This window comes from Peromyscus eremicus, chromosome 23 (genome assembly GCF_949786415.1).
Source record: "Peromyscus eremicus chromosome 23, PerEre_H2_v1, whole genome shotgun sequence".
In the NCBI taxonomy this organism is placed as follows: domain Eukaryota; kingdom Metazoa; phylum Chordata; class Mammalia; order Rodentia; family Cricetidae; genus Peromyscus; species Peromyscus eremicus.
The window spans coordinates 10,887,556-10,957,769 of record NC_081438.1 but is presented as its reverse complement, the minus strand read 5'-3'; the positions used below and the strand labels follow the sequence as shown (position 1 = coordinate 10,957,769).

At 51.2% G+C, this 70,214-nt stretch overlaps 3 protein-coding genes across 5 annotated transcripts; 2 read left to right on the top strand and 1 right to left on the bottom strand.

Annotated features, from left to right (window-relative positions):
• The first annotated feature begins 1,525 nt into the window (after positions 1-1,525).
• On the top strand, positions 1,526-9,884 carry LOC131898568 (2'-5'-oligoadenylate synthase 1A-like). Its single transcript, XM_059249758.1, has 6 exons — positions 1,526-1,716; positions 2,842-3,130; positions 5,713-5,897; positions 7,239-7,471; positions 8,155-8,308; positions 9,861-9,884. Exons 1-6 carry the CDS (start codon positions 1,534-1,536, stop codon positions 9,882-9,884), a joined length of 1,068 nt encoding a protein of 355 aa, XP_059105741.1. The 5' UTR covers positions 1,526-1,533.
• Positions 9,885-14,639: 4,755 nt separating this feature from the next.
• LOC131898086 (2'-5'-oligoadenylate synthase 1A-like) lies at positions 14,640-23,232 on the bottom strand. 3 transcript variants are annotated; one of them, XM_059249163.1, is made up of 7 exons: positions 23,050-23,232; positions 21,678-21,974; positions 18,893-19,054; positions 17,196-17,428; positions 16,397-16,550; positions 14,833-14,859; positions 14,640-14,672 (listed from the first exon to the last, which is right to left on the bottom strand). In XM_059249163.1, the coding sequence occupies exons 1-7, from the start codon at positions 23,230-23,232 to the stop codon at positions 14,640-14,642; spliced, it is 1,089 nt and encodes a 362-aa protein (XP_059105146.1). The 3 variants fall into 3 exon arrangements, with proteins under 3 accessions (XP_059105146.1, XP_059105145.1, XP_059105147.1); XM_059249162.1 differs by having other exon boundaries at positions 18,893-19,074; positions 21,686-21,974; XM_059249164.1 differs by lacking the exon at positions 14,833-14,859 and having other exon boundaries at positions 18,893-19,074; positions 21,686-21,974.
• An 8,894-nt stretch (positions 23,233-32,126) lies between these two features.
• Oas3 (2'-5'-oligoadenylate synthetase 3) lies at positions 32,127-68,066 on the top strand. The gene is made up of 20 exons (XM_059249757.1): positions 32,127-32,300; positions 35,902-36,184; positions 36,848-37,023; positions 37,523-37,761; positions 38,997-39,150; positions 39,502-40,014; positions 41,711-41,993; positions 43,056-43,231; positions 44,521-44,771; positions 45,077-45,221; positions 46,954-47,127; positions 47,905-48,190; positions 49,711-49,886; positions 50,818-51,056; positions 52,395-52,542; positions 62,857-63,030; positions 63,125-63,410; positions 65,465-65,652; positions 66,392-66,630; positions 67,883-68,066. Exons 1-20 carry the CDS (start codon positions 32,127-32,129, stop codon positions 68,064-68,066), a joined length of 4,488 nt encoding a protein of 1,495 aa, XP_059105740.1.
• The last annotated feature ends 2,148 nt before the right edge of the window (positions 68,067-70,214 follow it).

The following is a 70,214-nucleotide window of genomic DNA, read 5'->3' as shown; positions in this document are numbered from 1 at the left end:
AAGGGAACGTTTAGTTTGGGTGTCTTACTGTTCAGGGGTTCAGTCCATTATCACCCTGGTGGGGAGCATGGCAGCATGCAGGCAGACATGGTGCTGGCCACATCTTCATCAGAAGGCAACAGGAAGTGGACTGTAACTCTGGCCAGTGTGATGAGCATCTGAGACCTCAAAGCTCACCTCCGCAGTGACACACGTCCTCCAACAAGGCCACACCTCCTAATAGTGCCACTCTTTGTGAATTGAGAAGAGCCAGTACATTCAAACTACCAGATCAGGGTCAACCAAGGGACCTCTGTTACCAACCAGGCCATGAAGACTGTGTTTACCTGAGGGCAGGCTTCTGACCTGAATGACACAGTCACAGCTTCCTGCTGCTTCAAAAATAAAGTCCCTTAAAGCCACCTCAGCTCGTGGCCATAACCATGAGCAGAGCCAATGTTCCAGTTATTTTCTCAGTCTTCCATTCCTTGCTCTCTGCAGTGATTCCAACAGTGACTCAGGATGTGTGTGTGTGTGTGTGTGTGTGTGTGTGTGTGTGTGTGTTTCTGTGTGTGTGTATTTGTGTGTGTTTGTTTTTCTGTTTTTTTGAGATAGGGTCTCATCATGTAGCCCAGGCTGGCCTCAAACTCTTCATCTTCTGTGTTGGCCTCCCAGGACTTGGGAACACAAGTGTGGACCACCTGCCATGATAAACATCCACTCCTGCTGGGCAGGGAGACTTTAGCATGGACACAAGCTTGTCTCTCCTGGTGATAAGTCCTGGGTTAGTCAACACTCTACATTATTGGAGTTTGGCAATTGACTGATAATGCAGGTGGTCACAGCTGGGCAGAGGTGCATACCCCTGAAACTGCAGTACTCGGGAGGCCAAAGCTGAAGATTCCCAAGTTCACAACTATCCTGGGCAACATAGTGAGATCCCACATTAAAGAAATATAAACCCTTCATTCTTCATGATGGACAGATGGGGTAGGGGTTTGTGGGCAGTGAAACTGTTGTGGATGATGCCTTGGATGACGGCCACATGGGTGTGCACCTGAGAACCCAGGGAACAGTGAGACCTGAAGGCTGAACTTCAAGCTAGCCATGGCCTGGGCAGACAGCTCATTATCATGTCCTGGTGTGAACCAGTCACCTCTCACACACCCACCACAGCAGTGGTGGAACTGAGTGCCAGACATCTTCTGGATGTTTCTCACTTGCTCTTTCACCTTTAGTGACATGTGTGCATTAGAGTTCAATGTCTGAGCGACTAAAGACCATTTTTCTTCAATAACAACAGATGACCAAGAAGGAAAAAAAACCAAACTAATATGTTTAAAATGCTTCCTGTAGGGTATTATCACCAATAATTAAAAATAACTGCCCTGGTGGTAAACATCATTGTGTCAGGGATCCCAGGAGCCTTAGACCACAGATGCAGAAGCCTGATTGCATAGCCCCGCCCTTCCTGGGAAACAGAAACTAGCTGTGGCTATAAGGTGAGGCTGGCCCCAGAGGCAGCTGCAGACAGAAAACACTCCTGGCCCCAGGATGGCGGAGAAACTCAGCAGCACCCCGGCCAGGGATCTGGACAAGTTCATAGAGAACAACCTCCTTCCCAACACCAGATTCCGTGATGAGGTCAAAAGGGCCATCAACATCATATGTGATTTCCTGAAGGAGAGATGCTTCCGAGGTTCTGCCCACCCTGTGAGGGTCTCCAAGGTGGTGAAGGTGAGCCCCCCTCAGCCTGAGCTGACCGGATGGGGAGGGAGAGAACCCTCAGGAGCCAGGCTGCAGCCCTGAGTGGGAGTGGGTTACCTACCTTCTCTGTGTCCCAGTGTTCTCATGGGCACCCAGCTGTGGAACAGGGTAGAGAACAGAACAGCGCCCCCACCTGCTGGATGACTGGACTGATGGAACCTTACTGTCCAGGTTCCCCATCTGTGAAATGAGACAACATGACATCAGTACCTCACTCCCAGTCACTGTGACGGCCACTGAAATGTCAGTTTGTAATGCCAGCTCCACTCTGTGGGGTGTGCAGTGTGTTAGTGAGTGTGCGCAGCATTTTATTTAGGGAGGCTCTCCTCAGTATTATTATTTTCTCAGAATCTTTCTCTTTTTTAATTCAATTCTCTAAATTTAAGCTTTTGTTCTGTGACTTTTTAATACTGTTACAGGCATCTTCGTGAAAGCATGTGGTGTAAGTTTAGTGTATTCCTCTTAACATTCTGCTAACAACGGGGATCTTGGCTATAGTTTCATAAACCCGTGTTAGTTTACTCACCGTCTCCTCTCACCCACTACCATCCTGTCCTTTATTCCCCACACTGACGTCCCCCGGAGGGTCACTCTCCGATTGCATGTCACCTGTGTGCAGGTAGATCTAGAATCTGCATGAGAGAAAATGTGCTATTTGTCTCCCCCATTACCCTCCCTTCATCTTCAGTTCCTTTAGACCCCCTCCCTTACCTCCTCTTAGTCCCCCATCTATCATCACACACACACACACACACACACACACACACACACACACACACACACACAGAGAGAGAGAGAGAGAGAGAGAGAGAGAGAGAGAGAGAGAGAGGAGAGAGAGAGAGATTTAAATCTAGACCCCACAGATAAACACTGATGTTCACCCTTCTGAGTCTGGCTTATCTCTTGTACAGGAGGAGATCCAGAACCATCTATTTTCTTACATAGATCCTGATTTCACTCTTCAGTGCTGACTAGTATTCCACTTTGTATGTGCCGGCTTTCTCTATCCATCCATCGCCCTGGGTGGTGGACCTCAGGCTGCTGAGGGTCTGGACTGCTGGGCAAGGCTCTGTCATTCTCATCCTTGTCTTTCAGGGCGGCTCCTCAGGCAAAGGAACTGCTCTCAAGGGCAAGTCGGACGCTGACCTGGTGGTATTCCTTAACAATCTCACCTGCTTTGAGGATCAATTAAACCTACGCGGAGAGTTCATCCAGGAAATTAAGAACCAACTGTATAAGTTACAGCGTGAGAGACCTACAGGAGTGAGGTTTGAGGTCCAGAGTTCACCGTGGTCCAACCCTCGGGTACTCAGCTTCAAGCTGAGCTCCCCCCAGCTTCAACAGGAAGTGGAGTTTGATGTGCTACCGGCCTATGATGTCCTGGGTAAGCGAGTCAGAGCCTCAGCCGGCCCCTCCGTGTGCCTTCATCCTCTCCTCTGTTTCTGTGTGTGTGTGTATGTGTGTATGTCTGTGTGGGGCGGTGTTCACATGTGTGCAGACCTGAGCACATTTGCAGGTGTGGGTAGAGACCAGAGGCCAGTCCTGGATGTCGGTTACTTAGGAACCTGCCTTTTTGAGAGGTTGACCTGGAGTTTGCTGGCCCACCTTCATGGCTCTTGCAGCATGCAGCTGGGGTCAGGTGGGGTGTGTGCTCTGATGGAGCTGCACCCACAACCTCGGGCAACCTGGAGCCTCAGCGTGTTTATTAGGGACAGCACAGGTGCAGGAGGGGTTGCCTAGTCTCATAGGAGGTGTCTGTAGGACAGGACTCCCAGGCTGTAAACAAATATACTCAGATACATTCAGGAATTCACTCAGGCTTCCTCCACTCCCTACAAGACAGCCTGGTTTGTTTATTGGTTGGTTTGTTTGCTTCTTTGCTTGGAGATAGGTTGACCTTTGACCTGGAGCTGGCTTATCCACCTATCAGATCAGAGAGTGAGCCTGAGAATCTTCCTGTCTCCACCTCCTCAGCATGGAGATGTCAGGTGTGGACCCCCCTCCCATCATATTTTCATGTGGGTGCTGGGAATCTGATTTGGGGTTCTTATACTTACCACCTATCAAGGCCTTTACCCACAGAGCCGTCTCCCCAGACCCAGGGGCGTCATACAGAACAAGGGCAGGGCAATCACCTCTCCTTTTGATTGAGTGTGGAAATTCTATGTCACTGAAAGTGCAACAGATATTTATCTAAAAATTAACATTTGTTGCATCTTCTGTGAAAGAGAAGGAAACCTCAGACCTGTGCTGAGACCTGTGTGAGTGTGTGTGTGTGTGTGTGTGTGTGTGTGTGTGTGTGTGTGTATTACTATGTGTGCTCCAAAATTACAAATTGCCCTACTTTACCCAAAGACAACCAGAAACACCTCTGAAGGAACAGGAGCTTGGGGACTTGAGGCTTTACATCTGGGGGACACAGCACCCCCTGCTGGCCACTGTGAGAACTGCTGTCATTAGTTTAGAGACAAGGCCACTGCCTTTGGCTTAGGAGAGCCATGGACACAGTGCAGAGTCTCAGGCAGCAGGGAATGAGAGGCCAGCCTGGGAACAGGAGCAGGGCAGCATGCTGTGGGAAGCTTCAGGGGGCTTAGAACCCTGCTGAGTGGAGGGGCCAGAAGGGATGACCCAGAAATGAGCTGGGAGGGCTGCTCACCAGAAGTCTGTCTTGGTCATGGACTTCCCCAGCCTCAGCAGTTCTTCAGTGGGGAAGCAGTGTCATCTCAGAAGGACCCCCTGGGAAATGACAGTGTGGGGGACAGCCCAAGAGAGGACACCTGCCACAACCCTACCCACGATGACTCTTCCGATGAGCTCTACTGTGTGGTAGACCTTAAATTGAAAATAAACACTTGAGACACTCTTAGTTCACTGATTGAATGGGCGTGTCTTCAACTCCATCAGTAGGTGATTTTGCCCTGTGCCAGCATCAAAGCCTGATGGTATGACCTGCTGCAGCCATAGTCACACACCTCAGCATACCTAAGACACAGCCTGCTGCCTGTCTAGTCTGCTCAAGTGTGCACATGCACCCACACACCGACACACACCCACATGTATTCTTTAATCTGCTGCCTATCCACTCTACAAGTTCAGGACACACACAAATACCCTACTGCTCTCCGGACTTGGACTAACAAAACTACATGATATTAAGTTCGGGACTTCGGAAAATCACGCAGTGAAAACACACAGTGCCGGGGGAAACAGCTCAGTGGATAAGGGCAATTGCTGCACAACTGTGAGGACCTGAGTTCAAATCCCCAACACACACCTAAACAGAAAGGACCACACATTGACCTCTAATACAGGCCCTATATTTCCAGAGACAGGAGAATCTCTGGCCTGCTGGATGCCAGCCAAGCTCCACGTTCACTAAGAGACCCTGCCTCAAAGGAGATAAGGTGATGAACTATAAAGGGAGACACCTTGTGTCTTCCTCTGGCCTCTTAACATATGTGTATACTTCTTCTCAAATAGACACAAACACCATCCAAAAACAGGGCAGAGAAACTGTAAGTACGAGACACATGATATATGAATGCAGCAAACTGCTCCATGGTAAACTCTGACACAAGCAGGAGTGTACACACACACACACACACACACACACACACACACACACAACAAGCCCCATGCAGAAGATACTGGACACCAGAGCATGGTTAGCCATTATTAGATGACCCTGCAGCTCTCTTGTGTGTGACCTCAGTGTGCTGTTTCCACCCACCACTGTCTCTGGCCTGTGAGGAAGGACCAGTAAATGACAGGGACTTTCCAGGGCCACATGGTGTATGCAGACCTGAGGTATGGTGGGTTGCATGGCTATACCAGGAGTGATGCTTGCTGTGGTAAAACTCTGCCCTGTTCCCTGAACTCCACAGCCTACGAGCTTGTCACCCCACATAGACCAAAGAACCTCAGAGAAGAACTGGAACTTTTAACTGATTGAAGCCTCAATTACAGGTATTGTCTGCACAGGCAAGAAGCCTGACCCCCAAATCTACACCAAGCTCATCAGGGAGTGCATCTCCCTGGGGAGGGGGGGTGAGTTCTCCACCTGCTTCACAGAGCTCCAGAGAAACTTCCTAAAGGATCGTCCAGCCAAGCTGAAGAGTCTCATCCGCCTGGTCAAGCACTGGTACCAACTGGTATGGCATCTGGCCCACCTGCCATGAGCCCTGTCTATACATGGGGTGGAGGATGGAAGGGGTGATGAAGAGGAGGAAAGATGAGGAGCAAGGGGGAAGGGAAGGAGTGGTGGGGAGAGAAGAGAGAGAATCGAGAGGTGATGGGAAGTCAAGGGAGGGAGGAGGAGGAGGAGGAGAGAGGACCTGGGAGGAAGGACTTTCCATGATTGTTATGAGTAATTTCTTCTAGTCCAGTTTCCAGTCAACTAACTCACTCTTCAGCTGCATCTAATTCATTGTTAACATGTCATTTTGATCTTAGGATTTCTCTTTCTCTTTCTTTCTTCTGTTATTTTGAGACAGGATCTCACGATGTAGCTCTGGGTGTCCTAAAAATCACTATGTTGACCAGGCTGGCCTTGAACTCACAGATCTGCCTACCTCTGCCTCCTAACGCTGGGATAAAAGGTGTGCACCATCACACCCAACTTGATCTGTAGATCTCAAGTTAGTTTGTTTTTTTTTTAACATGCACTGCTGCTTACTATGGCTTTGATTTTCCTGATGTGTCAAGCTATGGTTGCTTTAAACATCTATCCTGCAATATTTCTGAAGGTTTGATGTATGTGCGAGTGTATGTGCGAGATATATATGGTGTGTGTTTATGTATACCTGTTCATGGGAGCACATGCCTGTGTGTGTGTGTGTGTGTGTGTGTGTGTGTGTGTGTGTGTGTGTGTGTGTGTACATAAGCATGTGGAAACCAGAGAGTGATGCCAGGTCCTGAATCACTCTCCACCTTTTATATCCAAGCAGGATCTCACACTTGAACCCACAGTGTGCTGAACCAGCAGCTCTGGACCTTCATCTAGTCCTGGGAACCCCCATGTCCATCCACTTGGGCTGGGATAATGAGTCAGCTCCCTCACAAGCCTGACATTCATGTGCCTGCTGGGGATCTGAGCACTAGTTATTACCCTTGCAAGGAGAGGAGAACCCTTCAGACACTGAGCTGTCTCCCTTGCCTCTAGTTATTTCAGAGCCTGTGATAAAACCTTCAAGAGTGAGCATCATTACTATCCCACACCCACTCTCATTCCCTGGCTGTCACTAAAGCTGTCATGATTCCTCCTGTGCCTGCTGGTAAAAGCTCAGTCTTTGTGGACCACACAGTCTCCATCTCAACCTCTCAGCGTTTGGCTATAGTACAGGAGCATCCATTAGCTGAATCTACATGAACGTGTGGGTGTGTGCCAATAAACCTGTAATGACAACATCAGGTGGCAGTTGAATTGACCCCGTGAGAAGTGGTCACAACAGCTGACTGACAGACCATTTTTCTCATTGCCTTTCTCTTCTCAGTGTAAGGAGAAGCCGAGGAAGCCGCTGCCCCCCAAGTATGCCCTGGAGCTGCTCACAGTCTATGCCTGGGAATGTGGGAGTGGAGTCACTGAATTCAACACAGCTCAGGGCTTCCGGACAGTCTTGGAATTGGTCACCAAGTACAGGCAGCTTCGAATATACTGGACAGTGTATTATGACTTTCAACACCAATACATCTCTGACTACCTGCACAGACAGCTCAGAGGAGCCAGGTAGCATGTCCCCTCATGGCTTACCTCCCGACAGGGAGGACCAGGCTGCAGCAGTTGAAAGGGAAGGTGGGAGCCCCAGGTCAATGGAGTATTTTCTTTCCTGTCACTGTGCTGGTCCCTGTCCTGCTGTGACCTGATTGACATGAGGACCACCAGTCCTGGGAGGGGGTGGTGGGCTCTCCTGTCTGCAGATGAGGAGATCAAGGCTCTGACCTTGTCCAGACCCAAACAGGAGAGGGAGGGGGTGTCCATGGAGCAGGAACTGAGATCTTGTAGCTGTAACAGTATCATAAGGGCTGTGAGGCACAGAACAGGGCTGTAATAATTAACTATAAACAATACAGCAAAATTGTCACCAGAGGAAAGGACCTGTCTTGATCCTGCGTTGTCTTCAGCCTTCATACCCCATCTTTTGAGACTGGCTGGTTCAACTCTCATCATTACACAGATTAGAGAGACTGAGGGACCTGCCCCAGGACACACAGCTAATAAAGAGCAGACAATTTGAACCCAGGCCTCCCTGGTCATGGGCAAGGATCCCTCCAGGCTTGCTCTATGCATGGGACAGGGTTCAGGACAAATTTGGATAGAGGTGCTCTGCTGGGCTCCTCCACTGCCCCTGTGCAGTTGTTCCTAGGACACTGGGCAGCTGGTCAATTCCCTCTCTGAATGTTGCTCTGCAGGCCTGTGATCCTGGACCCTGCTGACCCAACAGGGAACGTGGCTGGTGGGAACCCAGAAGCCTGGCAGCAACTGGCTGGAGAGGCTATGGCCTGGCTGGATTACCCATGCTTTAGAAATTGGGATGGTTCCCGAGTGCGCTCCTGGGATGTGCCGGTGAGAACCTGTCATCATCCTGTCCCCTTGCACACAGCTTTGGTCACTCCATCTATTGGGAGAATATTCAAACAAGCATGTGGTCTTCCCAAAGGTGCCCAGGTTTGTAGGTTGTCCTGCCACACTGCATGCTTCTCAGTCACTCTGTCCTCAGAGATTGTCACTTCACCTCTGCAGAGTTCCTGTCACTCAGTGTCCTAAGGAATGACAGCCTCTGCGCTGAGTGTCTGCTTCATGCTCAGGCTCCGTCTTCTGCTCTTTATCATATGATAATTCACTGGATCTGCACACATGTTCATCCTGTGCTTTTTATCATACAGTAACTCACTAGATCCTCACACATGCTCATCCTGTGTCCTTTATCATACAGTAACTCACTAGATCCTCACACATGCTCATCCTGTGTCCTTTATCATACAGTAACTCACTGGATCCTCATACATGCTCATCCTGTGTTCTTTATCATACAGTAACTCACTAGATCCTCACACATGCTCATCCTGTGTTCTCTATCATACAATAACTCACTGGATCCTCACTAGTCCTCTACAAGGTGTACTTAATAACATCCTTCTCTTTCTGATGAGCCGAGAAGGCTCAGGGCCTGGAATATGGCTCAGTCAATAAAACACCTGCTACGTAAGTAGGGATGAGGAGACTAATATCATCCCCAGACACATGTAAAAAAGCCAAACAAGGAGATGTGCCCTTGACATTCCAGTGCATGGACAGCAAGATCCCTGCACAGGCTGATGAGGGAGCATAGTCTCCTTGGTGAGTTCCAGTCCAGTGCCAAGGTGGACAGCTCTCGAGGAAAATAGCGTTCTCTGTTTTTTGCACACACACAAATACACACATATACATACAGAAACACACACACACACACACACAGGACAGAAGGGAGAGTCAGGAGGATATGCAAGCTGAAGCCACCGGCTCAGGGATGCTCAGCTAAGGAGTGGTGGCGCTGGGATTCCCGTGGACTCTGAAGCCAGTGCTCAGGTCCAGGAAGCAGCCTATCTTTTCTGTCTTGTTGTCATAGGGTCCTTGGGACTCTGGGGGGGGGGGCTGTGCCACAGACAAAGTGGTGCAGAGGGACCTGCACTTGGACTTTCCCTTCCTAGGGCAGGGGACTTTCTGATGCTAGGGAACAGATGAGGTCATGTGTGATCTAAGAATGGAGCTTCGTATGGGTGCGGGCATGTGGGAAGCAAACCTCAGAAGGTCAGGAAGGAAAGGAGAAGGGACCCAGGAGGGAGGTGGCTGTGGCTGCTATGGCCTCCAGGACTGTCACACAGCGCACAGGTGGCTAGGTACTTTCTCCCATTTGGCAAATCTGTTCCTGAATGAGGGGACCTCAGGTGGGGCTACATGCATCTTCAATGTGCTCACCCCCCAAAAGTCCTGATGGCCATCGTCCCAATGGATATATGCTGTCCCTTTTCCTGACGGGCTCTGGTTGCCAGTCATGGTGCCCACTCTCAGAGCTCATTTGCATACCCTTCCAAGTGATATGTGGGCTCGTAACATGATTGTATGTTTTCTATTACAGACCGAAGTTCCTGTGCCAATGTAACAGGTTAGCTATTTTTCTTTGTTTTTTTGTTTGTTTGTTTGTTTTGATGAGGGCTTCTGCTGTGTAGTTCTAGGTGGCCTGGAGCTCCCCAGCCCCCTGCCTTAGTGCTGGAATGAATGCAGTGTAGTGTACCCTGCCTTCCCTCCAGCCTCAGGAGGACAAGGATTGAGCACAGCAGCACCTGCCCAGAAGGCTCTGGAGTCAGACTATGTGCTCCTCTGCTGCAGGCCTTGACCAAAGATGGCAGGATGGTGCACAAGGCCCCACAGAGGGAGTCTCCAACCTGGGGTCAGATTTTAGTCTTGTGACCCCTGACCCTTCCATCCTGTTCCATCACAGGCAGCCTTCCTGAAAGCCTGCTTCATCTGCCTTATCCTCTGACATGTTCTTTGGGAGACAAGAGATTCAGAAGGGGAGAGAAGGTCTCTAGCTTGACTTCTATCTGTGAACGACTGGAAGGTTCTATCCTATGTCTGATCAACAACAATAAACCACAGAAGATCCATGAGGGTGTGTGAGATGAGTCATACATATATAGGTGTGTGTGTGTGTGTGTGTGTGTGTGTGTGTGTGTGTGTGTGTATGGTTCAACCTGATGCATTTATTGAGCACATATTACATGTTTCTCATGGGCCCAGGCACAGCACACTCCATAGTAAACAGACACCGAGCAGAACCAATCCACTACAGCTTTGAAGCCAGGCAGCTTAGCATCTGTTCAGTTCCCTAATTTCACATAAACCTCAGACAGGAATCCTTGGTTCTTTCTGTCCATGTCCCCAAGACAAGATTCTAGACCTGCCCCATGTGACACAGGAACAGTTCCCCAGCAAGACAGAGTTGAGAGGCATTGGGACTGTGAACAGTGCATGTGAGGATGCACTGTGGCAGAAACATGCAGGCTGGGGTTCGAGGAAGTGCGTGAAAAGAAAAGTGTATGGAATTTGTGACTCTGGTGGTCACAAAAACAGAAACACGGTTGTCTATGGTGATGATGAGCTTTGGATGCACTGAGTTAAATCACAATGAGTGTCCACTTCCTTATTCTCTTTCTGAGACAAGATCTCATTATGTGGCATAGGCCTGTAACTCACAGGCATCCTCCTGCCTCAGTCTTCTGAGATCTGGAATCACACACACACACAAACACACACACACACACACACACACACATGCACGCACACACTCACTCATGCATGCACGCGCGCGCACACACACACAACCCTCCACACAGAGACCTAATTGTTCCATAGTTCCATGTTGTGAACCAGTAGCTCATTAGACCCAAAGCACACATGTACACTCACCTCTTGTACCCTGCTTACTTAAGAGTTCAGGGCATTGCACAGGTCCACCCACTCCCAAAGCATGCTCATGTCCCCAGTGTTCACTCTCTTAATAACTCTGTGTGTGTGTGTGTGTGTGTGTGTGTGTGTGTCCTTCCAGTCCTCATTCATTCAGTTCTCATTCTAGTGACCCCAAGAACAAGGAGGCCCAATGCCTCTATTGGGGCATGAGAAGACACATGTCCCCTACCTCAGAATACACCACACTCAGCCCTGTGTTCTATCTGAGCCCTTGGTGGACGCCATGATGCTGGTCTATGATTCCAGTCTTGCCTCTTCTGAAACACCCCCAGAAACATAGAGGTTTGAATAAACAATGCCCAGGGGCCCCCATGTCTCCTGCCAACCTGAGGAGACCCATCATGTGAGCCCTCATGTACCCCACACTAAAGCAAGTCTACATGTGACATGTAATGGCCACATCCCATGTCTCCATGATGGAATGACCCCCTGTGTGGACCTCTGAGAGCCTTCCCAATGATAAAGACCATGGAGGTTAACGGCAGGACACAGAATGAGTGATGAGCAGTCCTAGGGAGGAGCCACAAGGTGGCAGGATCAGGTTTCCATGACAACGGGGTGACTGAAGAGCATCTCTCAGATGGAGAAAGAGTTCCACACTTGACACTTGTACACCACTGTGTCTGACTGCCATGTTGTGAAGCATCATGCTTGCTCCAGACTGGACCTGCCCAAGAGCCCTTTGTTCCTAAGCACAGTGCTCATCCCTGCTCTTCCTGTGGGCTCCATGTTGGTTCTGACTTACCATCCACCCTGGTCAGGGAAGTTTTGGGGTTTGATGACAGACACTTTGGGTTTCCAAACCCACTCTTCAACTTTGATCTTCTGCCCAAGGTCAGGGGCCTCCTCCTTTCCAGCATCCACCCACTGAGTAAGTAGTACAAGCCAATTGAGAAGAACCATTGCTCTGTCCACCATTTTACCACAGAGTTCAGTTCCTCAGGAAGCCACTTCATCTACACTCAATGGGTTCAACTCTGAAACTCAATTCAGGTCAGTAACTGGGGGATGGACCTGCTGTGACAGCCATGGCTCTCACCCTCTGGACATCCCTTGTGGTTCCTTCTAATGGCCCACAATGGCTCCTTTTCATGGCCAACTTCACCAGCCTTAGACCCTCTGTGGAAACACCTTTGGACTTGTGCTGTGGGATGCTCTGTATGGCAAATGTGTTACTCTGATTGGTCAATAAATAAAACACTGATTGGCCAGTGGCTAGGCAGGAAGTATAGGCGGGACTAACAGAGAGGAGAAAAGAAAGAACAAGAACAGGAAGGCAGAAGGAGTCACTGCCAGGCTTCTTGCTAACTGTTCTTATAGCTTAAATTAATCCATTTCCACAAATCTATACCCTGCCATGCGGCTCGTGGCTTACCGGCATCTTCACATGCTGCTTGTCATGGCAGTGGCTGGTACAGATGAAGTGGCAAGCATGATGCTTCACAACATGGCAGTCAGACACAGTGGTGTGCAAGTGTCAACTGTGGACATCTGACTCCATCTGAGAGATGCTCTTCAGTCACCCTGTTGTCATGGAAACCTGATCATGCCACCTTGTGGCTCCTCCCTAGGACTGCTCATCCCTCATCCTGTGTCCTGCTGTTAACCTCCATGGTCTTTATCATTGAGAAGGCTCTCAGAGGTCCACACAGGGAGTCATTCTATCATGGAGACTCTGGATGTGGCCATAACATGTCACATGTGGACTTGCTTTAGTGTGGGGTACATGAGGGCTCACATGATGGGTCTCCTCAGATTGGCAGGAGACATGGAGGCCCCTCTGGCCATTGTTTGTTGAAACCTTCTCTGTGTATCTGTGGGTGTTTCAGAAGAGGCAAGACTGGAATCATAGACCAGCATCATCGGGTCCACCAAGGGCTCAGATAGAACACAGGGCTGAGTGTGGTGTATTCTGAGGTCTAGGGGACATGTGTCTTCTCATGCCCCAATAGAGGCATTGGGCCTCCTTGTTCTTGGGGTCACTAGAATGAGAACTGAATGAATGAGGGCTGGAAGCACGCGCGCACACACACACACACACACACACACACACACACATACACACACACACACACACACACGTTATTAAGGGAGTGGGCAGGAGCATGCTTTGGGAGCAGGTGGCCCTGTGCAATGTCCTGAATAAACTCTTAAGTAAGCAAAGTCCTAGAGGTGAGTGTATATGTGTGTCTTTGGGGCTGACAAATGAGCTACTGGAACCATTAGGTCTCTGTGTGGGGGGGTGGGAGTGGTATGTGTGTATTGTATGTGTATGTGTGACTGAGAACTCAGGAGACTGAGGCGGGAGGATGCCTGTGAGTTACAGGCCAACCTATGCCACATAATGAGATCTTGTCTCAGAAAGAGAATATGGAAGTGGACACTCATTGCGATTTAACTCAGTGCATCCGAAGCTCGTCATCACCACAGACGACCATGTTTTTGTTTTTTGTGACCACCAGAGTCACAAATTCCATGCACTTTTTTTTTTCATGCACTTCCTCGAACCCCAGCCTGCATGTTGCAGCCACAGTGCATCTTCACATACACTGCTCAGAGTCCCAGATCCCCTTGGCCATGTGCAGCTGCAGAACAGCTTCTGAGTCACATGGGGCAGGTCTAGAATCTTGTCTTGGGGACATGGACAGAAAGAACCAAGGATTCCTGTCTGGGATTTATGTGATATAAGAGACCTGGAAGGGCCGGGCGGTGGTGGCGCACGCCTTTAATCCCAGCACTCGGGAGGTAGAGCCAGGCGGATCTCTGTGAGTTCATGGCCAGCTTGGGCTACCAAGTGAGTTCCAGGAAAGGCGCAAAGCTACACAGAGAAACCCTGTCTCGAAAAAACCAAAAAAAAAAAAAAAAAAAAAAAATAGACCTGGAAGGATCCCAAACCATGTGGCATCATAGCTGTAGTGGATTGGTTCTGCTCTGTCCACTGCTGAGTGCTCGGTGCCTGGACCCACATGGAGCATATAATATGTGCTCAATAAATTCATCTAGTTGAACCATGTGCACGTGCGCGCACGTGTGCGCGCGCGCACACACACACACACACACACACACATAACTATACACCTATGGCTCATACACCCTCATGGCATCTGCTGTGGTTTATTGTTGATCAGAAATTGAACAGAACCTCCCAACAGACACAGACAGAAGTCAAGCTGGAGTTCTTCCCTCCCTTCTGAATTTCTTGTCCTCCAGAAAACACGTTGTAGGGCAAGGCAGATGAAAGGAGCCATGAGGAAGGCTGTCTGTGATGGGACAGGATGGAAGTATGGGTGAACAGGGATCAGCAGTCTGGAATCCCTCTCTGGTCAAGGCCTGCAGCAGAGGAGCACATCCCCCGACCCCGGAGCCTTCTGGGAAGGTGCTGCTGTGCTCACAGGAGGACACATGTCCAGTTCTCATCCACCTGAGGATGGAGGGAAGGCAGGGCCCATCAGGTCTGCACTGCAGTCATCCCAGCACTAAAGCAGGAGGGTGGTGAGCTCCAGGCCACCTAGAACTACCCAGCAGCAGCCCACAGCAAAAAAAAAAAAAAAAAAAAAATAAGAAAAGAAAAAAAATCTAACCTGATGATATGGCACTCTAACCTCTGCCTGTAACAGAAAACACACAATCATGTCAGGATCCTGCATTCCTACTTGGAAGGGAATGTTTACGAGCCTTACATCAGAATAAAAACAAAGAAAAGAGCTAACCTGATGATATAGTACATTAACCTCCACCTGAAACAGAAAACACACAATCATGTCAGAATCCCTCATTCCTACTTGGAAAGGGATGCAAATGAGCTCTGAGGGTGGGCACCATGACTGGCCATCAGAGCCCCTCAGAAGAAGAACAGCACACCCCCATGTTGGGTAGATGGCCATCAGGACTTTTTTGGGGGCAGCACATTGAAGATGTATGTAGCCCCACCTGAGGTCCCCTCATTCAGTAACAGATTTGCCAAATTGGAGACATGGCCTAGCCACCTGTGCACTGCATGACAGTCCTGGAGGCCACAGCAGCCACAGCCGCCTCCCTCCTGGGTCCCTTCTTTTCTTCCTGACCTTCTGAGGTTTGCTTCCCACATGCCTGCACCCATACGAAGCTCCATCCTGAGTCCACACATGACCTCATCTGTTCCCTAGCATCAGAAAGTCCCCCGCCCCATGAGAGGAAAAGTCCAAGTGCAGGTCCCTCTGTGCCTCTTTGGCTGTGACACCGCCCCCCGGAGTCCCATTGACCACATGATAACAAGACAGGAAAGATGGGCTGCTCCATGGACCTGAGCACTGGCTTCAGAGTCCACAGGAATCCCAGCCTCACCACTTCTTAGCTGAGCATCCCTGAGCCAGTGGCTTCAGTTTGCATATCCTTCTGACTCTCCCTTCTGTCGTGTGTGTGTGTGTGTGTGTGTGTGTGTGTGTGTTTCTGTATGTATATGTGTGTATTTGTGTGTGTTAAAAAATAGAGAACGCTATTTTCCTCGAGTGTTGTCCACCTTGGCACTGGACTGGAACTCACCAAGGAGACTATGCTCCCTCATCAGCCTGTGCAGGGATCTTGCTGTCCATGCACTGGAATGTCAAGGGCACATCTCCTTGTCTGGCTTTTTTACATGTGTCTGGGGATGATATTAGTCTCCTCATCCCTACTTACGTGGCAGATGTTTTATTGACTGAGCCATATTCCAGGCCCTGAGCCTTCTCGGCTCATCAGAAAGAGAAGGATGTTAGTAAGTACACCTTGTAGAGGACTAGTGAGGATCCAGTGAGCTAGTGTATGATGAAGAACACAGGATGAGCATGTGTGAGGATCCAGTGAGTTACTGTATGATAAAGAGCACAGGATGAACATGTGTGAGGATCCTGTGAATTATCATATAATAAAGAGCAGAGGACAGAGCCTGAGCACGAAGCAGACACTCAGCGCAGAGGCTGTCATTCCTTAGGACACTGAGTGACAGGAACTCTGCAGAGGTGAAGTGACAATCTCTGAGGACAGAGTGACTGAGAAGCATGCAGTGTGGCAGGACAACCTACAAGCCTGGGCACCTTTGGGAAGACCACATGCTTGTTTGAATATTCTCCCAATAGATGGAGTGACCAAAGCTGTGTGCAAGGGGACAGGATGATGACAGGTTCTCACCGGCACATCCCAGGAGCGCACTCGGGAACCATCCCAATTCCTAAAGCATGGGTAATCCAGCCAGGCCATAGCCTCTCCAGCCAGTTGCTGCCAGGCTTCTGGGTTCCCACCAGCCACGTTCCCTGTTGGGTCAGCAGGGTCCAGGATCACAGGCCTGCAGAGCAACATTCAGAGAGGGAATTGACCAGCTGCCCAGTGTCCTAGGAACAACTGCACAGGGGCAGTGGAGGAGCCCAGCAGATCACCACTACCCAAAGTTTGTCCTGAACCCTGTCCCATGCATAGAGCAAGCCTGGAGGGATCCTTGCCCATGACCAGGAAGGCCTGAGTTCCAATCCTCTACCCTTTATTAGCTGTGTGTCCTGGGGCAGGTTCCTCAGCCTCTCTGATCTGTGAGATGTGGAGAGTTGAACCAGCAGAAGACAACACAGGATCAAGACAGGCTCTTACCTGGGGTGACAATTCTATTGTATTGTTCAGAGTTAATTAGTCCAGCCCTGTTCTATGCCTCCCAGCCCTTATGATATTCTTACAACTGGAACATCTCAGTTCTTCCTTCATGCAACCCCCCTCCCTCTCCTGTTTGGGTCTGGACAAGGTCAGAGCCTTGTTCTCCTCATCTGCAGACAGGAGAGCCCACCCCCATCTCCCAGGGCTGGTGGTTTTCATGTCAATAAGGGGCCAGCAGACAGGACCCAACAAAGTGATGGGATAGGAGATGCTCCATTGATTCAAAGCTCCTCTCCATTTCCATCTGGGTCCTCCCTGTGGGGAGCTGAGCCACATGGGGACAGGCTACCTGGCTCTTCTGAGCTGTCTGTGCAGGTAGTCAGAGATGTATTGGTCTTCAAAATCATAATACTCTGTCCAGTAGATTCGAAGCTGCCTGTACTTGGTGACTAGTTCCAAGACTGTCCGGAAGCCCTGGGCTGTGTTGAACTCAGTGACTCCACTCCCACATTCCCAGGCATAGACTGTGAGCAGCTCCAGGGCATACTTGGGAGGCAGTGGCTTCCTCAGCTTCTCCTTACACTGAGAAGAAAAAGGCAATGAGAAAAACGGTCTGTCACATCAGCTGCTGTGTGGGGACCACTTCTCACGGGGTCAATTCAACTGCCACCTGATGTTGTCATTATAGGTTTATTGGCACACAGCCACACCCGTTCATGTATGGACACTCCTGTGCTATAGCTAAGGGCAGAGTAGTTGAGATGGAGACTGTGTGGTCCACAAAGACTGAGAATTTACCGGCAGGCACAGGAGGAATCGCGACAGCTTTAGCGACAGCCAGGGAGTGAGGGTGGGGGCAGGATAGTAATGATGCTCACTTTTGAAGGTTTTATCACAGGATACAGAATAACTAGGAAAAGCCTAATGAGATAACTCAGTGTGTTATGGGTCCCCCTCTCCTTGCAAGGATAATAACTAGTGTTCAGATCCCCAGCATGCACATGAATGCCAGGCTTGTGAGGGAGCTGACTCATAATCCCAGCCTAAGCAGATGGAAATGGGGGTCCCCAGGACTAGATGAAGGTCCAGAGCTGCTGATTCAGCACACTGTAGGTTCAAGTGTGAGACCCTGCCTGGATATAAAAGGTGGAAAGTAACTAAGGACCTGGCATCACTCTCTGGACTCCACATGCTTATGTACATACATGCACACACATAGACATGTGCTCCCATGAACAGGTATACATAAACGCACACCATATATATCTCATACACATATCAAAACTCCAGAAATATTGCAGGATGGATGTTTAAAGCAACCGTAGCTTGACACATCAGGAAAATCAGAGCCATAGTAAGCAGCAGTGCATGTTAAAAAACAGACAAACTAATCCAGGCGGTGGTGGCGCACGCCTTTAATCCCAGCACTCGGGAGGCAGAGCCAGGCGGATCTCTGTGAGTTCGAGGCCAGCCTGGGCTACCAAGTGAGTTCCAGGAAAGGCGCAAAGCTACACAGAGAAACCCTGTCTCGAAAAACCAAAAAAAAAAAAAAACCAGACAAACTAGAGATTTATAGGTCAAGTGGGGTGTGATGGTGCACACCTTTTATCCCAGCATTAGGAGGCAGAGGTAGGCAGATCTGCGAGTTCAAGGCCTGCCAGGTCTACATAGTGAGTTTCAGAACACCCAGAGCTACATCGTGAGATCCTGTCTCAAAATAACAGAAGGAAGAAAGAGAAAGAGAAATCCTAAGATCAAAATAATACATTAACAATGAATTAGATGCAGCTGAAGAGTGAGTTAGTTGACTGGAAACTGGACTAGAAGATATTACTCATAACAAGCATGGGAGGTCCTTCCTCCCAGGTCCTCTCTCCCCATCCTTCTCCATCTTTTGACTTCCCATCACCACTGGATTCTCTGTCTTCCCTTCCCACCACTTCTTCCCTTCCCCCTTGTTCCTCATCTTTCCTCCTCTTCATCACCCCTTCCATTCTCCACCCCCTGAATAGACAGGGCTCATGGCAGACGGGCCACATGCCATACCAGTTGGTACCAATGCTTGACCAGGCGGATGAGACTCTTCAGTTTGGTTGGACGCTGCTTCAAGAAGTTTCTCTGGAGCTCTGTGAAGCAGGTGGAGAACTCGCCCTCCCTCCCCAGGGAGGTGCACTCACTGATGAGATCGATGTAGATTTGAGGGTCAGGCTTGAAGTAGTTGAGTTGACCTGTCAAGGAGGCTTCATTCAGCTAACACCTCAGCCCTTCTCTGGGGTTCTTGGGTATATCTGGGGTGACAAGCTCACAGGCTGTGGGGTTCAGGGAACAGGGCAGAGTTTTACCACAGCAAGCATCACTCCCCATACAGCCATGTGTCCCACCACCCCTCAGGACTGCAATACCATGTGGCCCTGGAAAGTTCCTGCCTCCTACTGGTCCTAATATGGAGCCTTCCTCACAGGCCTGGACAGTGGTGGGAGGAAACAGCACAGTGAGGTCACACATGAGAGAGCAGCAGGGTCATCTTGTGATCTCCAACCATGCTCTGGTGTCCAGTGTCTTCTGCACGGGGCTTGTCGTGTGTGTGTGTGTGTGTGTGTGTGTGTGTGTGTGTGTGTACACTCCTGCTTGTGTCAGAGTTTATGGTGGAGTAGTCTGCTGTGTTTCTATATTATGTGTCTTGGGCTTATAGTCTTTGCCCTATGTATTGTGTGTATTTGTGAGGAGGTATATACGTATGTTCAGTTCCAGAGGAGGACTTGGGTGTCTCCCTTTATAGTTTTTCTCCTTCTCCCTTTGAGGCAGGGTCTCTCTGTGAATGAGGAGCTTGGCTGACATCCAGCAGGCCACAGAGATTCTCCTGTCTCTAGCCATGTACAGCCTGGGTTAGAGGTCAATGTGTGGTGCTTTCTGTTTAGGCGGGTGTTAGGGATTTGAACTCAGGTCCTCACACTTGTGCTGCAATTGCTCTTATCTACTAAGCTCTCTCCCCAACCACTGTGTGTTTTCAGTGCATGATTTTCTATAGTGCATAACTTAATGTCATGTAGTTTTGTTAGCCTAGGTCCTAAGAACAATAGGGTGTGTGTGTGTGTATGTGTGTGTGTGTGTGTGTGTGTGTGTGTGTGTGTGTGTGTGTCCTGAACTTGTAGAGGGGATGGGCAGCAGATAAAAGAATACATGTGGGTGTGTGTCTGTGTGTGGGTGCATGTGCACATTTGAGGAGACTAGACAGGAAGCAGTCTGTACCTAAGGTGTGTGCAGATGTGTGGTCATGGTTGCAGCAGGCCATACCATCAGGCTTTGATGCTGGCACAGGGCAAAATCACCTACTGATGGAGTTGAGGACACAGCTGGTCACTCAGCGACCCAGGAGAGTTTCAAGTGTTTATTTTCACATAGCGGGCCCCATGGGCTAAGTCATCTTGGATAGAGTTGTGGCTGGGGTTCTCACTTGGGCAGTCGCTTACACTGCCATTTCCAAGGGGTTCACTGTGGTGGCCCTGCTTCCCCACTGGAAAGTTGCTGAGGCTGAGGAAGTCCATGACCAAGACAGGCTTCTGGGGAGCCGCCCTCCCAGCTCATTTCTGGGTCACCCCCTCTGGCCCCTTAACTCAGCAGGGCTCTAAGGCCCTGCAGCTTCCCACAGCATGCTGCCCTGCTCCTGCTCCCAGGCTGGCCTCTCATTCCCTGCTGCCTAAGACTCTGCACTGTGTCCATTGCTCTCCTAAGCCAAGGGCAGGGGCCTTGTCACTAAGTTAATAGCAGCAGTTCTCACAGTGGCCAGCAGGGGTGCTGTGCCCCCCCCCCCAGATGTAAAGCCTCAACTATTTTCTCATCTCCCCAAGACCCCACTGTGCTCTCAGGGGTGTTCCTGGATATCTTTGGGTAGAGTTGGGCAATTTGTAATTTTGGAGCACACACACACACACACACACACACACACACACACACACACACACAGGCCTCAGCATAGGTCTGAGGTTTCCTTCTCTCTCATAGAAGATGCAACGGATGTTGATTTTTAGCTATATCTCTATCACTGTTTTAGAGACACAGAATTTCCACACTCAGCCACAGGAAGAGCTGATCACCGTGCAGGTGTTCTGTAGGACGCCCCTGGGGCTGGGGAGACGGCTCCATTAAAGGGCTTGATATGTTAGTATAAGGACCCAAAAGCAGATTCCCAGCACCCACATAAAAAGCTGCAGGTGGACATGGGGGTCCACACCTAAATCCCAGTGCTGGGGAGGTGGAGCCAGGATGATCCCTCAGGCCCACTCTCTGACCAGATAGGCAGATCAGCCAGCTCCGGGTCAAAGGTCAACCTATATCCAAACAAACCAACCAACCAGGCTGTCTTGTAGGGAGTGGAGGAAGCCTGAGTGAATTCCTGAATGTATCTGAGTTTATTTGTTTACAGCCTGGGAGTCCTGTCCTACAGACACCTCCTATGAGACTAGGCAACCCCTCCCGCACCTGTGCTGTCCCTAATAAACACACTGAGGCTTCAGGTTGCCCGAGGTTGTGGGTGCAGCTCCGTCAGAGCACACACCCCACCTGACCCCAGCTGCATGCTGCAAGAGCCATGAAGGTGGACCAGCAAACTCCAGGTCAACCTCTCAAAAAGGCAGGTTCCTAAGCAACCGACATCCAGGATTGGCGTCTGGTCTCTATCCACACCTGCAAATGTGCTCAGGTCTGCACAAGTGAACACCGCCCCACACAGACATACACACACACACACACACACACACACACACACACACACACACACACAGAAACAGAGGAGAGGATGAAGGCACACGGAGGGGCCAGCTGAGGCTCTGACTCGCTTACCCAGGACATCATAGGCCGGTAGCACATCAAACTCCACTTCCTGTTGAAGATCAGGGGAGCTCAGTTTGAAGCTGAGTACCCGGGGGTTGGACCACGGTGAACTCTGGATCTCAAACCTCACTCCTGTAGGTCTCTCACGCTGCAACTTATACAGTTGGTCCTTAATTTCCTGGATGAACTCTCCGCGTAGGTTTAATTGATCCTCAAAGCTGGTGAGATTGGTAAGGAACACCACCAGGTCAGCGTCCGACCTGCCCTTGAGAGCAGTTCCTTTGCCCGAGGAGCCGCCCTGAAAGACAAGGATGAGAATGACAGACGACAGGCAGAGCCTTGCCCAGCAGTCCAGACCCTCAGCAGCCTGGGGTCCACCACCCAGGGCGATGGATGGATAGAGAAAGCCGGCACATACAAAGTGGAATACTAGTCAGCCCTGAAGAGTGAAATCAGGATCTATGTAGGAAAATAGATGGTTCTGGATCTCTTTGTGGTACAAGAAGGAAGCCAGACTCCGAAGAGTGAACATCAGCATTTATCTGTGGAGTCTGTATTTAAATGTATGTGTGTGTGTGTGTGTGTGTGTGTGTGTGTGTGTGTGTGTGATGATAGATGGGGGACTAAGAGGAGGTAAGGGAGGGGGTCTAAAGGAACTGAGGATGAAGGGAGGGTAATGAGGGAGACAAACAGCACATTTTATCTCATGTGGATTCTAGATCTAGCTGCACACAGGTGACATGCAATCAGAGAGGGACTCTCTGGGGATGTCAGTGTCGGGGGTAAAGGACAGGATGGTAGTGGGCGAGAGGAGACTGTGAGTAAATTAACACGGATTTATGAAATGGTTGTCAAGATCCCCATTGTTAGCAGAATGTTAAGAGGAATACGCTAAACTTACACCACATGCTTTCACGAAGATGCCTGTAACAGTATTAAAAAGTCACAGAACAAAAGCTTAAATTTAGAGAACTGAATTCACAAAGAGAAAGATTCTGAGAAAATAATGATACTGAGGAGAGCCTCCCTAAATAAAATGCTGCGCACACTCACTAACACACTGCACACCCCACAGAATGGAGCTGGCACTACAAACTGACATTTCAGTGGCCGTCACAGTGACTGGGAGTGAGGTACTGCTGTCACGTTGTCCCATTTCACAGATGGGACACCTGGACAGTGAGGTTCCATCAGTCCAGTCATCCAGCAGGTGGGGGCGCTGTTCTGTTCTCTACCCTGTTCCACAGCTGGGTGCCCATGAGAACACAGGGACACAGAGAAGGTAGGTAACCCACCCCCACTCAGGGCTGCAGCCTGGCTCCTGAGGGTCCTCTCCCTCCCCATCTGGTCAGCTCAGGCTGAGGGTGGCTCACCTTCACCACCTTGGAGACCCTCACAGGGTGGGCAGCGTCTCGGAAGCATCTCTCCTTCAGGAAATCACATATGATATTGATGGCCTTTTTGACCTCTGTTCGGAATCTGGTGTCGGGAAGGAGGTTGTCCTCTATGAACTTGTCCAGCTCCCTGGCTGGGGTTCTGCTGAGTTTCTCTGCCATCCTGGGGCCAGGAGTGTTTTCTGTCTGCAGCTGCCTCTGGGGCCAGCCTCACCTTATAGCCACAGCTAGTTTCTGTTTCCCAGGAAGGGCGGGGCTATGCAATCAGGCCTCTGCCTCTGATGTTTATGGCATCTGGTCTCCATGGCACTCTGGTGTTTACCAGCAAGGCAGTTATTATGGATTTTCTAATCTTCATCCTGCAGGAAGCATTTTAAACATATTGGTCTGTTTTTTCCTTCTTGGTCTTCCATTGCTACTGAAGAAAAATGGTTTTTTAGCCTCCTAGACATTTAACAGCAATACACACATGTTACTAAAGCTGAAAGAGCAAGTGAGAAGCATCCAGAAGATGTCTGGCACTCAGTTCCACCACTGCTGTGGTGGGTGTGTGAGAGGTGACTGGTTCACACCAGGACATGATAATGAGCTGTCTGCCCAGGCCATGGCTAGCTTGAAGTTCAGCCTTCAGGTCTCACTGTTCCCTGGGTTCTCAGGTGCACACCCATGTGGCCGTCATCCAAGGCATCATCCACAAGAGTTTCACTGCCCACAAACCCCTACCCCATCTGTCCATCATGAAGAATGAAGGGTTCATTTTACTTAATGTGGGATCTCACTATGTTGCCCAGGATAGACATGAACTTGAGAATCTGCAGCTTTGACCTCCTGAGTACTGAGGTTACAGGAATGTGCCCCTCTGCCCAGCTGTGACCACCTGCATTATCAGTCAATTGCTAATCTCCAATAATGTAGAGTGTTGACTTATACCCAGGAAATATCACCATGAGGGACAAGCCTGTCTCCGTGCCAAAGTCTACCTGCTCAGCAGCAGTGGATGTTCATCATGGCAGGTGGGAGTCCTGGAAGGCTGACACAGAAGATGAAGATGTTCGAGGCCAGCCTAGGCTACCTGATGAGACCCTGTCTCATAAAACAGAAAAACAAGCACACACAAATACACACACAGAGACACAGACACACACACACAAATATACACACACACACACACACACACACACACACATCCTGAGTCACTGTTGGAATCACTGCAGAGAGCAAGGAATGGAAGACTGAGAAAATAACTGGAACATTGGCTCTGCTCATGGTTATGGCCACGAGCCGAGGTGGCTTTAAGGGACTTTATTTTTGAAGCAGCAGGAAGCTGTGACTGTGTCATTCAGGTCAGAAGCCTGCCCTCAGGTAAACACAGTCTTCATGGCCTGGTTGGTAACAGAGGCCGCTTGGTTGATCCTGATCTGGTAGTTTGAATGTACTGGCCCTTCTCAATTCATAAGGAGTGGCACTATTAGGAGGTGTGGCCTTGTTGGAGGACGTGTGTCACTGCGGAGGTGAGCTTTGAGGTCTCATATGCTCATCACACTGGCCAGAGTTACAGTCCACTTCCTGTTGCCTTCTGATGAAGATGTGGCCAGCACCATGTCTGCCTGCATGCTGCCATGCTCCCCACCAGGGTGATAATGGACTGAACCCCTGAACAGTAAGACACCCAAACTAAACGTTCCCTTTATAAGAGTTGCCGTGGTCATGGTGTCTCTTCACACAATAGAAACCCTAAGACACTGACCATGCCTGAGGGAACTGTGATGCTGAAGGCCCCTCACATAGGTCCTAGGATGGGATGATAAGAGACCAGCTGAGGGCCCTGAGCAGATCTGGGTGAGGGTCAAGCTAATTATACTTTAGAATATCATATTACATTATCTCATGTGTGTGAATTTGGGGGTCAGAGGACAACTTGTAGGTGTGGGCCTCTCTCTTCTGCATGTGGGTCTCAGGATCAAACTCAGGCCATCAGGCTTGGGCACAAAGAGCTGTACCCTCTGAGCCTTCTCACTGACCCTTTTTGTTGTTGTACAGGATCTCATAGTAAAATAGGCCAGGCTAGCCTTCAACTTACAGCCATCCTCCTGTCTCAGCACCCTGAATGCTGGGATTATACTGCGCCATTATGCCCAGATCGTCTCTCCACTTCCACACACTCCTGTGTGTCTTAAAGAGATCTGATGTATCACTCAGCCCAATGAGGCCAACGGCCCTGGCCACCCTGACTGAGCCAGGGAGTGCCCAGGTCACAAGATTTAATCCTCTTGGCCACATGACCAACTACTGCTGGGGACACACTGCTATTCCTCATGAGCCCTTTTAAAGGAACTGACCAGCTCTGCAGAAAGTGGTTTGTGCCTCTTGGAGGCCAAAAAAACAGTGGAATTAAAAATCCACCTCTGCATTTTTTAAAATAATTTTGAAATTTTCACAATATACATTCAACGTATTTTTATCAAATTCAACCTCCCCTTCCCCCCACACAACTCATGATCCCACCAAATCCCCTCCCAATTTCATGTTACTTTAGTGAATAAATCAGTGAACCCAGTGAGTGTTTCTCAGATTCACACGTGGGTGAGGCCATCCACTGGGATGTAGACAACCTGCCAGCGACCACACCCCTAAGGAAAACTGACTCTGTCCTGGCTGGGTTTTATGCCAACTTGACACAAGCTAGAGTCCTCTGAGAGGCAGGAACTTCAGTTGAGGAAATGTCTCCATAATAGTGACTGTGGGCTTCAGGTAAGCAGCTCCCCTCCATGGCCTCTGCATCAGCCCCTGCCTCCAGGATCCTGCCCTGTCTGAGTTCCTGCCCTGACTGCTTTTGATGATGAACAGTGACAGGGAATTGTGAGTGAAATAAACCCTTTCCTCCCCAAGTTGCTTTCGGTCACTGTGTTTTATCCCAGTGATAGAAACCTCAAGACACTCTGTTCACCAGGGGCCATCAACTGTCAATAGTCTCCCAGCTAGGGGAAGGGGTTTGTGAATACCTCTCCCATCCAGGTTAGAAGATTGACAGGCTTGATGCAGGGGACCACAGCTGCGTGAGTTCAGGATGGCAGCTGTCCTGCCATGTCCAGAAGACACTGATTGGCCCCAGTCCTCTCCCACCTTACAATCTCTCCACCCCACTTCCTCTGTGTCCCCTGAGCCTTGGGAGGAGCGGCTGTAACAGAGACGCCCACTGGTGGCTGAGCACTCCACAGTCACACTGCTCTCTGCTTCAGTTGTGACTCCCTGTATTAACCACTTTCCACTGCACAGAGACCTCTCTGCTGAGGTCAGAGAGCTGCACCAGTCCCCAGGTGCAGAGATGCAGAGGGCAGCCTGAAACTAGGTCCATTTGTCAAAATCGCTCCAGTACATTCATCCCTGGGGCCTGAGATCTCCCAGCCATGGGTCCTTGACCAGATGTGCAGGACCAGGTTGGAGTTTCCCCTTGTGCAGTGGGCCTCAGATCCAGTCAGAATGTGACCAGTGACCCCCATAACATCTCTGCCCCTATTACACCCAGGGTGTATCTTGGCAGGCCAGTCCTTATTGGTAGGGTTCCCAGCTGGGTGAGTCTGTTGACGACTTTAAGTGGTAGAGAAGAATGGACAATGTTGTTCACCTGGATGTTGTGGCTGGAAGATGAAGAAGCTGTGAAGCTGGGATGACGTACAGTTAACTAAGGTAGATTCCTTTCTAGTTGGAGCAGAGATGGACTCGTCGACCTGGAACATGCCTGCTCTGTGGTTCATCACTGAAACCTGGTTTTGCCGGAAGAAGAATGCGTTTCTTCCACATAATTCTCTTTCAGTAGCTGTCCGGTTGGCATGATTGTGGGTATCACTTTCTGCTAATTTATGGGTCAACATTAGCTAGCTGGACTTGAAGACATTTCTCTATAGCTTCTGTAGGTTTCTTGAGTTCATCTTTGAATGTGACATTGCTCACTGTAACCAGAGGGAGAAGTTCACCTTTTTCTGTCAGAATCATAAGATTGCGACAGTCAAAGGTGACAAGAGCTTTCACAAGCAGGAAGTGAAACTCCCACAAATGCCGCCGTCATCCTGCGCCTCTTCTCCTTCCTTTTCCTTCCAAGGAGGGGAAGGGGAGAGAGGCTTTTTCGTTTTGATTTGATTTGGAGCAGTTAAATTCTTGGACAGGGCCAGGCATGGTGATGCTCGCCTTTAATTCAACCAGTGGGGAGGCAGAGGCAGGCAGACCAAACCACCCCCCAAAAAAAGTTACCACTGTACTTGCCCTCAATCCATATATTAATTTGGACTCCATTTGTGACATCTCACCAACCACCAGGTTCACAGGTAACTTCTGCACAGTGTAAGGTTAATTCTAATCTCGATGTTGCTCCAAGGGCTCTGCAGCAAGGTTCCATTCTCTCCCTACAGGTATCTCTCAAGTCTTTTCTCATATTAATTTCCAGCCATTTATTCTGTTGCTATGGAGATTCATCTGCCTTCTTTGAGGCCATGCTCCCTAATGGCCTAATGCCCTCCTGTGAGGCCCCAATTCCAGATGTCCCTCCCCCAACTGCCTAACAGCACCCACCAACCAGGGACCAGAGACCGGACATTTGAGATGTAGGGTGTTCCAGGAGACAATGGGGTGTGAACATGAGGGGATCACAACAGGACAGTTCATAGGCAGAGTCCCCAGGGACAGGGTCCACTCCCAGCTCCTGTCTGCTGAGGAAACAGAACCCAGACCTGTGAGTGTTCAAACACCCGAGAAGAGGGTGGCGTTCCTGCAGTTAGGACATAGGGAACCTTCTCGGGGACAGGCAGTCTTGACAGGAAGTTACCAGACGAACCCCACGTGCTGATACACCCAACTCCAAGAATATGTCCTGCTGCTGACTTTGACCCCTAGGGTGGGATGTCCCAGTTGGCCAGTCTTCATACAAACCCTGGCACACACAGCCCCCTCTCTGCACAGTGGCATCATGCCCAAGCTTCCCTGAAGGTGAGTCAGAGCCCAGCCTGGCTTGGGTCCAGCTTCTCAACCCTGTTAGAGGTTGTGACCTTAAATAAGACTTTACATCCTCTTCACAGGGGAGCAACCTGCTCTTTGTCAAATGGGGGTATGGCTACAGTTCCCTGGCTCTTGGATGGATTTTTGTTGTTAATGTTTTAGAGACAGGATTTCTATACATAGCCCAGGCTGTCCTAAAGCCCTCTAGGTAGACCAGGCTGGCATCATACTCGCAAGAGATCCTCCTCCTGCCTCTGCATTCTGAGTGCTGAGACTAAAAGGCATGTGTCATTCCCAGCATCTGGGAAAGATTTAATGAGCAAATGCTTGAGGATAATGTCAATGTCCAATGCACAGTCTAGAAAGAACTAGACCTTTTGATTTTTGTAAAGATTTATTTTATAACCAGATGGTGGTGGTACACATCTTTAATTCCAGCACCGGGGAGGCAGAGGCTGGTGGATCTCTGAGTTCAAGGCCAGCCTGGTCTACAGAGTGAGCTCCAGGACAGCCAGGGCTACACAGAGAAACCCTGTCAAAAAAAAAAAAAAAAAAAAAAAAGGAAAGAAAGAAAAGAAAAAAGAGATTTATCTTGTGTGTGTGTGTGTGTGTGTGTGTGTGTGTGTGTGTGTGTGTGTGTGTGTGTGTGTGTGTGTATGTAGGTATGTGCACATGAGTGCAATCCCTGAAGAGTCCAGAAAGGGGTGACAGATCCCCAGAGCTGGAGTTTCAGGCAGTTGACCTGGCTGCTGGGAACTGAACTCCAGGTCCTCTGGAAGAGCAGTTCTCAGTCTTAATACCAAGAGTCTCTCCAGCCCCAAATATGTTGTCCTCAGAAAGCCCGCAGGGCCAAGCACACTGAGGGGCGGTAACTAGAGCATTGCTTCCTTCTGACTATTCAAAAATCGTTTTTGTTCTGGGGTGTAACTGAAGTTTTCTGTGTCCTGCCTGCCCTGCAGTCAAAACAAATCTCTCTCACCCTGCAGTCCAGCCGCCGCTCGGACTCAAATTAATACACACAGGCTTATATGAGTTCTAAACTATGGCCATGGCAGGCTTCTTGCTGTCTAGTTCTTACATCTTAAATTAACCCATTCTTATAAATCTATGCCTTGCCACATGGCTCGTGGCTTACCTGTACCTTTACATCTTGCTTCTCTTGGTGCCTGGCAGTGTCTCTCCTCTCTCTGCCCTTCCTCTTCCCAGAATTCTCTTCATCTGCTTATACTTATACTTCCTATATGCATATACGCCTACACTTCCTGACTGGCTACCGGCCAATCAGCATTTTATTTATCAACCAATCAGAGCAACATAGATTTACAGCATACAGCACATCCCACAGCACTGGGGAGATGTGAGTGCTCGCCACACAGACAGGAGAACGTGAGCTGGACCCCAGCACCCATATAATCTGGGCGTGGCTGAAGGTGCCTGCGTTCCAGCCCTGGGGAGGACAGAGGCAGGAGGAGCCTTGGGGCTGCAGGCCACCTAGTCCCACCTAACCACTGGGCTGCAGGTTCAGTGAGAGAGACGGACTCAAAAAACGAGAAAGAAAATGATAGAGGATTGACCTCTGACCTCAACAAGTGAGCGCACACACACACACACACACACACACACACACACACACACACACACATTCAGAAACACACAGAGAGAGACAGAAACACACAGAGAGATGCACAGAGACAGATAGACATGCGCACACACAGAGACAGACACTGACAGACACCCACATACTCGGCACTGAGGAGACAAATGTGAGCGGGGGGTCCCAAGGCCTACATGTTAGGAGACATATGCTATCTAACAGGGCTGGCTCACTTCTAATCACATGGTAATGGGGGCGGGCAGGGCAGCTCACTCTGCCTGGGACCTGGGAAGTGCTCCTGAGTGGTTCCCTGAAGAAGGGAGGTCTTAGCCAAGGACTGAAGCATGCAGAACCTCCAGCCAAATGCAGGAGTGGAACAGCATGCAAGACCCTTGGAACAGCCTCTGCAGAGACCCAGAGGTGGGAATAAAAACCAGAAGAAACACACAAAGGAGCAGAGTGGGGGAGGGGAGGACAGACAGGGAGCCAGGGAGATGGCAAGGGGGCAGGTCATTCCCTAGGGCTGCAGGGACAAAGTGTGTAAACACTCATGTGACAGAGTGACAGTGGGATTCAAGAGCAGAGTGGCTCTGGGTTAGAGACCCAAAGTCAAGACATAAGCGAGCTGGTCCCTTCCAGTGTCCCAAGGGAGACTCTGCTCCTGCCTCTGCCTTCTGCTGGCTCCTGCTGTCCACTCCCTGCCTCCTCCCTCATACCACAGCGCCCTGTGTGCACAGCTCTGTCCAATGTCTCCATCACCCAAGGAAGTCAGCGGCCTCGGGCCAGGAGTCATCCTAATAACCATCACTTAGCACAGCCCCATTTCTTAATAACATTTCACCCTGAGGTCCTGAGAGTTAGACCTCAGTCTCTCTTCCTGGAGAAAGGCTGGGGATGTCCCAGCTCCTAGGTCCCTCTCTGTACATGTACAGGTTGGTAACCCTGTACCCGGATCCTACAGGAAGTGCGGGTGATAGGAGGTAAGAGGGCAGGATGGCAGCCTGAGCCAGCTGCTCTAAAACATGGAACAGATGCCCAGGGGCTCCCAGGCCCAGATGCTCCCACGACACTTGCTTCCCCCACATCTCTCACCCCTAACCCTGGTGCACAGCTCTGAACCCCCTTAGTGCCTTCCCCATCTAAAGTGACCACAGCAGACCAAGGACACCTTTTGCTCCTATCAATCCCCAGGTCCATGGCCTCTTTCGAGAACAGAATCAGGGTGTGTGATGCCCAAGGCAGGCTGGGGGGTGTGGGGAGCAGACATCATCACCATCAGATTGTCTCCTAAAACCATAGGCTGTCCTGGAGTGCCCAAATTGTGTCCGCAGAACAGCATGCAGGTCTAGGGGTGTCCATTCTAGCTTGGTGAGACCGGATTAGTTTAAAGTAAGCTCTCTCTCTCTCTCTCTCTCTGCCTGTCTCTGTCTCTGTCTCTGTCTGTCTCTGTCTCTGTCTCTCTCTCGTGTGTGTGTGTGTGTGTGTGTGTGTGTGTGTATGTGTGTGTCAGTGTGTGTGTCTGTGTGTCTGTGTTAGCTATGATCACCATTTGAAGACATCACGTTTCCCACATAGACAGGACCCCGGTATCAGACCAAGATGACTATCTGTCCCTCGCTTGTACAGTCTTGGCACACTCGTGCACACACATGTGTACACACACACACACACAGCAGAACCACGACTTCCTTGCCTTAGGGCTCCGTTCATCAATCCTGACCTGCCCTGACATCACAGTGACTCATTCCACAGACATGGCGCCAACCACAGCAGCTCCCATTCCTTGCCAAGGCCTGTGTACGGCCCAGGTTAAGGACGTACCTCACACTCATCAACTCATCACCTTCTCATGGAGCGACCTTGTGCCTCCGCAGAACAGGGAGCACACAAGTCATGATGCCTGGGACTGGAAGTCCTGGGTTCAAATTCTAACTCTGAGGGTCATGCTGTGTGATGCTGGGTGACTTAGTCAACCTCTCTGTCCCTTGGCCACCCTGTCTCTAGATGACAGTGCTGTCACCTTGTGAGACTTTTCAGAAGACTGAGTTAATATTTATATTTAGACCACCACCAGGCATTTAATGGTTGTTCACAAATATAACCCCATCTTACAGATGGAAAAACTGAGTCGATCTCATAAACACAGGGTCCACAGCAAAACAGAATAGATGAGAACTGGGGCGTGGGTGGAGGAGGGGAGGGGTCTGCTGCCTCGGGCCTGGTTCTGAGGTGCTCTGTGGACAGCTTGTCCCAGATAGCCTTGTCCCTAGGGTTCCTGGGCTGCCCAGGGGGTCAGAAACCACAAGAGCAGCAGGGGAAGCATGACTTTGACCCGGTAATCTCAAGAACAACACCCTGAGCTGCTGGAGTCGAGGAAATGGGGGAGGAGGAAATGCCAGCCCTGCCTGTCAGTTCAAGGCACGCCCCAAGAAGCCCGGGGAGAAACGAAACTCTCCTGAGGACACAGATCAACATGGACCTGTACCACACACCAGCCAGAGCTCTGGACAAGCTGGTGGCCCACAGCCTGCAACCATCCCCCGAGTTCACAGCGGCTGTGCGGGGTGCTCTGGGGTCCCTGGACATCGCCCTACGGGAGCGGGGAGCCCCAGGGTCCCAGAGACCAAGGGTGATAAGGATCGCCAAGGTGAGAGGGTGGGGCACCCCAAGACAGTCACTTGCTTGGTCTTCTGAAGGGTCTTCTTCAGATGTTGTTTTAACAAGCCACTCTGTGGGGAAACTGAGGCATTGAGAGGCCAAGTAACACATCCAGGGGAAGAGCACACAGGGTGGCCTGATTGCTCCTGTGCTCTCTTAAAGGATGCCTCATTCATTCACTCACTTATGCAGAGTGTAGACCTGATGCTGCCCGAGTCTCACAGCTGAGACTGGGGGATCGCGCTCATACCCACTGTGGCCCAATCTTTGAGAAAATGTAAGGAGCAATGAACACGGCCTGGTTAAACCTGTACCGACTCCCTCAATCTTCACGGTTCCTGAGGTAGGGATTATTACCAGCTTTACGAATGGGGAAACTGAGGCTGAAAGTGGTTAAGCTACTTCTTCAAGCCATATTATGTCACTCGAGTGTTAGGTCACGCTGCCTCTATTAACCTCTAAATGCTCAGAGAGCTGGGGAGACAAACTGAGCTCCCTTAATCTGGGTAAACCTGGGGATGTGGAGGCATCATGGCTTCCTCGGAGGGGTGGGGTGAGTCTACAGATTGTCCTGAGTAGGTCTCGGGTCACCTGCCGGTTCCTGAGGCTACCTACACCTGAGCTGGAGATGTGGAGAGAGTCTTGAGGCCCTGGAGATGCAGAGCCCACTTCTGCCTCTCAGGTGTGGCTTAAATCCTTTGGGAGAGTGGGGGATGTGAGCATCGTCTGTCCTTCCTCCTAAGGCCCTAAGGACTAACGGAAGAATGAAACCGAAGTTCACTCTGGGGAACCCATGAATCTACTGGGCTTCCTTACTGAGTCTAGGGAAGGGGGTACTTTAAAAAAGGGTAGTTACCTTCAAAGGCCACACCAGAAAGTCCTCACCCCAGCAGGGATGAGGTGTTCTGGAAGCTGCATAGACAGACAGACAGACAGACAGACAGACAGACACACACACACACACACACACACACACACACACACACACCCTATATACCTTATCCCTCCCCAGGAAGTTAGGGCAGAATTGCATACAGCAGGTGCTAGGGAGCAGCTGGGAACTCCTGTGAGCGTCCATCACGGGTATAAACAGCCAACAAGCCCAGCTGTGGTCATGTGTTGCACACAGTCACAGCAGAACTCCCCAAGAAGGCGGTTGTTTGGTCAGAGGATTTTTTTTTTTTTTTTACAGTACAGGGTTAGGAGGGATCCGGCAGGGCAGGAGTCGAAGGCTGTAAAAGCCCTGGCATCCACAGCTCTCTAGAGAACTCCCACAGGACTTTCAGACTGACACCAACCTGTGGCCTCTGATGATTGTAGGTAGCTCTGAGAAAGGAAGGTGCGCTCCTGTTCCAGGGCCACACTGAGGTTCAGAGGCCTCTCTCCCCACTGAAGGGGCTCTTGGGATTCTGGGGCTCCTAGCTGAGCCAGAAAGCCAAGAAGGAAGCCGCAGAGCTTGGGGCCACAGACCTCAGGAGCCATGTCGGAATGAACCCTGATCTCAGGTGACCAGGAGCATCTGCAGGCCTGTGGTGCAAAGTGCCTGTCCTATGAGACACAGCTGCCACTATTTCAGACCTATCGTGGCCCCTGAGTACTGGGGTTAGGAGTGTGGGCCACCACCACCAGGCTAGAAATTAAAAATTCCCTTTTCAATCACATAGAGAGGACGAGGTGGAAGGAACCTCTTTAAACTCTGCATGGCATGGGTTTGAAAACCGAAATTGAGCCCAATACTGTATGGGAGGAAAAAGATCCTCCTGCCGTGTCCCTGAGGTGGCAGCTGGGACCTCACTCTCTTCTGTTTTGGCTTGAGGGAAGAGAGAGGGAAGTATCCCTTTCTTGTTTTTTGTTTTTTGTTTTTTGTTTTTTCATTTTTCCACTGTGAGGTGAGGGTACAGTGGTACCTTCATCCCAGCATCCTTCGGGAGGGTGAGATGCTCATGTGAGGTACTGGAAGTTCACCAGTGGCCATTTCCTCTCCTCCTTCCCCTCCACACACAACCCGAGGGTCAACAGTGAGGGGCCTGGCATCATCACTGTGGTGACGAAGGGCCTCAGACTGGGTTGGGACCTGTGCCTCAATCTGATTCACCCTGTCCTGTGCGCAGTCTCAAGTGCCCGTATCTGCCACCATACGTGGCCACACCGGGGTGGCTATGTGCGGGGAGCAGCAGATAAGGGGTGACCGATGCAGGGCACAGGGCATGGAGGTCTCCTTCCTGAGTCCTCAGGCTGGAAGCTTTTGAAACCAAAACACCGGATGGGACACGGCCTCTGTATTCGCCGCCACAGAGAGCGTGAACCTCCCCGGACCACACTTGGTTCGCCCGGCGATTTCAGTTTTTAAAGGGCTAAGAACGCAGCCTGGAGGGACAACTTGGTGGTCAGAGCATTTGCCACACAAGCACGAGGACTGGAGTTCAAATCCCCAGAACCCACATAATCCCAACCTCGCTCTGAAGGTGCAGCCAGGATCCTCAGAGCAAGCAGGCCAGCCATATTGGCGCGCTCTGGGTTTGATCCAGGGATCCTGCCTCAGTGAGCAAGGTGGAGAGATGAGGGATGATTCCAGATATCCACTTTGTGCATCCCCAGACACACACACACACACACACACACACACACACACACACACGTACCCATGCACACCCGTGCACACCCGTGCACACGTGTGCCCACACATTGCAAACCAGCACACATGTAAAAATGGAAAAGGGGGCTGGAGAGAAGGCTCAGAGGTTCAGAGCTCTGGCTGTGTTTGCAGAGGACCTGGGTTCGATTCCCTCCACCCACATGGCAGCTCCCAACTGTCTGTAATTTCAGTTCTAAGTGATCCAGCACCCTCTTCTTGGCTCTGTGGGCACCAAGCATGCATGCACTACACATACATACATGCAGTCCAAACACTCATACACATGAAATGAAAATAAATAAAAATCGTTTTAAAATAGTGTAGCTAGAGTTTTCCTGCCTGGCCCACAGTCAGGACAAATCTCTCTCACCTGCCAGTCCCACAGCCGCTCAGACCTGACCAAGTAAACAGAGACTTATATTGGTTACAAACTGTATGGCCGTGGCAGGCTTCTTGCTAACTGTTCTTATAGCTTAAATTAATCCATTTCCATTAATCTATACCTTGCCACATGGCTCCTGGCTTACCGGCATCTTCACATGCTGTTTGTCATCGCGGCGGCTGGCAGTGTCTCTCTGACTCAGCCTTCCACTTCCCAGCTTTATTCTCCTCCTTGTCCCGCCTACACTTCCTGCCTGGCCACTGGCCAATCAGTGATTTATTTATTGACCAATCAGCAACACACTTGACATACAGACCATCCCACAGCAAAATAGAAAAGAGTGGGGGCTGGTGCCCAGCATCAAATGTCAGTCACGAATTTACAGATTAAAGTCACTTCTCCCAGAGCTCAGGCCTGGCTGCCGTGAGCAGGACCCGGGTTCTGCCTGGTGTCGGATGCAGAGAGCGGCATGGCTGCCCCTCCTCAGCCCACATGGCCCACCCAGTCTTTCAGGATCCCCCATCTGGGATAGAACTGGAGTATGGGGTCATCAGTTGTCCTTCTTCTTCACAGGGAGGAGCCTATGCCCGGGGCACAGCTCTCAAAGGTGGATGTGACGCTGAACTTGTTGTCTTCCTCCACTGCTTCAGGAGCTATGGGGACCAGAAGACCGGTCACACAGAGACACTGGGCACCATGCGGGCGTTGCTGGAGTCCTGGGGACGCCACCTTGGGCCTGGCCTGACCTTCCAGTTTTCTGAGCCAAAGGCGTCGGGTGTCTTGCAGTTCCGGCTGACGTCAGCAGACCAGGAAAACTGGATGGATGTTAGCCTGGTGCCTGCCTTTGATGTCCTGGGTGAGGGGTCCTTGGCCTGATCCAGAGATGGAGGCGCCATTATTAGGAGAAAGATAGGACATTGCGTTCTGACCTCCCACCCACTTGCTGTGTGACCTAGGAGGGCCCTTAACCCTCTCTGGACCTCAGTTCTTGCCTAAATGTAGCGAGTTTAGACACCACAGGAGCCAGGTACGCCTAGTCCCGCTGGTCTAGAGTACTGAGGCCGATGGTTGGCCCTCACCGGACAGCTCTGGCTTCCTCAGCCCTGAAAGCAAAGGCTTTTTTTTTTTTTTTTTTTTTTTTTAATGTGGACGTGGGGCTGCTGGAGATGCTCTCTTGGTGCCTTTACTGAGAATGTTGAATTATCATACATGCTCTAGCTGTGCTTTGACTTATTCCAAAATACGCCTCCATCTGCATCTGGGAGTTAGGACAAGGGGCAGGCCATTGGTCGCCTGTTCCTCACTGTGACCAATTCCTGACCACAACCGCCAGGCCCCCAGCCCTGACTTAGCCGGAAGCTCCTCTCTGTTTTGCCACTTTGAAGCTCCACTTTTCCTCTCAACCCCTCACACCCCTGTCTCCAATTCCCCCTCCCCCCAAGTCAACTGCCCTCCCAGGGACAGACTGACAGCTCAGTGTCCAGTGTCCTTCCTAACCCACCCCCCTTGCTACCCCCAGGACAGCGCCACTCTGGAGTCAAGCCCACCCCTGAGGTGTATGCCTCCCTCGTCAGCAGCGGCTGCCGGGCAGGGGAGCACACGGCCTGCTTCACAGAGCTCAGAAGGGACTTTGTCAACATTCGCCCAATCAAGCTTAAGAACTTAATCCTGCTGGTCAAACACTGGTACCGCCAGGTGAGGCTGCTTGGCTGGGTCCCACCTGCAGCCTAAGACTGGTTGGTTTGTTTTCTTAGTAGCTATTTTAGTCTCTTTCTAGGATGACCCTGCTATGTTCTTTGTCTATGGTTTCCTTTTATAAGCTGACTTCTTGTTGGTTCATGGTGCTCTTTATATACGGTGGATGATCCTTATTTACCTATAGTAATGCAAATGTATTCTCCCAGTCTGTGGATGGTCTTTCAGTTATCTTTAAGAGCCATTTGTCACTGGAAATAGTTGAATTCGAATGTCACCGGGCATGTTGATTTCTTCACTGAGGCCTGATACTCATTCCATCCTATCCCCTTATGTCAACCTGAAACCCCACAGGCAGATGAGAAAGATGGTTGGTGGGGGGAACTGGGTCCTGGGGTAAGTGGAGGAAGCAGCACCCTGCCCCAGGCTCAGGCTGTGGGGTGCTGTGAGCCCCAGCTCTGTCCCCGTCACTGACCCAAACTCTCCTTGCCGCTCACAGGTGCAGACACAGGAGACCACGGGGGCCGCACTGCCCCCTAGTTATGCCCTGGAGCTGCTCACCATCTTTGCCTGGGAGCAGGGCTGCGGGAAGGACAACTTCAGCCTGGCCCGAGGGCTCCGGACCGTCCTGGCCTTGATCCAACAGAACAAGTCCCTCTGCATTTTCTGGACGGAAAACTACGACTTTGGGGACCCTGCAGTTGGGGAGTTCTTGCGAAGGCAGCTTGAGAGACCCAGGTATTTTCCTTGGTTTCCCCCTGCCTGCGCAGCAGGGGATGATTTGGTCCTGGTTAATGAACCACTTGGGGGAATTCAGAAACAGAGTCCTATCCAGGGCTTGTGGTGTTGTTCCTGTTGAATTGATAGGTAGCGTACATATACTGATGACAGTTCACACCCGTGAAGCCCCCCAGGTCACAGAACATGCCCAGCATGCCAGTAGGCCCTCCCAGGCGGCGGCAGCGGCAGCACCTCAGAGGTATCCCTGCTCTGATTTTCATCCTCAGAGTCTTGCCCACTCTTAAGTCATACTGGGTGGAATCTGGCAGCATGCGTGCCCTCTCGTGCCTGGCTGCGGCTCACTCCTTCACATTAAGTCTCTGTGATCCAGCCATACCGTTGCGGCTCACTCTTTGTTGATGTGAAGCATTCCTTTGTGTGGAATTGTCATGCTGTGAAATTGCATTCTGTTTCTTGGGGACTTGGGGCTTGTTTGGGGAGGAGTCGTGAACAGGGCCGACTATACACAGTTGTGTGTGCATTGGTGTATATGAACCGAATGAACGTACACACCTAGAACCAATATCGTGAATCGCGGGGCGTGAATTAGAGTCCCTGGGGGTGGACCCTGTTTATGACCATGTACCTCTGCTGTGGGGCCGGATGTCTCGGTTATTTTCGGTTGCTATGAAGAGAACACCATGAACTTATAAAGCAAAGCATTTGATTGGGGTTCCAGAGGGTGAAACCATCATGGCAGGGAGCATGGCAGCAGGCAGGCAGGTATGGTGCCAGAGCAGTAGCTGAGAACTCACATCCTGATCCACAGGCAGGAAGCCAAAAGGGGTGGCGGGGGCGGAGGGGGGGAGCTAACTGGGAATGGGGAGGGGGAGAGTCTTTTGAGATCTCGAAGCCCACCCAAACCCCAGTAACACACCCCTCCTCCAACAAGGCCACACCTCCCAATCCTTCCCAAATAGCTCCACCAACAGGAGAACCACGTATTTTAAATATATAAGCCTATGGGGGAGGGCTGTTCTCATTCAAACCACCACACTGGAGCTCAGGACCTGGCTCCAGCAGAGCAGGTGATGTCATCCTTATGCAAATGAGACAACTCGGGCTGGAGGAAGGGGGGGGGGTCATCTGCCTGGACACCATGCCGAAAAGGGCAAAGCTGGGATGAATGCCAGGTCTGCCCTAACTCTGACCCCTTCTCACTGCCCGGAGCCTTCTTGTCTCTGCAATGACAGGCCTGTGATCCTGGATCCAGCTGACCCGACTTGGGATGTGGGCAATGGGACAGCCTGGCGCTGGGATGTGCTGGCCAAGGAGGCTGAGTCCTGCTTTAATGGGCGATGCTTCCTGCAGGCGTCTGGAGTGCCTGAGCAGCCTTGGGAGGGGCCGGTGAGTGAGAGGACACCAGGGACCTCAGGCTTGGCGCTGATGTGGCAGGGGCTGCGGGCTGCAACGGTTGGTGTGGTGAGAGTGTCACCCAGCTCAGGCTTTGGGGAAGAGCACCCGGGGCTGTCTGTGGTGTCCTCAACTCTCAGGGTATGTCCATCCACCTAGCAGTCCTCACAGCTATCTCCCTATCCCGGCACCTGTCCTGCTCTACACCAAGGCTCACATCTCCCATGACTCACTCTCCTCCTCAAGCCCCCGTCACCTCAGTTATGGTTGGAGGGGCTGAGAGAAAGGCTGGGTGGTGAGAGAAACCTCTGCTCTGGCTGATGAGGCTGGGTCACCACCTTCCAGGGCCTTCCACGTGCTGGCATCTTGGGTTTGGACCACCCCATCCAACAAAGGCCTAACCAGGCCCTTAAAGCCAACAAAGGCCACAGTGCTGTGCAGCCAAGGGCAGGGAGTCCGCAGCCTTCACATGCAGCTCAAGGACTCCTGGAGGCAGCCATCAAGGTCACTGCGATGCAGAACCCAAGAGCCTGTGAAGTCAGCAAGAACCTCAAAAAGGCAGCAGCACCAAGGACCGTCCATGAGACAGTGCTGAATGTCTCAAGTCACGTTCGGATCACCCAGAGCACACCATCCTCAAACGCGCCTCTTAGCCGCTCAGGGGCAGCCAGCATCTCCACCCCTGGGTCAGTGATGGGCCCAGATCTGTCACAGATCCCCAGCAAGGAGCTGGACTCCTTCATCCAGGACCATCTGAGGCCGAGTCCTCAGTTCCAGCAGCAGGTGAGGCAAGCCATTGACACCATCCTGCGCTGCCTCCGAGAGAAGTGTGAGCACAAAGCCTCCAGGGTCAGCAAGGTGAGTCCTGAGGTGGAGGTGCCCTTGGGATGCCCCCAGGGAACCACGGTGGCCAGGGAAACTGGATGTCCTTGGAGGTGTGGTTTGCTGGCTGGGTGTGGACAGACAGCCGCTCCTCAGCTTAAGTGGAGTCCCATCCTAACTTGTGGGAGGCCAGCTCCTGCCTTTTGAAAGGCTTCCTATGAGGAGGAGAGAGGGATAAGAAACTTTTAGATAGAAAGTGAAGAGGAGAAAGACAGAAACACAGGATAGCTTCAGGAGGACCTGGATCAAAACTCACCGGCACCTTCTGCCTCTTCAAAAGGGTCTTTATAACAATGCCATGGGGCGGGGCAAAAGACCTCCCCCTTGCTAGATCAAAACACACTGCACAGCCAAGTACAGACCCTTCCAAACACCTGGTAACCATGCCCGTGGTCAAATCATCCCCTTATGCAGCCCTACTGGGTAAAGCAAGCCCAGATTCTCAGGCCTTGAGTAAGTTCTCACGAGGAAACCTCTGTGGGTCTCTACACTAATTTAGCTGGAAATACTGTAAATCAAAACTATGTTATGTTTGGACTTTTTAAGTTAGGGGCTCACACGTAGCCCAGGCTGACCTGCAGTCTAGCCTCAAACTCCAGGCAATCCTCCTGCCTCAGGATCCCTAGAACTGGGATTGCTTGTGTGGACTGTGGACTGCCATGTCTGGGTTGTTCTACTTTGCATGATACAGTTCCGTTGTTCATTTGGCTGATGCCTGGATCTCGCTACCCTTGGTAATTGCTCTACCACTAAGCTATACCCCTGAAGTCGTCTAGGATTTTGCTGTTGTTGTTACTTTTAAATCACTGCTAAAACAGCCATATCACTTCCCTCTTGAGCTCAAAGTCTTCTGTGTTTCCCCCGAGGATGGTGGAGCCAGTTCTGAATGCTTCTGACCCTTTCTGGCCTCACACTGACCCCTTCACCAGCTCCAGACTCACCACTGGGCTGTTCTTTGGGTCTTCTCTCTGAACCACACTATTCCCCTGGGCTCGGCTCTCTCACACCCCTCCCTTCTGCTAAGACCAGTCCAATGCCTAACCATGGTATTTTTAAAAATCAATCTCACTGAGGCCAGTGGCACACACCAGTCATCCCAGCACTTGAGGGACAGAGGCAGGGGACTCTTGAGTTCAAGGTTAGCCTGAGCTACATAGGTGGAGACCCTGACTCTCACACATACAAAGAGCTAGTGTCTCCAGTCTGAGACTTTAGTACCCTTCCTGCCCTGGCAGGTTCTAAGCAAAGCCCAAAGCCGGGGACTTTCTGTTTACCAACTATAGTGAATTAAATTCTTGAGTGAGTGGGTGGGTAAAAGCTGAGTGATTGACTGGCCCGGGGGCCAGCAGAGTACATGCACCCTTATTGGTCCCTAGGACATGGACATCCACCTTCTGATCAGGATGTGCTTAGAGGGAACAGATGGGGACGGCACTGGTCATTGCCTCCACTTTCTCCTGAGTTGTCAGCCATTCACTGGTCTGACTCAGTGGACCTGGAGGCAGGCTCCACAGATACAACTCAACTCTTGAAGCTCCCGAGGGTTGGGCCCCAGGCCTGAGCTGAGGTCCAGACCCAACATCAGGGAGAGCCACATCCCAGGCCACTCCAGGTTCCTGGAGCGTTGGGATTCCTGGAGAACCCAAGGTCTGAGCTGCACTTCTCCCCACAGGGCGGCTCTTTCGGCCGTGGCACAGACCTCAGGGGTGGCTGCGATGTGGAGCTGGTCGTCTTTTATAATGTCCTCAGGAGCTTCAAGGACCAAAGGTCCCACCAAACAGAGATCCTGGATGACATTCGGACCCAGCTGCAGTCCTGGTGGCAGGACCCGGTGCCTGGACTGAGCCTCCAGTTCACTGAACGGAATAGGCCCAACGCTCTGCAACTCCGGCTGGTGTCCACGGACCTCAACAGCTGGGTGGACATCAGTGTGCTGCCTGCTTTTGATGCTGTGGGTAAGAGAGTGGTGGGACCCCAGGGGACCAGGGACAGGGGCGTACCTGCCATACTCCTTGGAATTCACCAGACACTGAAAATCCCTCTAGGAGATCTTAAAGCGATCATCAAACCTTCCCCAGCACCAGCCACCCATGCAGCTGGTTTAATGTTGCCTCTCTGTTTCTCTTTTCTCTGCCCTCAGACCTTCTGCACCACCTCCGCTGTTCTCTTGATTCCCCCATTTCATTTTATTTTAAACTGGGTCTTGATATGCAACCCAGGCTGGCTTCAAGCATGCCATCCTCCTGCCTCAGCTTCCCAAGTCTTCTGGGATCATAGGTGTGTGAGTCTAGGTCCAGTTTCAAATGGTTGTGGTTTTTTTTCCTTTTTAATTTTTATTTTATGTGGATGAGTGTGTGCCTTTGCGCTACATGCATGCAGTACCCGTAGGAGCCACAAGGGGGTGTCAGGTTTCCCCCGGGGCTGGAGTAACAGAAGGTTTGTGAGCCACCAGGAATCGAGAACCAGTGTTTTTAGCTGTTGAGCCATCTCTCTAGGCACCCCCCCACCCCACCCCACCCCATTGTTGCAAGTCAATTAAGTGCGAAATTCCCCATCCTTGAGGAACCTCCTTCCATCATAGTGGACCACTTCCTCCACAGGTAGATGGGACATTGCTCTCATCCACTGAGCCATCTCTCCAGCCTCATGAACCCCTTTTACAAGTGAGAATGCTGAGACCCAAAGAGGCAGTCCACACAGACTGGATTTCCACCCAGGCCTGGCTTGCTCCAGAGCTCATTGCAGAATTAGCGGGGGTTAGTGAAAACTATGAACCGGATGGTGTATACCTATCATCCCAGCACTTGGAAGGCTGAGGCAGGAGGACTGCTGCAAGTTCCAGGCCAGCCTGGGTTACCACATCTTGCATGGATGCTGAGACAGATTACAAGTTCGGACGTCACTCGGTGTTTAGCTCACAGGTGGCGGCGGTGTTGGGTCATTAATGCGGAGCTTAATGGCACCAACCACCACGCCCAGGTCGGCTGGGGGCTCACCCGTGTGCTGTGCTTCTGCAGGGCAGCTGAAGTCCGGCGACAAACCTCAGCCCCAGGTGTACGCCTCCCTCCTCAGCAGCGGGTGCCAGGCCGGGGAGCACGCGGCCTGCTTCGCAGAGCTCCGAAGGAACTTCGTGAACAATCGCCCGGCCAAGCTTAAGAACCTGATGCTACTGGTGAAACATTGGTACCGCCAGGTGAGCACCCTCCCCCCTCCCAGGAAGCCACCACTGTCACGGGCATCACCTCCAAGTGCCCACAATGGTCCCCATCACCCACCTCTTTTCAAGTTGTACTGCGCCCTGAGCAGCTTCTAGAACCTTCTCCTCTGAAGGCCAGCTTGCATCCGTACCGCTGACAAGAACAGAAACCAGCTCCCCCCTCAAAGGGGATTAAAATTAGTATAGCCTGGACCAGAATACGAACAACCAGATTTAGGGCATCAAACTCCATGGTCCATGGGGGGACAGTTTCATGACATTTTATAGACACAGAATAAAGAAAGCCTAAGTAAGCCAGGTGTGGTGGCGCACCCCTTTAATCCCAGCACTTGGGAGGGAGAGGCAGGGGGATCTCTGTGAGCTCCAGCACAGTCAGGACTACATAGAGAGACTGTCGTAAAAACACTACAAAAAAAGAAGAGAGAGAGAGAGAGAGAGAGAGAGAGAGAGAGAGAGAGAGAGAGAGAAGGAAGGAAGGAAAGAAAAAGAGAGAGAGAAAGAAAGAAAGAAAAGAAAGAAAGAAAGAAAGAAAGAAAGAAAGAAAGAAAGAAAGAAAGAAAGAAAGAAAGAAAGAAAGAAGAAAAGAAAAGAAAAGAAAAATCAAAAATCCAAACAGTTCTGAAATACAATGGTGGGTATCAGCAAACAGGGCTAGCTCTGCTATAGCTTCATATGCTACTGATAACAATTTTAGCCTTTGGGCTGGTGGGAGCTAGCTGTTAAATCAACATATTCTGAAAGGCTTCCTGTAACAGTCACAAGGATGCTAAGTCAGGCCCAGAACTGGGCAATGAATGGCTATCAAGGACGCTAAAGATAACCCCAGGTTCTGGACCTGCAGCATTCCAACCTCCTCATAGTCACTGATGTTCTGGTCAGTGCAGCAGCCCTGCAGGTGGACCTTAGTCCACAATCACTGTGTATTCCACAAGCACCTGCCCGAGCCCACGTTTGCCACTTGTGGGATGGGTGATGAGATACCATGACGGGCAGATTACAGCCCCCATTCCCATATAGCTCCTCATCCTCCTTGAGGGAAGTACCACCCAAATTTGAGCTCCCCAACTCATGGTCTGACCTGGAACAAGTCACAACCATCCTCCAGACCTCAGTTTCCCCAATCCGTAAAACATAAAGCATCATCCAGGCTCTTTTTGTGATCCAGTTCTTCTGAGGTTATCTGTTGTACATATCCCTATCTCTTCCTAAGTCCTGAGGGCCAGCCTCCAGGTGACCACGTTGACTGATCTCTGGTTGGGTGACAGGTTGCCACTCGTGATAAAGGAGGAAAGGCAGCAGGCACCGCTCTGCCCCCAGCCTATGCCCTGGAGCTCCTGACAATCTTTGCCTGGGAACAAGGCTGTGGGAAACAGGGGTTCAGCATGGCTGAAGGCCTGCGGACCATCCTGAGGCTGGTCCAGCAGCACCGGTCACTCTGTGTCTACTGGACAGTCAACTACAGCGTGCAGGACCCGGCCCTCAGAGCACACCTTCTCAGCCAGCTTCAGAAAGCCAGGTACATACTCCCCAGTGCCCGCCTCAGGCCCATCTTCCCCCTCACTCCTGGAGTCTGTATACTCGGAAGGGACCATGGTAGGCTTTAGATCACCCATCCCACCCTCCCCGCTTGCCTCTGCATTCTGATGAGGAAGCATGGTGCCTGAGAGGACTCCAGAGCTCATTTGATTAGCACAATTAAGTGTCATTAGAATTAAGGGCGCTGAGAGTTCTCTGACCAAGGCTTAGACCCCGTCTAATGTTCCTTCTGGTCCCTCCCAGCTGCTCAACACTGTCCCCCGCCTCCATCTGCTCTGTCCCCAGGCCTTTAGTCCTGGACCCTGCAGACCCCACCTGGAACGTGGGCCAGGGCAGCTGGGAACTGTTAGCTCGGGAGGCAGCAGCCCTGGAGTCACAGGTCTGCCTTCAGAGTGGAGATGGGACTCCTGTACCACCCTGGGATGTGATGGTAAGAGATGGTGCCCTGGGGCCACTGGGATGACCCAGCAGGTAAAGGGCTTGCCCACAAGCCGGACAACCTGAGTTCAGTTCCCAGAACCCCCATGAAGGCAGAAAGAGGGAACTGACCCCACTGAGTTGTCCTCTGACCGCCACAGATGCTCAAGTATGCATGCGCGCGCATCCATGCACGCACGCACGCGCACACACACACCGTGCATCATAATAAATGCCACATAATAAATGTTATGTTTTTAATTTTTTAAGGAGACAGGACACTGGGGTGGTGGGCACACTGGGGTGGTGAGCACTCCCCTCCAGGTCTCTGCACAGCCAGGATGCACCTCCCTAGTTGCTAGGAATGCTGATGGTGACAGCTGCCCCTCCCCTGGAGAGCTAACCTCAGCCAGTGCCCCGGGCGACACTTGGAAACAATAAACTGCCTTTGTATGGGGTTCAGTCCCTGAGCTGGAGTGATGGCGCAGAGGTTAAGAGCGTTGACTGCTTTTACAGAAGTCTGGAGTTCAATTCCCAGCAACCACAGGGTGGCTCACAACCGTCTATAACGGGGTTCAGTCCCTACCCCTGAGCTCCCTGAGGCCAGAGCCTGTGCCTGGCTGAACCCTGGCTTCTCATCCAGTCCACCCTTCTCTGCCTCCCTGGTAGAGAAGGGTGGACCTTGGCTTACACTCCTACATCACAGTCCACCACTGAGGGAAGCCAGGGCAGCAACCTGGAGGCAGGACCTGAAGCAGAGGCCATGGAGGAATGCCGCCTACTGGCTTGTTCCTCATGGCTTGCTCAGAGCACCCAGGATGGCCTGGGCAGGGTGACACCATCTGCAGTGGGCTGGGCCCTCCTACATCAACCATTAACCAGGAAAGTGCCCACAGGCTTGCCTATGGGCCAATATGAGGGAAGTATTTTCTCAGTTGAGGTTCCTTCTTCCGGGATGACCCTGGCTTTTGTCAAGTTGAGCAGCCTATTCCCCCCCCCTCCGTGCCCCACCTCTAAGTCAGGCCCCAGGCAAATATTCAGGCTTTGCATTTGGAGAAGAATGTCTGAGTAAGCCACCTGCAGTCTTAGTCCATTTCTGTGACTGTAACAAAAGACCTGAAGCCAGGCAACTTTATAGAGAAGGTGGCCCAAGGCTATGGCCGTGGCATGGACTGGGCTGTATTGAGGATGCCACGGTGGACAGTGTCATAGCTGGGGCAGGGTATGTTGAAGGAGCACACCACGCTCCAAGATAAGATGCCACGGGGCTACTTAGAGCCAGGCTGGCTCTTGTCACATCTCCCTGTCAGAACTCACTCAGGATTCCCCGAAGACTATCTTGACTCCATCCTGAGGCCACATTCTACAGGGTTCCACCTTAAAGGCACCCCCTCTACCCAACAAGGACCCAGCATATGACACATGAATCTTTGAAAGAAAATCATACCTGGGCCACAGCCAATGTGATCGTACTCCATTTGTTAAACACACAAGGTCCACCGAGATGAGGAGGGGTGACCACACCCATTTAAAGGTGGGGAAACTGAGGCTGCATGTCAGTGGTAGAAACAGACCTGGAACTCAGGGCCCTCCCATGCTACTACATCAGGTCATGCCAGCCAGAGGGGAAGGATAGTGGATGCGGGAGATGTGGGAGACCGTGGGAGCATCATCATCCCTGGATGTTGAAGGTCAACACTTGAGTGTCCCCGGCGTCCTGCTCCAGCCAGTATTTCTCTCCACAGCCGGCTCTTCTTCAGCAGACCCCAGCTGGGGACTTGGACAAGTTCATCAGCGAATTCCTCCAGCCTGACCGCCATTTCCTGACTCAAGTGAAGAAAGCCGTAGACACCATATGTTCCTTCCTGAAGGAAAACTGCTTCCGGAATTCTCCCATCAAGGTGCTCAAGGTGGTTAAGGTGAGGCCCAGGGAGCTGCAGGTGAGGGGGCTCCTGTGGACTGGAACCTCTCTCCAGCCCACCTGGTGGGCTCTGGTGATGTCCATGTCTGAAGCAAAGGAACAGGTGGCAGACCTAACAGGAAGCTGGGGAGCAGTCCGCTTATAGGCACAGACAGGGTGATCCAGGGACATCCACAGGGTACCAGGGCTGGCTGTTCTCTCTGGTTCTTGGATCTGCTTTTCTCTCCTTTTTTTTTTTTTTAACTAAAAACACAAAAAATTTATCAACAATCCTAGTGACAGTCAGCTGTCTGATTTCCATACAAATCTACAAAACTGGCTTGTGTGTGTGTTCCTATGTGGCTGCCCTTGGGAATGCTAACCTCCAGAGAGGGGGGTTGTCTTTTCTTGGAGGGAATGTTGCTCTCCTGGGAGAAAGCTTACCTGGCATACAAGAATCCCTGGGTTCCATCCCCAGCACTGTGTGAACTGGGCATCATGGAGCATGCCTGTGATACTCGAACTCCAAAGTAGAGAGAAAATCACCCCTGGGGCTCCCTGGCCAGTCAGCACAGCTGGATTGGTGAGCTCCAGGCTCAGTGAGAGACCTAGTCTCAAAATAATAATAATAATAATAATAATAATAATAATAATAATAATAATGATTGATGGAGACACCAGTGTCGACCTCTGACCTCCACATGCACACACACACACACACACACACACACACACACAGGCTGTGGGACATCAAAGGGCACTTCAGGGCTCAAACCACCTTCCATGTCCTCCCCAGGGCGGTTCTTCGGCCAAAGGCACGGCTCTACGAGGGCGCTCGGATGCTGACCTGGTGGTGTTCCTCAGCTGCTTGCGCCAGTTCTCCGAGCAAGGCAGCCATCGGGCGGAGATCATCTCGGAGATCCGGGCCCAGCTGGAGGCGTGCCAGCAGAAGCAGAAGTTCGACGTCAAGTTTGAGATCTCCAACAGGAAGAATCCCCGAGTGCTCAGCTTCTCGCTGGCATCACAGACACTGCTGGACCAGAGCGTGGACTTTGACGTGCTGCCAGCCTTCGATGCCCTCGGTGAGGTTCCCAGACCTAGCCCAGAGGAGGGGAAGAACACGGGCAGGGGGGTTCCAGGCAGTCCTAGAGACCAGGCACTGTGTAACCAGGCCACACCTATTTATCACAACTTCCCTGTAGTGCGTGGCGAGGCCCCAGCTTTTGATTCCCACAAAGATGCTGGGTGAGGGACTGAGGACCCGGCCTGGTGATTAAGAGCACATATTGCTCTTTCAGAGGACCTGTCTTGGCTACCGTTCTATAGCTATGATACCATGACCAAGGCAATTCTTATAAAAGAAAGGATGTAACTGGGTGCTTGCTAACAGTTTCAGAGGGTGAGGCCATCATCATCCTAGAGGGGAGTATGGCAGCAGGCAAGTGCTGGAGGAGTAGCTGAGAGCTTATATCCTGATCCCCAAAACAGGGGTGAGGTGGGGGGTGTCTGGAGTGGGTGTCTGAAACCTCAAAGCCCACTCCCAGTGACACACCTCCTCCAACAAGGCCACACCTCCTAATCCTTCCCTAACAGTCCCACCATCGGGTGACTAAGCATTTAAATATATAAGCCTGTGAAGGGACATTCTCGTTCAAACCAATACAGGACCCAAGTTCAGTTCCCGGTGAATGAAAAAAAAAAGAAATTAAAAGGAAAGAAAGTAACATGGCCGCTCCTAGATGTGGTGGAGGAGAAAGTTTATTGTAGATAAAATGGAGAGCATAGACACAGGCAGGGACACCTGGGAGTGTCCAGAGTGGACAGAACCAGACTGAGCCAGGCCATGTGAGGAGAGGGGGCGGGGAAGGAGAGGAATCAGCCAGGAGGCCAAAGGTACAAAAAGGGCAGGTAAGCAAAATGTCTGGATTATAGAGGGAGAGCCCCTGGGGGAAGGGCAGCCCAGCCCCTGGGCTGGAGAGTTCAGGGTAGAGGGTGGAACAGGTAGGGAATGAGGATTCTGGGAGAACCTGGAGGCCAGGTCTACTTTGATATGCTAAGTAGGCACCTCAACCATTTGTCCTGGGTTTGAACCTTAACCTGAAGCACCCACATACTGGGTGAGACAGGCAGGCATCGTGATGCTATGTGGGCTCTGGGTCTGCTTGCATGAACTGGTCTGGTCTGCTTCTGCTTAGGTCCTCAGAGCCAGCACGGTGGTATCAGCCCCCTTCCCCCTGCAGCCCTGGTACCCAAAGAAGGCTTTTTGTCTAATGAGTACCAGAGCCTCCTCCCTGAGAGGGATGAGTGGGCATCAGAGGGGGTTAGAGACACCACACCCCAGAATGACTCTCAGCCAAGACGTTCTCCATGGTGGGCAGGCAGGAGGCTGGAAAGGATCCGGGCAGGGAATTCCACTCTCATGAGGGAATTAATCTGGGCTGTGCCACACCGATGCCCTCGCTAAAACACCTGGTGACCTCCCAGTGGGTCTCAGATCACCCTGAGACAAGGGACACTAGGGGTGTCTCAGACCAGCTTTGGAAGCTGGCCCACCCAGGCTCCCTAGGAGGCAAAGTGACTCTAACCTTTTCCCACTGTACAGGCCAGCTGAGGTCCGGCTCTAGGCCTGATCCCCGGGTCTACGCGGACCTCATCCGCAGCTACAGCAATGCAGGAGAGTTTTCTACCTGCTTCACGGAGCTGCAGCGGGACTTCATTAGCTCCCGTCCCACCAAACTCAAGAGCCTGATCCGGCTGGTGAAGCACTGGTACCAACAGGTGAGGCACAGGGACCATCAGTCACCCCAATTCCCACACGCACACTCAAGGACATACTGGGTCCCAGGAACCGTGTCCAGAGTACTTTCTTTGAAGGAAACGGGGGTCTGTTTGGCCACAAGCATAGTGTGTGAGGTCAGTCACATTCCACCCAGAGGAAGCCAGGCGGTGGTGGTGCATGAATTTAATCCCAGCACTCGGAAGGCAGAGCCAGGCCAATCTTTGTGAGTCCAGCCTGGTCTACAAAGTGAGATCCAGGACAGGCACAAAAACTACACAGATCGAGGCCAGCCTGGGCTACCAAGTGAGTTCCAGGAAAGGCGCAAAGCTACACAGAGAAACCCTGTCTTGAAAGAAAAAAAAAAAAAAACTACACAGAGAAACACTGTCTTGAAGAAAAAGAAAGAAAGAAAGAAAGAAAGAAAAAGAAAGAGAGGAAAAGAAAAGAAAGGATTCCACCCAGAGGACCTTGGATTACTTGTCCATAAAGCAGGGTCAAGTCAGGTCTAGTGCAGGGGTGTCCTCTTAGCTACCTACTAAGAGGCTGAGGCAGAAAGATTGAAAGGTCAGGGCTGGCCTGGGCTACAGAGTGAGCTCAAGCATTGCCTGGCCAACTCAGCAAGAACTTCTCTCAAAATGAGTAGCACTGGCAGGCTGGGCTGCAGTTCACAGAGGGATGCTGGGGAAAACATTTGCCTAGAGTGCATGAGGTCCTGAGCTCTGCCCCCAACACACACACACACCCCAAAAAGTGGAGCTGACAAATTGAGTCTCCGTGCCAAGGGTTGATGATGCCTGGCTGGTCACCCGGCACACACGGGTGCTCGGTTAAGCTTTAGGGGTCCATCTGTCAATTCCTGGGGCCCCTCTTTCACCTGTGTGAGGCAATGCCAGCATGGACCGGCACATCTCCTTTCTCCTACTTCTCCAGTTCGACAAGGTGGTCAAAGGGAAGGGCTCCTTGCCCCCACAGCATGGGCTGGAGCTCCTGACCGTGTATGCCTGGGAGCAGGGAGGCCAGAACCCCCAGTTCAACATGGCGGAGGGCTTCCGCACCGTGCTGGAGCTGGTTGGCCAGTACCGCCAGCTGTGCATCTATTGGACCGTCAACTACAGCGCAGAGGACAAGACCATCGGGGACTTCCTGAAGATGCAACTTCAGAAGCCCAGGTTTGGTCACCCGCGGACTCCTCCTCTACCTCAGACCCACACTACCCACTTCTTCCCGCCTCCTAGAGGCAGAGGGCGGAAGGGTAGGGCCTAGGTTCCATTCCCAGCACATGGTGGTTCCTGGCGGCCTGACGCCCTCTTCTGGCTTCCATGGCACCAGACATGTATGTGCACAGACATACCTGCAGGCAAAACACTGGTACACGCCGGGCGGTGGCGCACGCCTTTAATCCCAGCACTCGGGAGGCAGAGCAAAGCAGATCTCTGTGAGTTCGAGGCCAGCCTGGGCTACAGAGCGAGATCCAGGATAGGCTCCAAAGCTATATAGAGAAACCCTGTGTCGAAAAACCAAAAACAAACAAACAAACAAACAAACAAACAAACAAAAAACCACTGGTACACGTTCAAAGGCTGCCTGGGCTACATCATGATTGTCCTGCCTCAACACTTAAGTGTGTTCATGATCCCTCAGAAACTCAGACGTAACTGGGCATCTGGTACTTGCATACATTAAATCCGGCAGCTTTTCATCAGCAGCCTTCGGGTTATATAAGCGTATGTCATTCTTCACTATCTCGCCCACCTCTGAAGTAGGGATGGAGATAAGCAAGCTTGTCCCTGAAACTCACGATACACTGACAGTCTGTGAGTAGTGGCAAGTGTATACTGAGAAAGAGTCTGATGTATCATATACATTAGCCAGGTAATAGCATTGGCTATTGTAATTGTAATTGATTGGCAATGCCTGCTTCACCTGTAGAAGGGGGAACAGCAGCACTGTGAGTGATTAGTAATGTCTGCCTGGACACAGCATGAAGAAGTGGTGCGTATGCAACTGCTTTTTCCTCCTTCCTTCCTTCCTTTTAAAGGATTTTTAAAATTTTTATGTGTGAAGTGTTTTGCCTGCTTATATGGATGTGCACTGTGTGCACATGGAGACCAGAAGAGGGCACCAGATCCCCTGGAACTAGAGTTACAGAGGTTGTGAGCCACCATGTAGGTGCTGGGATCTGAACCCAGGTCCTCTGGAAGAGCAGCCAATGATCTTAACCACTGAGTGATTTCACCAGTCCCCCCACCTCCACCCCTTTTGAATAGACTGTATAGCCCAGGCTGCTCCAAACTCACAATCCTCCTACCTCTGGCCCCCGGGTGCTGGGATTACAGACATGTGCCACCACATCCACTCCATATGTCTCTTCTCTACCCCTGCCCTAGAGTGCTCACCTGGGGAATCCCAGGGTCCACACTGTAGTGTTAGTTGAGAGGGGAGAACAGCCCAGCCAGTGTCGCAGGTGGACGCCGTGGGGATAAGACTGACCCTGGGTACAATTGCAGACCCATCATCCTGGATCCAGCTGACCCAACAGGCAACCTGGGCCGCAATGCCCGCTGGGACCTGCTTGCCCAGGAGGCTGCAACCTACACATCTTTCCTGTGCTGCATGGACAAGAACGGCACCCCCATCAAGCCATGGCTGGTAAAGGTGAGAGGCATGCGAGGTAGACAAGGGCATCCTTTGGGAGCAGACATGGTCATGGGAAGACATGGTCCCCCTAAGGGGCAGGACCCACCCATGGCCCCTGTGGACCCCATGCCTCCACTTCCTGTGTGGTGTGTGGTCTCTGTTCTGCAGAAATGCTGAGGTAACCAGCATGTCTTCCTTCCCACAGGCCTCTGTATGAAGTCCAGAAAAAATCAATGGTCACACCGGCTGAGAGAAAGTGACACCAGCCCTCAGCACGGGAGACTCAGAGTATTGGGCCAGATGTGTGTGTGTGTGTGTGTGTGTGTGTGTGTGTGTGTGTGTGTGTGTGTGTCTGTCTGTCTTTGAGTCTACATATGTGTTTGTGTATTTATGTGTGTCTGTGTCTCTGTGTGTCTTCATGTGCATGGATATGTATGTATGTGTGTCTGTGTGTATGTGAGTCTATGTATATATGTATGCATGTGTCTGTGCATGTCTATGTGTATATATGTGTGTCTGTGTGTCTGTGCATATCTGTATATAGGTATGTGTGCCCCCTCACACCATCTCCCTTCTGATCGCCTGCCCACCCACCACCCTCTCATCCCTTCCCTGTTCACCCACCCGGTGGAGTTTCATAGACCTCTACTTTGATCATCCAGTGCCCCTGACTCCCGTGCTAGGCACCCTAGGATTCAGACATCTTAGACTCTGCCCATCTGCTGTCAGCTACCCCTGGGCCCCGCCCCCACACCCACACCCAGCAGCACCCCAACCCTGCCAAGAAGCCTCTCTCTTCCCCAGCATCCCTCTGCCTGCAGAGACCCACCAGCTGTGGTCCAGCTGTGCTCCCCATGTAATGTGACCATGGCCATGATGGGGCAGAGGCTGGGACAGTGACTACGGAACACCCCGCCCACAGCCACGGCAATGAAATCAGCAAAACATGTGATAACTGGGCCTTAGGAATGTAGAAAGAGCAGGAAGTGTCCCAAGCCTCCCCTGTGGCTCCACCCACTCCCTTAGGAGGCAGCACCTGGGGAGGAGGGTAAGTGAGAAGCACAGAAGTACAGCTTTCCTGACTCATCACCCGTGAAAGTTCAGGCTTTTTGATAATGCAGTGCTTAGGGGTCACCTACACCCCTGCAGCCCCAACTCACGCTCTGAGTGTAACCCCAATAAACCTGTTCCCCCCCCCCCCTTAGACTCAGGTGAAATCTTTTCCTTGCTCAGTCATTGCGCCCTGTCTGGGATGAATAGACATTTGTTTGCGGCATGCCTCACCATCCTGCCTCCTGATGTCTGTTGTTCCCAAATACAGTGGATACAGGGGTCCTGATGGGGGGTGGAAGGGATGGGTTTGCAAGCCCTTGATCCATAAACCTATGTTCCAGAAAGAATCCTTACCTTTGCCACACTATGGGCGGACTATGGATGGATGTCATTTGTCTCTCTCTCTCTCTCTGGTCCCCACCAGGGCCAGGGTGATGCCAGGGTGTCTCCAGGACACATATCTACCTGTCTGTCTTACAGGAGAAAATGCCTCCAATCCCCTAGCAGAGTCTGAGTGACGGCTAGGGGCCAGGGAGTGGAGGGTAGGGAGATAGATCCTATGACTGTCCCAGCCCTGCACACAGGAAGCAAGTGGCAGACGCTGGGGGCAGTGTGGCCACAGCAGAGTCCTCCAGAGGGACTCCCTGAGGGGTGGATGTGGTAGTGATGCTTCCACAGAAGAGAAACAGAGGAAGGAGTCTGCACTTGCCCATTTCCCACTAGGGGTGTCTCAGACAGCCCGGCTCTCGCTGGACCACTGCTGGGGGACAGAACAGCAGGGATGCAAGATAGCCAGGAGGACAACACCTTCCTAGTACTTTCATCCTTGCATTCCATTCCTGCCTCCTCAGCTTAGCCCACAGTGACCAGCCTGCGTGAGAGGTGAAGAGTCCCCAGGTCCCCTCTCTGCCACCACCTACTTGTGTTACCTGCTCTTGGCTCCAGGCAACACCAAGACTCCACGGGGGTTGGTCCCAACTCCACCTCACCAGACCCCAAACTGTGTCTCTTGATGGCCGCTGGTCACATCATTCTCAGAACCCTAGACCAATTGCTCTCAACCTTCTTAATGCTTCGACCCTTTAATACAAATCTGGGTACTCAGTACATATGTGGGCGACCTGCCTGGAGACCAACAGAAGAGCACTGTCTCAGTTCCTAAGACCATTAGAAATATGTGTTATCCGATAATCTTAGGAGACCCCTGTGAAAGGGTTGTTCGATCCCAGAGGGGTCGAGACCCACAGTTTGGGAACCACTGCACTAGACAAAGGTGACCAGCAGAGACTTATTTTTTCCACAGAACCTAGCAGCAGATGGGATACTGGTCTGGTATCCCAGCCCCTGCCCCAACCACACAGACTCTGGGCCCTCTTGTCAAAATGGCTCCGGAATTGGGGCGACTGTGAGCTGGAGTGAGTGAGGAGTGAGGTCATGGCCATCTAGGCAACGGAGAGGCTTTGCTGACCTAAGCCCTTCTATCTCTAAGAGCAGCCACCATGGTGGTGGCAGAATAAAGCCATTGAGCTTGACTCAGGCCATAGCCCTGGGGAGAAGGTCCGGGGAGAGGGGGGTAAAGCTAGGGCTGGGTGAGGTGGTGTACATACGCAACTCTAGCAGTCAGGAAACTGAGGCAGGGTCCCTGGGAGCTGCTAGTGTCCCCTGCAGACATTTTCTGTCCTTGGCCTCACTTAGAGGAACTTCGAGAGTCCTGCTTGCAGGGTTCCTGTGCGGGAGCCAATATTACGTTGTGATGGTCCAGGCACTCCGTTGGACTCTGAGGGGACTTGCAAATACAAAGTCACTATGCCTTTCCCAGCGAGCTTCCCAGGAAACCATCTGTGACAAAGGATAGCTAAACACCATGTCCCATCCTACCTTGAAGGAAGATGCTATAAATAGTAGTTTATGAGAGGCTGGGTGAGGCAGGGGGATTGCCAGTTCAAGGCCAGTTTGGGCTACATAGCAAGGCTCTGTCTCAAAAACTAACACAAAACAATTGAATTGGCAAAATTCTCTTGTTTTTAATTTAATTTTTAAATATTTACTTTGTGTGTGTGTGTGACTCTTCAGGGACCTGTGTTCACCCAAAGGCAGAAAGGAAGCCTACATCTACCAGGGCACCTGCCTTGCTGTGTGTCTTTGAGCAAGTCAGTTCCCCTCTCTGGGCTCTTTCTCTACTGAAACAGGACAGAAAGGGCCATTCTCAATGAACAGCCCCCACCCTCTGTAAAACCCAATTAGCTTAGCGTTTAGTGAGCACTCAGCCAAAGGTTTTGTTATTTTTGAGACAGGCTCCTCTGATCTACAGATGGAGGAGACAGAGACACCAAAGAAGTCAGTCCTGCACTGGAGGACACACACACACACACACACACACACACACACACACACACACACACACACGTCTAGCCTCCGCAGAGGTGTTCCCCCGCCCCCAGGCTCTGGAGGTTTTAGGTTTAACTTGGGGTGTCCCGGGAGTGGCTGGCCAGCAGGAAGCTCCCCTGCCAGCTGCTGGGCAGTGACTCCCTCTCACACTTGGGTTTCGATTTCCTAGGCGAGGCTGTGATGGGGGGCAGGGCAGCAGCTTTGGACTCGACTTCCTCTACCCAGAACCAACTCCCCAGCAGGAAAGCAGTTTTGGACTCAACTTCCTCTATCCAGAACCAACTCCCAGGCAGGGTAGAATCCCCAGAACTGGAGCAACAGCCTTTGCCATTTGCAGCCTTCCCAAGGCCAGCCAGCAACTATGGGAAACTGGCTGGCTGGTGGGTCATCTGCAGGGCCGTCTGGGGGGTCATGTGGGGAGTCATCTGCAGAGCTGGCTGGTGGGCTGCCTGATTTAACCTCAGTGCCAGCGGACAAGCTAGAAGAGTTTATCCAGGCAAACCTCAAACCCGACGAAGAATGCCTGAAGCTGATAGACCAGGACGTGGATGCCATCTCTGACTTCCTGCGGAGCAGAGAGATCCCTGTGGTGAGGGTGGCTAAGGTGAGGAGACCCAGGTTTGGGGCTAGGGCTGTTCCTCCCCGCACCCCCATGTTCCCACCATGGTGATGCTGAGCACGGCTCCACACCAAGCCCTGGGGACTGCACTTCACAAGGCTTTTCTCCCTCTGAGGACAGACAGTGCAGGGGCCCAAGCTGCAGCCAGGTGTCACCTTCTGCCTGGCAGGCTGCTTCATCTCTCTGTACCACAGTGCCTGGGTCTGCAGAATGAGGTCCGCCTAGACCCCACTTCAGAGTGTTGTAATACCGAGGCACACGGTGTTCTCAGCCTCGGTGCTCAGTAAATGAGAGGGAATGGTTATGTGCCTAAGTGTGCTTTGCTGTGTGGCGTTTTTTTGACTCCACGTTTGGGAGAGTTTCGTTCATGCAATCGTTTTCATTCTTGAATAGTAGTACTCCACTGTGTGCCTCTTATCACAGTTTTGAGTTGCCTCCAGCTTGGAGCTAGTGTACAAAACACTGACCTGGACACAAATTGGCACCGGCAACCTGATTTTAAAATGGTGGTGACATTCAGGGGGGAATTTCACCTGAGGAATATCACTGCCTGGAGCGACAGAAAAGTGCAGACCTCTCACCTGCCGCTTCATCCCCTGCAGGGTGGCTCCTATGGCCGGGAAACAGTCCTAAGAGGCTGCTCTGATGGTACCCTTGTGCTCTTTGTGGATCAGTTCCGTATGTTTCGGGAACAGAAGGAAAAACAAAGTGAACTCCTCAACTTGATTGAACAACAGCTAAAAACCCACAAGAAATACAAGCCAGCAAACCTTGGGGGCATCCTTGTAGTCCTACTGTCCATACAAGGGCAAGGGATATTCTTACAGTTGCTTCCAGCCTTTGATCCCCTGTGTGAGTGCTATGGGGACTTGGAGGGGCAGGGGGAGTCCAAACTTTCTGGGAGTACTGGGGAACCGCTTGAGTCCTTCAGGCTGAGGCTGTGCCAGACAGACTGGCTATTTCCAAAATGAGGCTTGTAAACTCCTGGGGCATCTACTTCTCGTGTGTCATTTGCTGCCTCGTGCTGTGTGGCTCTGATGATCTTGCCTTGGGTCCACCCCATCCTGCCTTCACATTAGGCTTCCTGTTAACCTTTATTCTGTCTATCAGGGAGAGTCACCCCACTGTTAGCTTTCCCGAAGAGTCAGCTGCCTTCCTGCAGATCAGGCAATCGACAGTCTCCCCGACTCCAGCTGGCTCAGACCACCATCACCGCCGAGCTTCTCGCTCCTCTCTCCCATCAGGCTTCGGTGAGAATCCCAGCTCCCGGGTCTATCGGGATCTCAAAAGATCCATGGATCAAGTAGGAGCAGCGCCCGGTGAGTTCGCAGTCTGCTTTACCACACTACAGCAGCAGTTCTTCAAGAAATACCCCAGGAGAGTGAAGGATCTGATCCTGTTGGTCAAGCACTGGTATCACGAGGTAATTTATGCTGTTGCCTTGTTTTAAAGAGGGTCTCAGGCTGGCATGGAACTCACTATATAGACCAGGCTGGTCTCAAATTCACAGGCTGCCTCTGCCTCCCAAGCGCTGGGACCACAGCCATGTGCCACCACACTCCACTGTATTACCTTTTGAGATCATTCACAGTAAGCAAACTCCAACAATATTAACAACATACTTCAATCTAATTTGATTTCCTCTTCAGCCACAAACCAAAATAGAGCATTTTCTCAACTCAAGGGCATCTCAACCCCAGCACTCAAGAAGTGGAGGCGAGAGGATCTAGGGTTTAAGCATGACCCTTAAAAAAATATCCTGAGGATGATGAGATGGCTCGGTGGTTAAGAGCACATATTGCTTTTCCAGAGGACCCGAAGTTCGATTCCCAGCATTCACATCAAGCATCCCACAATCAGCTTTAACTCTAACTCCAGGGGGATCTAGCACCTCTACCTACACCTACACACACATAATTAAAAATATTAAGGAGTTGGAGAGATGGCTCCATGGTTAAGAGCACTGTCTACTATTCTAGAGGACCTGGGTTCAATTCCCGGCACCCACATGGCAGCTCACAACCATCCGTCACTTCAGTCCTAGGGGATCCAGTGCACTCTTCTGGCCACCATAGACACCAGGCATGCACATGGTACAGACAAACATGTAAACAAAACACCCATATATATAAGCAATAAAACTTTTTGAATACATTAATTTTTACATTACAATAACCATCACCACTAATGAATCTTATTTAAAAGAATGTGACATGTATACACATATGTGTGTGCATGAGTGCTCATGCACATGTATACAAGTGTGTGTGTGCATGTGTATGTGAATGTGATGTAGTGTATGTGTGGCAGTCAGAGGACAATGTACAGGAGTGAGTTTTCTCCTTCCGCCATGTGGGTCCGGGGGATCGAACTCAGTTCAACAGGTTTTGTGGCAGGCACCTCTCCTCACTGAGCCCTTTTGCCAGCCCTCCCTTTATTTTTGAACACTGTAAATGGACCATATTGCACACAGGTGGTATCTCCTTCATTTCACTCCACGTTCGAGAAATCTGGCCACATCATTACACAGCAATAGTTCTTCATTCCCTTGTACTATTCTGTTGTAGGAACATACCCATTTTCCTCTCTGCTGCTGGTGGGCCCTTGGGTCATTCCCAGGTTGTAGCCTCTGTGAATTGGGTTACTGTGGGTGTCCTCTGACATGTCTTTTGTGAACTAAAGCACTCATTTTTCTTGGGTAAATATGCAGTAGAATTGCTGGGGTCTCAAACACAGCCCCAGACATGTATATACATGTCTATATTTGCATAAGTGGACTCTATATGAAATATAGTGGAGAGTGTTTCTTTAGCTTTAATGAAGAGTGCCAAATGGATTTTTCAAAACCACTGTACCGGGACTGGAGAGAAGGTTCAGTGAGGGAAGTACATGCTGTGTAAGCATGGAAGATCCCCACAGCCCATGTAAAACCAGTGGTGGCAGCCTGTGGCTGTAACTCCACGTTCAGGAGGCAGACACAGGCGGATCCCCTGGGCTGCTGGCCAGACGCTGCAGCCAATCAGTGAGCCCCAGGTTCAGTGAGGGGGCCTTGTTCCAAAAAAAATAAGGTAGAGAGTGACTGAGGGAGATATGTGACCTTGATCTCTGGCCTACTCGTACACACATTCATGAACACAGCTCACACTCACATACATGTATACACTTATACATTCACACACTGACACACACCTTCACACTCACAAACACACACTCACACTGATACAATCACACACACTTCTGCACTCACTCACACACATACACCTTCACACTGACACATCCACATACACCCACACTCACATACACAATCACATGTGCTCACACTCACCCATCTACACACACTCGTGCACATGCACACACCCCCACAGCACATACACACATATACACACACAGCCACGCTCACACACCGTGTCACACAGTCACATACTCACACACACACTCACACTCCTAAGAGCAGTGTGAGTGTTCCAGGTGTTCCTTCCACACCTTCATCAGTATCTGACGGTACCGACACCTTGACTTCGAGGCACAGGCTCCGGTTTCCTGACGGTCTTGCCTTCTCTCACAGTGCGAGAAGAAGTGGGTGACTTCCCTGTCTCAGCAGTTGTTGTATGCACTGGAGCTGCTCACTGTGTACGCCTGGGAACAGAGCCGCCAAGGTGAAAACTTCAACATAGCAGAAGGTGTCAGGACCGTGCGTGCTGGGACTCATCAGGCAGTCGTCACAGCTGCGTGTCTACTGGATAGACAACTACAACTTTGAGGATGAGACGGTCCGCAACGCCCTTCTATGCCAGCTCAGGTCCCAAAGGTACCCAGCTTCCAGATCTCTCCAGCTGTACGTCAGAGCCCCCACTGAAAGCGAGTTCTGAGCCCTTGCTGTTTGCGGACAGCGGGGGTTGGGGGGAGGACCTGAGTGTCTGTCTGCAAAGGAGATTCAGTCCATGGTCAGACTTTGTCCCCCAAAGCCTGGAGGAAGGGGCTGGGGGAGGGGAAGGAGTTCACAGCGAGCAACAGTGAGATCTAATTTCTCTGAGAAGAGGAGGATGAGGAGTTAGTGTGGCTGGGTACCACAGAGCCCTCATCAGCCTCCCCTGTCTGTGAGTGTGTGCATACACGTGCATATGTACAGATGCAATGTGCAGGCCAGAAGTTGACATCAGGTGTCTCATTCTCTGCTCTGATTTTTAAAGATTTATTTTATGTGTATAGATGTTTTCCCATGTGTATGTCTGTGAACCACATGGATGCAATGCCTTTGAAGGCCAGGAGAGGGTGTCAGACCTGGGACTATAGTTAAAGATGGCTGTGAGCCACTATGTGGGCACTGGGACTTGAACTCAGGTCCTCTGCAAGAGCAGCCAGTGATCTTAACCTCTGAGGGGTCTCTTCAGCCCTTCTGCCTTATTTTTTGAGTTGGGGTCTCTCACTAATGTTCACCAGTAGGCTAGACTGGCTGGCCAGTGAGCCCCAGGACCCAGCCTCTGTCTCCTCAGGACTGGGATTACAGATACATCAGCATCTGGTTTTTCTATGAGTCTTGGGGGTGCCCAACTCAGGGCCTGTTTGTGAGGCAGGCACTGACCCATTCCCCAGCCCGACTTCTTTTTTATTAAAATTTGTGTGTCTGTGTAAGTGCAGACGTGCACACGCATCTGTGTGGGTGTGCATCTCTTTGCACATAGAGGCTAGAAGAAGAGATAGGTGTCTCCCATCTATTCCTCTGAGGCAGGGTCTCTCTTCTCCAATCTGGGCTCCAGCTTTCTCAACTAGGCTGGAAGCTAGCAAGCCCCAGAGATCCTGCCATCTCTACCCATTTCAGAGCTGGGTTTGAAGTCCTGTTCAGGACACCCATGTTGTTACATGGGTCCTGAACTCTGGTCCTTAAGACTAAGCACTCTTAGTCACTACGCTATCTTCCCATGTCCTGCTTTTTGGGGGGAGGCAGGAAGACAGGGTCTTACTGTAAGGCCCTGGCTGGCCTGGAACTCACTTTGTAGACTAGGCTGGACTTGAACTGAGTTCCTCCTGCATCTGCCTCCCAATATTGAGATTAAAGATGTATGTTACTAAGCCCAGCCCTGATTTCTTTTAATCTGATAAAATTCCTAGTCCAGTCATCTTGGATCCAACCGATCCAACCAATAACGTGGGCAAAGACAATGGGTCCTGGCAGATGCTGACAGAGGCGGCTCAGGCCTGGCTGTACTCTCCCAGCCTGAATAATGTGTCACCTGCACCACATTGGAATGTTCTGGTAAGAGGGTTTCCACGCTGGAGGGAGTGTCCTCCTGACCCGGATCTCAGAGAGTGTGTCTTGGCTGCCTCTGCCCAACTACTGTAACGTGGTCACTCACTCGGTGTGGCTTAAAGCAACAGAAATTTATTTCCCCGCTGTTCTGGATGCTGGAGGTTCAAAGACCAGGGATGGGGGAGGGGTGGGCTCTCCCAGGGACAGCACTGATACCTGGCTTGGTTTGTGACATCATCACCCTGGCTTTCCCTTCACTGTCATATGTCAACCCTGTCTTTGTGCTTTTTTTTTCCCTTGATGTGGTTCTGTCTGGGGACTACATCAAAGACCCCAGAAGGATATAATATTACCTAAGTAAACAGGAAATGTATTGTAAGCAACTTTTAGGGGCACCAAGATCAGCTGGACTGCAGAGCTAAGCTCCCCCTCTTTCCCCAGGTGGCTGCACTACTCTTTGCCAACGCTCTCCAGGAAACATGTACCCTAAATTTAGAATCTTATCCTTACAGCAGTGGGCAATCCAAACGCGGACTCATGGAGCTGGAACTTGAGGGCTCGTTCCCTTTTCAAGCTTCTTGAGGCTGCCCATGTGTCCTGGCTCCTTCATCCATCTTCAGAGCCATTACCCTAACACCCTCCAGCACCCTCCTCTCTGCTCCTGAGCTCACATCTTCTTGTTCAAGGTTGACCCTCGCACCTGCCTCTTGGAAGGTCCTTAGGGATCTTCTCATGATGGCCCAGGGCACCCATGTCTGCAAACCCACAAACCCCTCAGAAGCATCCAGATCTCTCCCAAGTAGCCCATGAGGAACCAGGAGAGTTTCTGCTCGGTGAGGGGAGTGTGTTGGGGGGTAGGTATTGCCTGACATCTCAAGAACATTCTTAGGGTATATCTGTGCAAGACAGGAAGGTCTCTAACAGGAAGGTCTCTGCCCACAGTTGGGAGCAGGTTGGCAGAAGGACAGAGGTGAGTTTTGTGGTGGCTTCTGGGCAGAGCCCACCAAAGTTCTCTCCTCTCCAGCCCACATCACTCTTCATCACCCCAAGCCACTTACTGGAAACGTTCATCAAAGACTTCCTCCAGCCCAATAAATATTTCTTGAAGCAGATCAAAAGAGCTGTTGACATCATCTGTACATTCCTTAAAGAAAATTGCTTCCAGGGCCAAAGCACCAAAGTTCTGAAGACCGTCAAGGTGAGTGCTGGCCCTTCGCTGATTCCAGCTTTTGGGAGCCAGGGAGACAAGGATGAGGGGAGACATCTTCCCTCACCTTCTCTTTCTTCCCTAGGGAGGATCCACTGCCAAAGGCACAGCTCTGAAGTCTGGATCAGATGCCGACATCGTCGTCGTGTTCCTCAGCTCACTGAAGAGCTATAACTCCCAACAAAATGAGCGCCCGATGCTAGTCCAGGAGATCCACAGGCAATTAAAAGCTTTCCAGAAGACCCGAGAGCTGGAGGTGAAGTTTGAGCCTTCAAAGTGGGAGTTCCCCAGGGTGCTGAGCTTTACCTTGAAATCCAGGAGTCTCAACGAAAGTGTCGACTTTGATGTCCTGCCCGCCTATGATGCACTAGGTAAGAGGCCCCAGACCCTAGTTGAGGAAAAATGGGGGGTGGGGCTGGGTAATGGGCTGTAATTGTCTCCCAATTCTAGCCCAGGCCCCCAGACACCTACATGCAATTCCATTCTCGTGTAAATAACCCAGGCAGCCTTCAGGAGCTGTCAGCTCTGTTCTCCATGGTGTATCAAGGATGGCACGGATAGTTATATACATATCACAGATAACATCCCTTCATTTCCTCTGTGGAGGAGGGAATTAAAGAACAGAATGGGGGGGGGCTTTGTGAGATAAGAGACAGGAAAAGAAAACTCCTCCTCAGAAATCCCATTTACAGGTGAGAGATACAGAAATACAGATGAAAGAAAAGCCTCGAAGTAGGCTGAGGAGACGGCTCCATGATAAGAGTGTTTGCCATTCAGTCATGGGGACCTGAGTTTTATCCCCAGCACCTGGGTAAAAGGCCAGGCTCTACTGCAGGCATACCTGTCACCCCAGTGCTGCCTGGAGGGGGGTTGGGGTGGAAAGAGTGATGGTCTAGCTATATCAGATAGGTTCAGTGGGAGACCCTGTCTTGACGGGATAAGGTGAAGAATGAGGTTCAGTGGGAGACCCTGTCTTGATGGGATAAGGTGAAGGACGAGGTTCAGTGGGAGACCCTGTCTTGACAGGATAAGGTGAAGAATGATACAGCAAGACACCCAGCTTCCTCCTCTGGCTTCTCCTGGGTGGACACATCCAGGCACATGTGCCCACATTCACACAGCAACTCAGAGGAAGCAAGGGTTTGTTTGGCTTACACTTCCAGATCTCAGTCCATCAGGGAGGGCCATCATGGAGGCAAGTCAGGGCAGAAACTCAAGGTAGGAATTTGAAGCAGAAACCATGGGGGGAATGCTGCTTGCTGCCTCATTGATAAGCTTATGCTTAGCTAGCTTTCTTATTCAGCCCAGGACCACATGTCAAGGAAATGGGGCCACTCACAGTGGGCTGGGCTCTCCTGCATCAATAACAACTTCCCAGATTGACTCTAGGCTGTTTCATGCGCTCTCTCTCTCTCTCTCTCTCTCTCTCTCTCTCTCTCTCTCTCTCTCTCTCTCTCTCTCTCTCTCTCTCTCACACACACACACACACACACACACACACACACACTTATGCACATACAGAGGCCAAGTTACTCTGTGTGTGTGTGTGTGTGTGTGTGTGTGTGTGTCCTATATTAGAATTATGAAGATTCTAGTATCTTCCACCTGAGTAGTTCTTGGGGACCAGGTGTAATCAGGGATAAAATATTTGCTTAGCATCTGCAAGGCTCTTCATTCAATTTACCACCACAAGGTAATTATTTGGGACTGGGGCTGGAGCTCAGTCAGTGACAGAGCACTTGCCTAGCATGCTCAGGACCCTGGGTTTGACATCCCCACACACACATACACATTGCAAACAAACCAGCTGCTTTGATTTCTCTCAGAAAAAGAGACAGGAGTATATGGAATGGGGTTCAGGCCACTTTTGTTTGTCTGTTTGCTTTTGAAAGGGCAGCTGTTCTAGTTTGTCTTTTGTTGATGTGATAAAACACTGACCAAGCTGGGTGGTGGTGGCGCACACCTTTAATCCCAGCACTCAGGAGGCAGAGGCAGGAAGATCTCTGTGAGTTCGAGGCCAGCCTGGGCTACAGAGTGAGATCCAAGACAGCCAGGGCCATAGTACAGAGAAACTCTGTCATGAAAAACCAAATAAATGAGTAAATAATAAAGTTTTTGAAAAAACAACACAGTTTTGAGGTCTGTGGATATAGATTCATTGGTAGAGAGTTTGCCAAACATGCCCAAGACATGGGTTCAGGCCCCCTGCACTGCATAAACTAGACATGGTAGTACACATCTGTAATCTCAGCACTTGGAAGGTGGAGGCAGGGGGCTCAGAAATTCAAGATCATCTTTGGCTACATAGTAAGTTCAATGCCAACCATGGGCTACATGAAATCCTGTCTCAAAAACAATTTTTTTTTTTTACTCTGTTGCTTATCATACACATTAGGATCTAATGGACATTTTGCTCCCATGTTAGGTCAACTGCATTCTGGCTTCACCCCCAGGCCCGAAGCCTACAAGGAGCTCATTGAGCTGTATAGATCATTGGACCTTAAAGGAGGAGAGTTTTCGCCCTGTTTTACAGAGCTACAGCGCAATTTCATTGAACCCCGGCCCACCAAACTGAAGAGTCTGATTCGCCTGATCAAGCACTGGTACAAACAGGTCAGCCTGGTCAGTGAGGTTGTTGTTTTTACCAGCAAGCTAGGACACAGGCTTTGCCACGTGTCCTGAACACCCAAACCCTCCCATGCTAGGTGCTGGGACTCTTTAGGGAAGCTGTTGCTCATTAAGCCATGGGTCTTCTGATTGCATTCCGACAGATATTTGGGTCAGGCCTAGAGAGCCTCCTGACTTCAGAGCTAAGGGCTCGTTCTCCCGCTGGCCAAAGAATTCAGTGGCAGCCAAGTTCTCCCAAGAAGCGTGCATGGAAGTTAAGGTGGTGTGCCACAGGGTGCCAGTCCAGCTGTGTGGACACCACAGTGTCTCTCAGAAGGCAAGATGGAAGCTGTGGCTGAGACTGGAGTCATCATGGGTAGCTGATGCCTAGGGGGCTGGGGAGCTATGGTTTGGTTTTCAGCAAGTCATGTGACTCCCTCAACCGCCCCCCCCCCCCCGGCCAGTCTTCCTTTGAGATGGCAATCCATGGTACAGGGCCCATAACTATCATACAGAGGGTCCTGTCAGCCAGTGGTGATGTTGTGGTCCAAACACAAGACGCTGGGTGTGCCACTCTGCCTGCTGCTGAGTCTAGCAAGCCTACCTAGGACTCAGGAGCTCCCTCTTACAAGTTCTATTTCATAACCCTGTCGCCCTGCTGTGTGACCCAAGCAGTCCATGAGACACACTGGGTCCCTCTGCCTCACCAAGGAAGGGTACCTGACGTCTCCACTCTCCCCATCAGTGTGAAAGGAAAAAGAAGTCCAAAGCATCCCTGCCCCCAAAGTATGCCCTGGAGCTTCTCACCGTGTATGCCTGGGAGCAAGGCAGTGGCATGGACAAGTTCAACATTGCCGAAGGCTTCCGGACCGTCCTGGACCTGGTCATCAAATACCAACAGCTCTGCATCTTCTGGACAGTCAACTACAACTTCGAAGATGAGCCGATGAGGTCATTCCTACTGACCCAGATCCGGAAAAAGAGGTGCCTGTGCCCCGACCCCCCGCCCTGTTCTGAATTAACCCAATTCCCTTCTGCGCTATTTCTTCCGTGACCTGGATTCTTCTCCCCAGGGTCTTTCTTGTTCATTCCCAGTGTGAGACTGAGGGAGAAGCTGCCTAACTTCGGGAGTGGAAGGGGCTTGCCAACCAGGAGGGATGCAGACGCAGGGGGCAGGCAGGGGGTGCCCACACAGCTTTCATTCTCCTGTTGCGTGGAAATGTGTGTGCTAGCCCGTCTGAGAGGGGTCTGAGTTGGCAGGCTATCCCTGAGAAACAGCATGGCCATTCCCAGGCCCATGTGTGCACACCAAAGCAAGTCAGAGGTCAACTTTCAGGAGTCAGTTCTCTCCTCCCACCACGTGGGCCCAAGAGGCTCGAACTCAGGTCATCAGACTTGGCAGCAAGCTCCTTTTACCCTTTATCCAGCCCCTACTATTAACATCTTGTCAGATCTGGTTTTCTCTTTCAGAACGAAAAGAATACTAAGGAAGCCAGACAGGGTGTGACTTGCCACAGTTCCAGCCCTTTTGGGGCTGAAAGCTGGGAGATATTTTATTTTACTTTATTTTTAGGTTTTTTGAGACAGGGTCTCTCTACATAGCCTGTAGTACTGACTATGTAGACCAGGCCGGTCTCAAATTCACAGAGATCCACCTACCTCTGCTTCCCAGGTGTCTGGATTAAAGGCATGCGCCACCACCGCCCAGCCAGGAGGATCTTAAAGCTATCTTAGAGGATAGCCTTATCTACATTGCAAGATCTTGTCTAAAAAAAAAATTATTTAAATAAGAGGTGGTCCTCAGAGTGTACCCTCAATACCATGAGCAGAAAAAAAAGATGGTGAGGGGGGGAGGGGAAAGAAAATGAAAGAGCAAAAGGAAGGACAGGAGCATTAAAAACAGGTACTGTGGGCACACACACCCCCAGCCCTGCCCCCATGCTGACCTACTTAGCAACGCTGTTCTGTGTGACACCTTGTAGTTGGGTGAAAAGGCTCTTGAAAGAGGTCATCACTACAGTTTACTGTGTGAGGTAAATAACAGCTTTCAGAAGGGTTTTGGTCTTCAAATACAATAATTCTAGGAAGTTACTTGGACTCTTAAGTAGATTCAAATGGCTCGACCTAAGCTGCCGGGATACATTATGTCATTGATGGAAACAGGGAAAGCCCCCAAGGCTGAGGCCAGAGGCCTTGAAAGCAAGCAGCCTCTTCCCGGCTTCTAACTCTCCTTTAGGCCTGTGATCCTGGATCCAGCCGATCCCACGGGTGACGTAGGAGGAGGTGACCGCTGGTGTTGGCATCTTCTAGCCGAAGAAGCGAAGGAGTGGCTGTCCTCACTGTGTTTCGAACTGCCAAAGAGTGACTCAGACCAGGAGCGAAGCATACAGCCGTGGAAAGTACCAGTAAGACTGCCCTGAAGAAAGTGGGTGGTCCCGTCCCAAATCCAATCCAAGGTCTTGCTGTAGTTATTTGGAATTACTGAGCCTGTCCCCACAAAAGAACTGAGAACTTGACTCCAGGAGTCCACTCATCTCCCTTGCCCCAGGTACCCAGAGACCCAGACACAGGTAACAGAGTGGGAACTGGGCTCTCCAGGAGGGATCTTATGGCAGCGCCAAAGCTAGCCTATCCTGTCTTTTAACTAGGGAATGCTTTGCTCCCTATTGGTGCCTTCGTGTCAACACCACTCATGACCCCAATCGAAATACCTGTAGAAACTGTCAACTGTCCCCTGGAAGTAGGGGCACCACTCTTTCTTACCTTTCAGGACTATCCTCTTTAGTAGATTTTAGCACAAGTGGCCCTGAGCCCAGTGGGGTGCCTGCACACTGCAGCTTCCTCAAGCAGGAAGATGGGGAAAGAACAGATACCTGAGAGTTGGGATCCTGAGGCAGGGTGGAGTGTGGGATATAGGGAAATGGTTCAGCAGAGTTCAGTCCCCCCAGAACCCACATAAATACAGCATGGGTGTGGCAGCCCGCCTGTGATTCCAACCTTGGAAGCCTGAGTTGATGGAATCCCCAGAGCAAGCCGGCTAGCAAAGCTAACCATATCGGCTGGCTCTGGGTTTGATTGACAGAGCCTGCCTCAATAAATAAGGTGGAATAGTTGACAGAGGATGAGTCCTCACAGCATCCTGGGACCTTATACATGTGCACACATGGACACACATGCACAGAAATGACATATGCATGTACACACATGCAGACATGCATGCACATTCATACAACACACATCCACACGTGCAAACATGCAGACACACATGCATGCAATACAGAAAAACTAAAATAGAAAAGAAAAGAGGGCATGTAGTAAGATTAGATCAAGAGCTTCATTGACGCATTCACACACTTTTAAAGACCTACCATTGTCACAGTTACCGCTTGTAACTTGGAAAGTGGCAAGGGGTAAAGTTGTGTCTTCCAAGGGTTAGAGCTCCCTCCTCCACCCCAGATACACCAGGCACAGCCCTCCAGCTCACCCTCCCACAGACAGGCACGCTTCTTCCTTCTGTCCCTCCTTGGCACTGCTGACATCTGGGGACAAGCCGAGAGGGCTGTGCTGTGTGCATCACGAGAGGCTGAACAGTGTCCGCAGACTCTTCTAGAGGTGTCCCAGTTGGAACCTGAGACACTGAGTTGCGTTTTTCTGGTGAGAGAAAATTGGTCCCAGGTGAGACCTGTACCTCAGGGGTGTGTCCCTGCCTTCACCTGCCAGCCAGCATGAGCAAGACTGATACTATCTGTCAGTTTGTTGTTGTGTTTAAGCAACTCTGGTCACAGTTCCCAAATATGTTGCCAGATTCTTTTCTGGACACAGGTTCTCACTGTGTAGCCCTGACTGACCTGGAACTCGATAGGTAGACCAGGCTAGCCTTGAACTCACAGAGATCTGCCTGCCTCTGCTAGGATTAAAGGTGTTTGCCATCACACCCTTCTTTAAGCCCCCACCCCACCCCTTTTTCTCTCCTCAGGTAGTGCAGACCCCAGGAAGCTGCGGAGCTCAGATGTACCCCCACTCTGGGTTGAGTGTAGTCAAGTTGGAATCCAGCTCTGGGATGAAAATGCCAAATGAAGCCTCCAGAGTCGTCTGGCAATTGATTTAAGGACTCAGTCCATGTTTCAAAAGGGAGTGAGGTCCAGTCCTCCCTGCCTCTCTCTCTCTCTCTCTCTCTCTCTCTCTCTCTCTCTCTCTCTCTCTCTCTCTCCCCCTCCCCCTCCCCCCCCTCTCTCTTTGCACTCTCAGACAACTCTGCTTGAAATCAAGACTTCGGACCTGCTCCCCCTCCCACCTCTGGGGTTAGCACTCAGGCATTACACTGGACTGCCCTTGGGACCTGGTAGAATACGCCATCAACTACAACCACTCCCTGCACACATGCACTTGCTAGCACGCATGCACTTGCTAGCAATTCAGGCATCACGCTGGCCTGCTCAGGGTCCTCAGCTACAGCCACTAAGAGCACCGCCTGTGTGCATGTGTTTGTTAGCATTTAGGCAGGTAAACTGGCCAGTTCAGGGTCCTACAGCCATAGTCCCTGTGTGCACGTGCTACACACCCTCCAC

Excerpts from the sequence above, each read along its gene's own strand:
- Oas3 (XM_059249757.1), top strand. The coding sequence starts at position 32,127 with ATGGACCTGTACCACACACCAGCCAGAGCTCTGGACAAGCTGGTGGCC. Across the intron at positions 32,301-35,901 it reads GGGTGATAAGGATCGCCAAG|GGAGGAGCCTATGCCCGGGG; the intron begins GTGAGAGGGTGG and ends TCTTCTTCACAG. Across the intron at positions 63,411-65,464 it reads GCCCGCCTATGATGCACTAG|GTCAACTGCATTCTGGCTTC; the intron begins GTAAGAGGCCCC and ends CTCCCATGTTAG.
- LOC131898086 (XM_059249162.1), bottom strand. The coding sequence starts at position 23,232 with ATGGCAGAGAAACTCAGCAGAACCCCAGCCAGGGAGCTGGACAAGTTC. Across the intron at positions 17,429-18,892 it reads TCAAGCATTGGTACCAACTG|TGTAAGGAGAAGCTGAGGAA; the intron begins GTATGGCATGTG and ends TTTTCTTCTCAG. Across the intron at positions 16,551-17,195 it reads AGACAGCTCAGAAGAGCCAG|GCCTGTGATCCTGGACCCTG; the intron begins GTAGCCTGTCCC and ends GTTGCTCTGCAG.
- LOC131898568 (XM_059249758.1), top strand. The coding sequence starts at position 1,534 with ATGGCGGAGAAACTCAGCAGCACCCCGGCCAGGGATCTGGACAAGTTC. Across the intron at positions 1,717-2,841 it reads GGGTCTCCAAGGTGGTGAAG|GGCGGCTCCTCAGGCAAAGG; the intron begins GTGAGCCCCCCT and ends CTTGTCTTTCAG. Across the intron at positions 3,131-5,712 it reads ACCGGCCTATGATGTCCTGG|GTATTGTCTGCACAGGCAAG; the intron begins GTAAGCGAGTCA and ends CCTCAATTACAG.